At 44.3% G+C, this 64043-nt stretch overlaps 5 protein-coding genes across 10 annotated transcripts in view; 3 read left to right on the top strand and 2 right to left on the bottom strand.

Annotated features, from left to right (window-relative positions):
* The window catches only part of stmn4 (stathmin-like 4), a 22902-nt gene extending 20856 nt beyond the window's left edge, over positions 1–2046 (top strand). Inside the window, 1 exon segment of the mRNA XM_042301030.1 lies at positions 1765–2046. Within this exon segment, the coding sequence (XP_042156964.1) occupies positions 1765–1824 (60 nt within the window). The 3' untranslated portion in view covers positions 1825–2046.
* An 8148-nt stretch (positions 2047–10194) lies between these two features.
* On the bottom strand, positions 10195–12002 carry LOC112236996 (DNA replication licensing factor MCM3-like). The gene is made up of 5 exons (XM_042300522.1): positions 11748–12002; positions 11451–11548; positions 10928–11001; positions 10600–10699; positions 10195–10440 (listed from the first exon to the last, which is right to left on the bottom strand). Exons 1-5 carry the CDS (start codon positions 11817–11819, stop codon positions 10239–10241), a joined length of 546 nt encoding a protein of 181 aa, XP_042156456.1. The 5' UTR covers positions 11820–12002; the 3' UTR covers positions 10195–10238.
* A 246-nt stretch (positions 12003–12248) lies between these two features.
* LOC121839937 (DNA replication licensing factor MCM3-like) lies at positions 12249–20008 on the bottom strand. The gene is made up of 4 exons (XM_042300523.1): positions 19914–20008; positions 14642–14825; positions 12948–13098; positions 12249–12854 (listed from the first exon to the last, which is right to left on the bottom strand). Exons 1-4 carry the CDS (start codon positions 19987–19989, stop codon positions 12783–12785), a joined length of 483 nt encoding a protein of 160 aa, XP_042156457.1. The 5' UTR covers positions 19990–20008; the 3' UTR covers positions 12249–12782.
* Positions 20009–25074: 5066 nt separating this feature from the next.
* On the top strand, positions 25075–29138 carry paqr8 (progestin and adipoQ receptor family member VIII). Its single transcript, XM_024405617.2, has 4 exons — positions 25075–25346; positions 26426–27068; positions 27532–27752; positions 28023–29138. The coding sequence occupies exons 2-4, from the start codon at positions 26537–26539 to the stop codon at positions 28341–28343; spliced, it is 1074 nt and encodes a 357-aa protein (XP_024261385.1). The 5' UTR covers positions 25075–25346; positions 26426–26536; the 3' UTR covers positions 28344–29138.
* A 17226-nt stretch (positions 29139–46364) lies between these two features.
* Positions 46365–59733, top strand: znf395b (zinc finger protein 395b). 6 transcript variants are annotated; one of them, XM_042301035.1, is made up of 11 exons: positions 46366–46555; positions 47751–47887; positions 48075–48271; positions 48483–48531; positions 48625–50089; positions 52943–53181; positions 53381–53481; positions 53775–54117; positions 55929–56036; positions 56293–56414; positions 58823–59733. In XM_042301035.1, exons 2-11 carry the CDS (start codon positions 47771–47773, stop codon positions 58980–58982), a joined length of 2901 nt encoding a protein of 966 aa, XP_042156969.1. In that variant the 5' UTR covers positions 46366–46555; positions 47751–47770; the 3' UTR covers positions 58983–59733. The 6 variants fall into 6 exon arrangements, with proteins under 6 accessions (XP_042156967.1, XP_042156969.1, XP_042156966.1 ...); XM_042301033.1 differs by having other exon boundaries at positions 46365–46555; positions 48483–50089; positions 53778–54117; XM_042301032.1 differs by having other exon boundaries at positions 47742–47887; positions 48483–50089.
* Positions 59734–64043: the final 4310 nt, after the last annotated feature.

Genomic DNA, 64043 nt, shown 5'->3' on the forward strand with positions numbered 1-64043 from the left:
TCTCTCTCTCTCTCTCTCTCTCTCTCTCTCACACACACACACACACACACTGTCCCGCTCTCTCTAGTCTTTCTCTCTAGTCACTCATTCTCTCTGTCTGTCTGTCTGTCTGTCTGTCTGTCTGTCTGTCTGTCTGTCTGTCTGTCTGTCTGTCTGTCTGTCTGCCTGCCTGTCTGTCTGTCTCTCTCTCTCTCTCTCTCTCTCTCTCTCTCTCTCTCTCTCTCTCTCTCTCTCTCTCTCTCACACACACACACACTGTCCCTCTCTCTCCCTCTCTCTCACACACACTCTGTCCCTCTCTCTCCCTCTCTCTCACACACACTCTCTCTCTCTCCCTCTCTCTCACACACACACTGTCCCTTTCTCTCCCTCTCTCTCACACACTCTGTCCCTCTCTCTCCCTCTCTCTCACACACACTTTCCCTCTCTCCCTCTCTCTCACACACACTGTCCCTCTCTCTCCCTCTCTCTCACACACTGTCCCTCTCTCTCCCTCTTTCTCACACACACACTGTCCCTCTCTCTCCCTCTCTCTCACACACACTCTGTCCCTCTCTCTCCCTCTCTCTCTCAACTACATACATTTTCAAACTTCTACAGTCTTGATGAATAATACATGGAGTATTATCTACAGTGCCTTGCGAAAGTATTCGGCCCCCTTGAACTTTGCGACCTTTTGCCACATTTCAGGCTTCAAACATAAAGATATAAAACTGTATTTTTTTGTGAAGAATCAACAACAAGTGGGACACAATCATGAAGTGGAACGACATTTATTGGATATTTCAAACTTTTTTAACAAATCAAAAACTGAAAAATTGGGCGTGCAAAATTATTCAGCCCCTTTACTTTCAGTGCAGCAAACTCTCTCCAGAAGTTCAGTGAGGATCTCTGAATGATCCAATGTTGACCTAAATGACTAAATGACTTTCTTCCAGAATGGTCCTGTATTTGGCTCCATCCATCTTCCCATCAATTTTAACCATCTTCCCTGTCCCTGCTGAAGAAAAGCAGGCCCAAACCATGATGCTGCCACCACCATGTTTGACAGTGGGGATGGTAGGTTCAGGGTGATGAGCTGTGTTGCTTTTACGCCAAACATAACGTTTTGCATTGTTGCCAAAAAGTTCAATTCTTTTTGTATCCAAATCCGGCTTTAAACTTCTTCACAACAGTATCTCGGACCTGCCTGGTGTGTTCCTTGTTCTTCATGATGCTCTCTGCGCTTTTAACGGACCTCTGAGACTATCACAGTGCAGGTGCATTTATACGGAGACTTGATTACACACAGGTGGATTGTATTTATCATCATTAGTCATTTAGGTCAACATTGGATCATTCAGAGATCCTCACTGAACTTCTGGAGAGAGTTTGCTGCACTGAAAGTAAAGGGGCTGAATAATTTTGCACGCCCAATTTTTCAGTTTTTGATTTGTTAAAAAAGTTTGAAATATCCAATAAATGTCGTTCCACTTCATGATTGTGTCCCACTTGTTGTTGATTCTTCACAAAAAAATACAGTTTTATATCTTTATGTTTGAAGCCTGAAATGTGGCAAAAGGTCGCAAAGTTCAAGGGGGCCGAATACTTTCGCAAGGCACTGTATTTGTATTTCTCCCTTGTCTTAGGTTTTTTTGTCTTATAATTCCCTTGTTGAGTACCTCCCTTCTTGAATGTTTTCAAGTTGAATCTGTTTACATCTGGATCATTAATGCTAATAGATTCCTGAATGTAAATATTGTTGTTGTTTTTGTTGTTTTTCAGGAAGAACACGCATTAGAGGTGAGGAAGAAAAAAGAACTGAAGGAGGAGGCCTGCCGTTAGACGAGCGGAAAGATAGAGGGAGAGAGAACGGAGGAGTGGTTTTGTGTCATTAAAAAAAACAAGAGATCAAGACAATGAGGGGAAAAAAAGGAAAAACAAAAGCTGCCCCATCAGAGCGATGAAGACAGGAGTTGATGTACAGTACCAGTCAAAAGTTTGGACACAACTACTCATTCAAGTTTTTTTAACGTTAAAATAAACAACTATTTTCTACATTGTAGAATAATAGTGAAGACATCAAAACTATAAAATAACACATATGGAATCATGTAGTAACCAAAAAAGTGTTAAACAAATCAAAACATATTTTAGATTTTAGATTCTTCAAAGTAGCCACGCTTTGTCTTGATGACAGCTTTGCACGCTCTTGGCATTCTCTCAACCAGCTTCATGAGGAATGCTTTTCCAACAGTCTTCAAGGAGTTCCTACATATATGCTGAGCACTTGTTGGCTGCTTTTCTTTCACTCTGCGTTCCAACTCATCCCAAACCATCTCAATTCGGTTGAAATCGGGTGATTGTGGAGGCCAGGTCATCTGATGGAGCATTCCATTACTCTTTGGTCAAATAGCCCTTACATAGCCTGGAGGTGTGTTGGGTCATTGTCCTGTTGAAAAACAAATGATTGTCCCTGTAAGCGCAAACCAGATGGGATGGCGTATTTCTGCAGAATACTGTGGTAGCCATGCTGGTTAAGTGTGTCTTGAATTCAAAATAACTAACTAACAATTCCAAAACTACTGTCTTATACACAGTGTAAGGGGATAAAGAATATGTACATAAGGATATATGAATGAGTGATGGTACAGAGCAGCATAGGCAAGATACAGTAGATGGTATCGAGTACAGTATATACATATGAGTATGATGAGTATGTAAACAAAGTGGCATAGTTAAAGTGGCTAGTGATACATGTATTACATAAGGATGCAGTCGATGATATAGAGTACAGTATATACGTATGCATATGAGATGAATAATGTAGGGTAAGTAACATTATATAAGGTAGCATTGTTTAAAGTGGCTAGTGATATATTTACATCATTTCCCATCAATTCCCATTATTAAAGTGGCTGGAGTTGAGTCAGTGTCAGTGTCAGTGTGTTGGCAGCAGCCACTCAATGTTAGTGGTGGCTGTTTAACAGTCTGATGGCCTTGAGATAGAAGCTGTTTTTAGTCTCTCGGTCCCAGCTTTGATGCACCTGTACTGACCTCGCCTTCTGGATGATAGCGGGGTGAACAGGCAGTGGTTCGGGTGGTTGATGTCCTTGATGATCTTTATGGCCTTCCTGTAACATCGGGTGGTGTAGGTGTCCTGGAGGGCAGGTAGTTTGCCCCCGGTGATGCGTTGTGCAGACCTCACTACCCTCTGGAGAGACTTACGGTTGTGGGCGGAGCAGTTGCCAGGCTGTGATACAGCCCGCCAGGATGCTCTCGATTGTGCATCTGTAGAAGTTTGTCAGTGCTTTTGGTGACAAGCCGAATTTCTTCAGCCTCCTGAGGTTGAAGAGGCGCTGCTGCGCCTTCTTCACGATGCTGTCCACAATCATCTCCTTAGTTTTGTTGACGTTGAGTGTGAGGTTATTTTCCTGACACCACACTCCGAGGGCCCTCACCTCCACTCCGAGGGCCCTCACCTCCTCAGGTGACTACGTCATGAAGCTGGTTGAGAGAATGCCAAGAGTGTGCAAAGCTGTCATCAAGGCAAAGGGTGGATACTTTGAAGAATCTCAATTATAAAATATATTTTGATTTGTTTAACACTTTTTTTGGTTACTACATGATTCCATATGTGTTATTTCATAGTGTTGATGTCTTCACTATTATTCTACAATGTAGAAAGAAGTAAAAAATAAAGAAAAACACTTGAATGAGTAGGTGTTCTAAAACTTTTGACTGGTACTGTATGCGTCAACGATTTGGAACAAGCGCACAAACTAAACCGTTTCTACTTGGGGGATTTGACTACATACAACAAAAACATTGCGATGAAATGATGAAATACAAGAGAAAATAAGAAGCGAATGCAGTCCTTGTCTGGCTGGCAGATCAAGGTGCGCACGAATGAGGAAGTGGTCTGGTAGTGTGAGGGGGGTGATGTAAATGATTATGTTAGAATGGGTATGGTGCCTTAGTCAACTGCAGAACCGTTACTGTAAATCAAGTTACGCAGGCTACAACGCAACACCCTTATAGAGCCCACTTTCCCATAGTTTACACGCCTCACATCTACGCTCATACACAATATCTCTGTATCTCACATGCAAGCTCTTACACATTAGAGCTATTTATACCGTGAAACATTTTCCCTATAGCTTTAACAGAATGTTGTGAACAGTTTATGCGTGTGTTCCATTCTAAGTGTTCTATTTTGGAATTTACCAGGAAACATCATAAATGATGAATGATTTGTGAATGACAGATAAAAGATTGAGTTGTGTCATTGGAAAAAGCTCTCAAGTAAACTTTACCAACTTGAGTTAGTGATAGTAAATTGACTTCATCCACATAGCTACAGACTTAAGAGTACAAAATGGACTCTGTTTTATTGGACATATGATCATCACTTTCTTTTTTTAACCACGACTCAATAAAAAAAATCACTCCGATACAAAAGAACATGGAGCAGAACACACCTTGGATGTTAGGGAGGGTGAGGACCTGGTTCCGATTGGTTCATTGATTGATTGACAGGATGGTAAACTGCGCTGTCAGACCAGACCATCCAAATGGGTACGCTTTGCTTTGGCATGTCACTGTACTTACTTGTTAACTGTGATTGTCTGTTGTTTTTTTGATGATAGAAGAAGAGAGAGAACGAAAGAATGAGAGAAGAGATTGATGTTAGCTGGAGCCACTCTGGGTATATTCTAAATGAGAGGAAAAGATTGGGGTTGATGTTAGCTGGAGCCACTCTGGGTACATCCTAAATGAGAGGAAAAGATTGGGGTTGATGTTAGCTGGAGCCACTCTGGGTACATCCTAAATGAGAGGAAAAGATTGGGGTTGATGTTAGCTGGAGCCACTCTGGGTACATCCTAAATGAGAGGAAAAGATTGGGGTTGATGTTAGCTGAAGCCACTCTGGGTACATCCTAAATGAGAGGAAAAGATTGGGGTTGATGTTAGCTGAAGCCACTCTGGGTTGTCCTAAATGTCTCCTTATTCCCTAAATAGGCTTCATTTACACAGGCAGCCCAATTCTAATATTTTTTTCTCTCACTTATTTGTCTTTTGACTAATCACATCAGATCTTTTCACATCAGATCTATTTCAGATCTGATTGGTCAAACGCAGCCAGGAATAGGGTATAGGGAATAGGGAATAGAGTGCTATTTAGGACGCAAGTCTCTGTCTTCATTGTGGCGTTGTGTGAAATGTTTGTTGGGGGAATGTGGGGTTTTTACTTGCGATGTGTGTATTTGTTATGTTCTTCTCTTTGGCAGTAAACGCTTCTCTTGACTGAACTCGTTTTTGTCTTTTGTTTAGCTTTTAAATAGAAATATAGAAATCTTTCATTTTGGTCTTTTAGCAGATGCTCTTATCCAGAGCGACTGAGTCACAAAAAATATATATAATGACAATCGTCTAACAAAATAATAACAGACGTGAAAATCTGTCATAATTTTTTTTTACAGAATAAGTGGTAAGATGTTTTACAATTATTTAAAAGCTACACATTCTACTGTAAACTAGGGTAGACACATTCTACTGTAAACTAAGGTAGACACATTCTACTGTAAACTAGGGTTGACACATTCTACTGTAAACTAGGGTAAACACATTCTACTGTAAACTAAGGTAGACACATTCTACTGTAAACTAGGGTAGGCATATCATACTGTAAACGAGGGTTAATACATTCTACTGTAAACTAGGGTGGACACATTCTACTGTAAACTAGGGTTGACACATTCTACTGTAAACTAGGGTAAACACATTCTACTGTAAACTAAGGTAGACACATTCTACTGTAAACTAGGGTAGGCATATCATACTGTAAACGAGGGTTAATACATTCTACTGTAAACTAGGGTGGACACATTCTACTGTAAACTAGGGTAAACACATTCTACTGTAAACTAAGGTAAAGACGTACTACTGTAAACTAGGGTAGAAACATTCTACTGTAACTAGAGTAGGCACATTCTACTGTAAACTAGGGTAAACACATTCTACTGTAAACTAAGGTAAAGACGTACTACTGTAAACTAGGGTAGAAACATTCTACTGTAACTAGAGTAGGCACATTCTACTGTAACTAGGGTAGAAACATTCTACTGTAACTAGAGTAGGACATTCTACTGTAACTAGGGTAGAAACATTCTACTGTAACTAGAGTAGGACATTCTACTGTAACTAGGGTAGAAACATTCTACTGTAACTAGAGTAGGACATTCTACTGTAACTAGGGTAGAAACATTCTACTGTAACTAGAGTAGGCACATTCTACTGTATCTAGGGTGGACACATTCTAGTCATTTCAATTAAAAAAGAAGTAGGAAAACTCTCTTTCTATGCTTGTCTGTTTCTTCAGAATGGAACGTTGCTGTGATAGAATGTTTTATATTGCCTTTCTTCTAGAAGCATTTATGTTGTCAGTGTTCCAATGCATTTCCGCCAGATGGTCATTGATCAAGAGCACTTAAAGTACAGATCTAAAAGATACACAATGAGTGTACAAAACATTAAGAACACCTGCTCATTCCATGACATAGACTGACCAGGAGAATCCAGGTGAAAGCTATGATCCCTTATCGATGTCACTTGTTAAATCCACTTCAATCAGTGGATTTTATGAAGGGGAGGAGACAGGTTTAAGAAGGATTTTAAAGCTTTGAGGCAATTGAGACAAGGATTGTGTATGCGTGCCATTCAAAGGGTGAACGGGCCAGACAAAAGATTTAAGTGCCTTTGAACAGGGTATGGTAGTTTTGTGTTTGAGTGTGTCAAGAACTGCAACACTGCTGAATTTTTCACACTTTCCTGTGTGTATGAAAAATGGTCCACTACCCAAAGGATACCCAGCCAACTGGACACAACTGTGGAAAGCATTGGAGTCAACATGAGCCAGTATCCCTGTGGAACACAGGGACTAGGCAAGTCAGTTTACAAATTCTTATTTACAATGAAGACCTACCACGGCCAAACCCTAACCCGGACGACGCAGGGCCAATTGTGCGCCGTCTTTGTAGAGTCCATACCCCGAAGAATTGAGGCTGTTCTGAGGGCAAAAGAGACACCTGACTACTTATGATCTATACCATTAGCCTTTGCAAATATACGAGGCAGGCGAAATCAACGCGCTCTCTGATTTTAAGAAAATGGGGACTATTTAAGACTACTCTGCTCCTCAAACTAGGCTCTGTATGTTTGTTCCACTAAATTATGCAAATGAACCTTTAGACAATAAGCATGACTGACTGGTCAAATGTTTTTTTCAGCAGCTAACCAGGTGAGTACTGGAAGGTATTCACAGGACTTGTTTTTTCAGCAGCTAACCAGGTGAGTACTGGAAGGTATTCACAGGACTTGTTTTTCAGCAGCTAATCAGGTGAGTACTGGAAGGTATTCACAGGACTTGTTTTTTCAGCTGCTAACCAGGTGAGTACTGGAAGGTATTCACAGGACTTGTTTTTCAGCAGCTAACCAGGTGAGTACTGGAAGGTAATTCACATGACTTGTTTTTCAGCAGCTAACCAGGTGAGTACTGGAAGGTATTCACAGGACTTGTTTTTCAGCAGCTAACCAGGTGAGTACTGGAAGGTATTCACAGGACTTGTTTTTCAGCAGCTAACCAGGTGAGTACTGGAAGGTATTCACATGACTTGTTTTTCAGCAGCTAACCAGGTGAGTACTGGAAGGTATTCACATGTCTTATTTTTCAGCAGCTAACCAGGTGAGTACTGGAAGGTATTCACAGGACTTGTTTTTCAGCAGCTAACCAGGTGAGTACTGGAAGGTATTCACAGGACTTGTTTTTTCAGCAGCTAACCAGGTGAGTACTGGAAGGTATTCACAGGCCTTGTTTTTCAGCGGACATTGCGAAAACTCACTTCTTAATAGCCACTATGCGTATCAAGCACAGGAGGTTGGTGGCACCTTAATTGGGGAGGACGGGCTCGTGGTAATGGCTGGAGCGTGATTTGTGGAATGGTATCAAACACATTAAACACATGGTTTCCAAGTGTTTGATGTCATTCCATTTCCCCCCGTTCCAGCCATTATTATGAGCCGTCCTCCGCTCAGCAGCCTCAACTGGTATCAAAGTAGTGTAGTGGAGGTATATGCTGTATCAATTCATAAGGCTGATGGAACCAATCAGAATGTTTCACTTAAAATGTTGATAAACGATTATTTCTTCACATTTCAGGCGCAACGATGTGCACACGGCGCTGATGTTCCTGTGTGCACACCGGTAACCAACTGTTCCATACACTTATCCGGAACATTTATTGGGCCAACATGTCGACTTCTCCATTACCTTCCCAATGCTTCCAGTCGGTGGTGTGAATTCGATATTCGTTTTTGTAATGAGTTCCAGAAAGGAGGTTTGTCAAAAAATACATGATGAATACATGATGAAATCTTTCTGTTTTCTCTGTTTTCTCAATGACATTCAATTCAGCATTGAAAGAAAAAAAAGGCGCAAGTTTAAGTTTGTTTCATCTGAGTGAGTCTGACCACCAATCAGAGACCACTATGATGACACACCAAATGATGACCACCAATCAGAGACCACTGTGATGACACACCAAATGATGACCACCAATCAGAGACCACTATGATGACACACCAAATGACGACCAGCAATCAGAGACCACTATGATGACACACCAAATGATGACCACCAATCAGAGACCACTATGATGACCACCAATCGAGAGACTGTTGGGGCTATAAGGATAGAGGAGGAGAGGGAGGGTGTGGGTTGGGGCTATAAGGATAGATGGGGAGAGGCAGGGTGTAGGTTGGGGCTGTAAGGATAGATGAGGAGAGGCAGGGTGTGGGTTGAGGCTATAAGGATAGATGGGTAGAGGCAGGGTGTAGGTTGGGGCTGTAAGGATAGATGAGGAGAGGCAGGGTGTGGGTTGAGGCTATAAGGATAGATGAGGAGAGGCAGGGTGTTGGTTGGGGCTATAAGGATAGAGGAGAGGCAGGGTGTGGGTTGGGGCTATAAGGATAGATGAGGAGAGGCAGGGTGTGGGTTGGGGCCCGTACCCCCAGTAGATGATTCAGACGTGGGTGTAGAGAGCAGAGAGACTAGCCTGGGTGGAGGTTGGGCTAGGGAGGCCCAATCAAAACCACAGTTTATGATTTCCCCATTGTACAACACAGTGAACCCCCATTTCACAGGCAGCTGCACCTCACTGCATTGTTCATCAGTTGTTTAAAAGGGATGCGTTATACCCCGATGTGTGTGTGTGTGTGTATGCAAATGAGGGCACAGCTGTTAGTGTACCTTCAATCAGCCACATAATGTCTAACATCAAACAATTGAATGTTCAATCTCGATGCACTATTACAGTTGACAAAACTTTACAATAAAGACCTTTATTTTTTTTAAACAAAACATGTAAAAGAAAGGTCATTCTAAAAAATTAAAGTTTTTTTTATTAAAAAGAATAAACCTTTAAAAAAGAAGGCATAGAAGGCTTTTCTCGAGAGACAACGGTCCTTTTAGCCCACAGCTCATGATTGTAACCAGACCCTGTACATACCGTAACATGTAGCTAAAACATGAGTAAAGCAAATAAACCAAAATGTTGAAACTGATCCAAGAATAAACCTAAGACATTAAACTACATAAAACCAAAATCTTTCAACTCCTTTTTTAGTCCATAAGTGGTTGCTGCCCAAAAAGGCTAACTGGAGGAAGCAAGAGGCCCAAAAACCCAGACTAACCAGTCAAAATCTACTTAAATTCTTCTTCTGAATTCCTTCTCATCCTTTTTGATCTCAAACGGGAAACAACATCTTTCCATTCAGACTTGCTTCTCCTTCTGTCCTTCTCCCTCTACTCCCTCCATCTCCTCGCTCTCCTCGCACCTCTTCCCTCTCCTCCGTCCACCTCCTCCTCCTCCTCCCTCCATCTCCTCCCACCGCTTCCCTCTCCTCCATCCACCTCCTCCTCCTCCATCTCCTCCCACCGCTTCCCTCTCCTCCGTCCACCTCCTCCTCCTCCCTCCATCTCCTCCCAATGCTTCCCTCTCCTCCGTCCACCTCCTCCTCCATCTCCTCCCACCTCTTCCCTCTCCTCCGTCCACCTCCTCCTCCTCCTCCCTCCATCTCCTCCCACCTCTTCCCTCTCCTCCGTCCACCTCCTCCTCCTCCTCCCTCCTTCTCCTCCCACCTCTTCCCACTCCTCCCTCCACCTCTGCCAGATGTGAATGATAATGTCGTTGTCCCAGGTCTTCAGATGAGGAAGATGATGATGTCGTCAACCAACATGATCTGGTTGTCGTGCTGCATGCGAGCGAGGGCAACCCGGACCTCTGTCAGGGTGAAGGGGGCGTCACTATCCTTGTTGACACTCTCCATCAGAGAGTTCATACTGAGGGACTGGGCATGTGTGGAACGGAACACCTCCAGGAGAGAGGACTTAAACTCCTTCAGCCTAGAAAACAGAGAGAGAGAGAGAGAGCCCTCTAGACTTCCAACAGTACATATATATAGCACCCAGCCCCCTAGACCTCCAACAGTACATATATAGTAATGTGAGTATAACAGAACAGAACATATATATATATATATAGCATCCAGCCCCCTAGCCCACCTGTCTACAGACACCTCAGTCTGTCCGTCCTTGCTAGGTGGGACAGGGGCATCCATCGGCTCCTCTTCTGCCTCAGCCGGTTTGGGCGTGCCAGCCTGGACTGTGGGAGGGAGGGTCAAACAAAGTATGGTAACAATTCCCGAAACTGAGAATCAATTAGAATCATAAACGTCTCTATTCCAACTTGAGATGAGTAGACGTAACATGAACATCAGTCAAGAAAAATGTTGACTAAAGCCCATTTTAAGTGAACTCATCTTAAGTCAGAATCGAGCCCACAGTGCTTTTCACATATTGTATAGAGTGAAAGAAGCGTTCTGGTTCCTACTCTCAGGGATGTCCTTCTCTCCAGCGAAGTCATACGGGTCGTGGACCTCGCTGCTCTGGGAACTACGGCGACTCCTACAGGACAAACACAGAATTACACACATCATGTACAGAAAACACAACTATCATTTAAAAAAGGGCCAATCCACAGCTGGAACATTTTTAGTAATTTAGCAGACGCTCTCATCTTTTGCGACTTACAGTAATAGTGCATTCATCTTAAGATAGCTAGCTGGGACAACCACATATCTCAGTCATAGTAAAGTAGCTATCAGCAAAGTCAGTGCTAGTCAGGAGGAGGGGGGGGTCAAGTGTGAGTGTTAGTTCACCAAAGTTTTTGTTACAAAGTGGACACCCCGTCTCTGTTTTGGTAAAAAGCTGAGGGATGGGGCCTGGAGAAATGTAACCACTCTCAAACTCATAGGCAGAGCTATGGATACAAGGACCAACCATCCATAGTGATAGTTGTAACCATATTTTGACGCTATACAGTGTTTATTTACATCTAGAGTCTAACGCCGTACCTCTTCTTGTCTGAGCGAGGGGAACGTTGTGTTGTCTCCTCCTCTTCCTCCTCAGAGTCAGACTCCTTCCTCCCTCTTTTCTTCTCCTTCTCCAGAACCTACAGGACCATGGATACACTCTGTATTAACTGCAGACATCAAACAGGCTTTATTAAAACTTCAGCAGAGTTTATTTAAATGAAGATGTATATTTGCTTAAAGGCTGTATTGTGTTATAACCCTATATGGGCTGGCCACCATGTGGAAGACAAAAAAAAACAGTCAATCAATCAATCAACCAATCATAGACGTAGAGACCTTTTTGAAGTAAGCGAACTGGACCAGCTCCACAGCAACCCCAGAGTCCTCCAGCTCCACAGCCTTACTCATGCGGGCTTTAGCGTGGGCCGTAGACAGACGGATGAGGGTCTCCAGAGTATGAGCAGTTACTGGGGACGTCTGGAGGGACCGAGGGGGCAGGGGGTTAGACGGGGGAGAAGGTTAGATGGGGGGGAGGGTGTTTGGTATTTTATTAGGATCCTCATTAGCTGTTGCAAAAGCAGCAGCTACTCTTCCTGGGGTCCCACACAAAACATGAACCATAACGCAGAATGACATAATACAGAACATCATTAGACAAGAACAGCTCAAGGACAGAAACTACATACATTTTTTATAAAGGCACACTTAACCTACATGTCAATGCATACACACAAACTATCTAGGTCAAATAGGGGAGAGCGAGGTGTTGCTTTATCTGTTTTTTTAAAACCAGCGACAAACAAACAAACATCCAGTCAGGCGAAGTCCTGTGGGTGAAAACAGCTCGTTGATGACAGAGGTCCAAGGAGAATGGCAAGAATCATGAAAGCTAACAGGCGGGCCACAAACAGACAAATAACAGCAAATAACAGACAAATAACAGACAAATAACAGACAAATAACAGACAAATAACAGACAAATAACAGACAAATAACAGACAAATAACAGACAAATAACAGCACGGTACAACAGTGGTGTAGAGAACGGCATCTCGGGACACACAACTCGTCGGTCCTTGTCAGGGATGGGTTATTGCAGCAGACGACCACACTGGGTTTCAATCCTATCAGCCAAAAACCAGAAGCGGCTCTATCGGGCAACGCCATCACCAACACTGGACAACTGAGGAAAGGAAAAACATTGCCTGGTCCAACGTATCCTGGTTCCTGTTGCGTCATGCTGATGGCAGAGTCAGGATTTGGCGTAAACAGCATGAGTCCATGGCCCCATCCTGCCTGGTGTCAACGGTACAGGCTGGTGACGGTGGTGTAGCATCGTCCAATCTGCAGCTCCTGTTTGGTGCCGTCGCGTCAGCATGGACCAACATCCCTGTAGAACGCTTCCGACCTGTAGAATCCATGCCTCGAAGAATTCAGGCTGTTCTGGAGGCAAAAGGGGGTCCGACACAGTACTAGATGGGTGTAACTATAAGGCTATATTCTGTCTGTGTGTGCACGTCTACACTACTCACTCACTCTGGCGATGTCGGAGCCCAGCTGTTCCTGGCTTCTCAGCCTGGAGTTTTCTTCAGCGATGTGATTGGCCGCTTCCTGGGTCAGCATGGGGGTCAACACCTTGGCAATGTGGATGTACTTCCTCATAAACTTTTTACTCACTATCTTCTCTCTATAAACAACAACATAACAACTGATTTAGCACAGAGAGAGAAAGATGCAGTGATGAAGGAGTAGAGAGTGAGGGAGAGGGTTTTAACTTAAAAAACGACGCAACGACTAGGTTCCAGTTTAACAACGTTTCCTAAAAAACGTATTTCCACAGTACATGGTTACCATGGCACCCTGGTCCGGTCCATCTCCATTGAGACGACTGCGGAGGAGTACTAATAACAGGGTGACAGCACCGTAATAACAGAAATATAGGGATGCTTAAAACATGCACTAATTAGAGGGCATGTTTGTTTTTCCTCACCCAGTGGGAAGAGTCTGCACATTTAAACCAGTGGTCCCCAACTCCAGTACCCCCAACAGTACCCATTTAGACCAGTGGTTCCCAACTCCAGTACCCCCAACAGTACCCATTTAGACCAGTGGTTCCCAACTCCAGTACCCCCAACAGTACCCATTTAGACCAGTGGTTCCCAACTCCAGTACCCCCAACAGTACCCATTTAGACCAGTGGTTCCCTACCCCAGTACCCCCAACAGTACCCATTTAGACCAGTGGTTCCCAACTCCAGTACCCCCAACAGTACCCATTTAGACCAGTGGTTCCCAACTCCAGTACCCCCAACAGTACCCATTTAGACCAGTGGTTCCCTACCCCAGTACCCCCAACAGTACCCATTTAGACCAGTGGTTCCCAACTCCAGTACCCCCAACAGTACCCATTTAGACCAGTGGTTCCCAACTCCAGTACCCCCAACAGTACCCATTTAGACCAGTGGTTCCCTACCCCAGTACCCCCAACAGTACCCATTTAGACCAGTGGTTCCCAACTCCAGTACCCCCAACAGTACCCATTTAGACCAGTGGTTCCCAACTCCAGTACCCCCAACAGTACCCATTTAGACCAGTGGTTCCCTACCCCAGTACCCCCAACAGTACCCATTTAGACCAGTGGTTCCCAACTCCAGTACCCCCAACAGTACCCATTTAGACCAGTGGTTCCCAACTGTACCTTAAATGACTAATAGTCTCAAATAGAAAATCATTTTATGGGGTCATATACCCTTTTCATGCATAGGACGCAGCTACGCTAACGGGTCGATAGCGACAATTGATACCCTTTCAGACACCAGAACAAAGCGGCTCATCTGAAACGTCTGTTTTCAGACAGTAAAATTCTGCTCCGGAATAGAATGCTCAGCGTTGTTTCCCTGACAACAATACACGTTGCTGATTGGTGTGCTGCTGTGTTGTTGTTTATGGTAGCTAGATGTGTTTTTATTTCTACTAATTGTCTTGGTAAATCATTGTATAGTACTTTTCCTATGAGTTAGTGGGCTGCGTGCAGGCAGCTCGAGATCATTTGATTGACAGTTCCGGTTGCCTAGTGACGGACGTTAGTCCCGCTTCAGAAGCGGCATTCCTTTACAGACAAGTTAAACGCTTGTTCCAGTGGCGCTTCGAAACGATCTCCAGAGAAGGTTCTGTGGCGGCATCGTAGCCGACATTCCATACGTCTGAAAGCGGTAATAGTTCATAACTCACCGTAGACGGGGTTGGCAGCCGCCAGCACGGAGCAGCGGGCGTTGAGCCTGGCATGGACACCGGCCCTGCTCCATCACCTCGTGGATGGCTGTACGGTCCATGTCGGACATCTTGTCAAACTCATCGATACAGACCACACCCCTGTCCCCCAGAACCATCGCCCCAGCCTCCAGACGATGCTCACCTCGTGGGAGAGGAGAGAAGCAATATAGTAATATACCTGTAATGACAGTGGTATATAACCGGCAGGTAGCCTAGCGGCTGCTGGTTCGAGTCCCCTGTCCGACTAGTTGAAAAATGTGCCGATGTGCCCTTGAGCAAGGCACTTAAAACCTAATTGCTCCTGTAAGTGGCTCTGGATAAGAGAGTCTGCTAAATGACTCACTACTGTAGTGGCTCTGGATAAGAGTCTGTTAAATGACTCACTACTGTAGTGGCTCTGGATGAGAGTCTGTTAAATGACTCACTACTGTATTATCTCTGGATATGAGAGTCTGTTAAATGACTCACTACTGTAGTGGCTCTGGATGAGAGTCTGTTAAATGACTCACTACTGTAGTGGCTCTGGGTAAGAGAGTCTGTTAAATGACTCACTACTGTAGTGGCTCTGGATAAGAGAGTCTGTTAAATGACTCACTACTGTATTATCTCTGGATAAGAGTCTGCTAAATGACTCAAAAATGTAAAATGTAAACGTGTCTATGGGTGAGGGGGATCAGTGAGTCATTTATGATGTGATTCGTTCACTTTTTCAACTAATGATTCATTGATGTAAATATGATATGAGAGAGAGAGAGAGAGCGAGAGCGAGCGAGCGAGAGAGAGAGGGATCGAGAGAGAGCGAGAGAGAGCGAGAGAGAGGGATCGAGAGAGCGAGAGCGAGCGAGCGAGAGAGAGAGGGATCGAGAGAGAGAGAGGGATCGAGAGAGGGATCGAGAGAGAGAGAGAGGGATCGAGAGAGAGAGGGATCGAGAGAGAGAGAGAGAGAGAGAGGGGATCGAGAGAGATAGAGAGGGATCGAGAGAGAGAGAGAGAGAGAGAGAGAGAGAGGGATCAAGAGAGAGAGAGAGCGCGAGAGAGAGAGAGAGAGAGAGAGAGAGAGAGAGAGAGAGGTCATTCTTACATGTGATACAATTAGGATCCAGACCATTACTGTAACACTTTTAACAGTGCTCACTAATAGGGTTGGGAATTGCCAGGGACCTCACAATATAATATTATCACGACACTATTTAAACAGACGAGAACAAGATATAGGATGAAAAATGTAGTTTTGGTGCAGGTACAGCCGACTAGCGCTAGCTAACGTGACCTAGCACTGTGAGTGACAGGTTAGTATAGTGGAGAACCTATAGCTCTTCAGTGTGTGACAGGTTAGTATAGTGGATAAACTATTGGTCTTCAGTGTGTGACAGGTTAGTATAGTGGATAACCTATTGGTCTTCAGTGGAGAACCTATTGGTCTTCAGTGTGTGACAGGTTAGTATAGTGGATAACCTATTGGTCTTCAGTGTGTGACAGGTTAGTATAGTGGAGAACCTATTGGTCTTCAGTGGAGAACCTATTGGTCTTCAGTGTGTGACAGGTTAGTATAGTGGAGAACCTATTGGTCTTCAGTGTGTGACAGGTTAGGATAGTGGAGAACCTATTGGTCTTCAGTGGAGGACCTATTGGTCTTCAGTGTGTGACAGGTTAGTATAGTGGAGAACCTATTGGTCTTCAGTGTGTGACAGGTTAGTATAGTGGGAAACCTATTGGTCTTCAGTGTGTGACAGGTTAGTATAGCGGAGCACCTATTGGTCTTCAGTGTGTGACAGGTTAGTATAGTGGAGAACCTATTGGTCTTCAGTGGAGAACCTATTGGTTTTCAGTGTGTGACAGGTTAGTATAGTGGAGAACCTATTGGTCTTCAGTGTGTGACAGGTGTGTGATGCTGAAAGAACAGCAACCATAATACCAGCCCACTCATGTAGCAGAGTGTACTTTTATAAAACACAAAGGGTCAGTGGTGTAGTGGAGGCTATACGCAGGTATAAACTGTACACTTAGCCTAGTTTCAGCTGAATATTATCTGTCGGCAGCAAGAATGTACTGCTCTCAAAATCACAGAAGAATGATATCGGTAGCCGGTAGGGTAGGGAGGAACCGGTAGTGTAGCCAGTAGGGTAGCCAGTAGGGTAGGAAGGAACCGGTAGTATAGCCAGTAGGGTAGCCGGTAGGGTAGGGAGGAACCGGTAGGGTAGCCAGTAGGATAGCCAGTAGAATAGGGAGGAACCGGTAGTGTAGCCAGTAGGGTAGGGAGGAACCGGTAGGGTAGCCAGTAGGGTAGAGAGGAACCGGTAGGGTAGCCAGTAGGTTAGGGAGGAACCGGTAGGGTAGCCAGTGGGGTAGGGAGGAACCGGTAGGGTAGTCAGTAGGGTAGCCAGTGGGGTAGAGAGGAACCGGTAGTGTAGCCAGTAGGGTAGCCGGTAGGGTATGGAGGAACCGGTAGGGTAGCCAGAGAGGTAGGGAGGAACCGGTAGTGTAGCCAGTAGGGTAGCCGGTAGGGTAGGGAGGAACCGGTAGGGTAGTCAGTAGGTTAGGGAGGAACCGGTAGGGTAGCCAGTAGGTTAGGGAGGAACCGGTAGGGTAGCCAGTAGGTTAGGGAGGAACCGGTAGAGTAGCCAGTAGTGTAGCCGGTAGGGTATGGAGGAACCGGTAGGGTAGCCAGAGAGGTAGGGAGGAACCGGTAGAGTAGCCAGTAGGGTAGCCGGTAGGGTATGGAGGAACCGGTAGGGTAGCCAGAGAGGTAGGGAGGAACCGGTAGTGTAGCCAGTAGGGTAGCCGGTAGGGTAGGGAGGAACCGGTAGGGTAGTCAGTAGGTTAGGGAGGAACCGGTAGGGTAGCCAGTAGGTTAGGGAGGAACCGGTAGGGTAGCCAGTAGGTTAGGGAGGAACCGGTAGAGTAGCCAGTAGGTTAGGGAGGAACCGGTAGGGTAGCCAGTAGGATAGGGAGGAACCGGTAGGGTAGCCAGTAGGTTAGGGAGGAACCGGTAGGGTAGCCAGTAGGATAGGGAGGAACCGGTAGGGTAGGCAGTAGGGTAGGGAGGAACCGGTAGGGTAGCCAGTAGGTTAGGGAGGAACCAGTAGTGTAGCCAGTAGGGTAGGGAGGAACCGGTAGGGTAGCCAGTAGGGTAGGCAGGAACTGGTAGAGTAGCCAGTAGGGTAGGGCGGAACCGGTAGGGTAGCCAGTAGGATAGCCAGTAGGATAGGGAGGAACCGGTAGGGTAGCCAGTAGGATAGCCAGTAGGATAAGGAGGAACCGGTAGGGTAGCAAGTGGGATAGCCAGTAGGATAGGGAGGAACCGGTAGGGTAGCCAGTTGGATAGGGAGGAACCAGTAGTGTAGCCAGTAGTGTAGCCAGTAGGGTAGGGAGGAACCGGTAGGGTAGCCAATTGGATAGGGAGGAACCAGTAGTGTAGCCAGTAGGGTAGGGAGGAACCGGTAGGTTAGCCAGTAGGGTAGGCAGGAACTGGTAGGGTAGTCAGTAGGTTAGGGAGGAACCGGTAGGGTAGCCAGTAGGATAGGGAGGAACCGGTAGGGTAGTCAGTAGGTTAGGGAGGAACCGGTAGGGTAGCCAGTAAGATAGGGAGGAACCGGTAGGGTAGCCAGTAGGATAGCCAGTAGGATAGGGAGGAACCGGTAGGGTAGCCAGTAGGATAGCCAGTAGGATAAGGAGGAACCGGTAGGGTAGCCAGTGGGATAGCCAGTAGGATAGGGAGGAACCGGTAGGGTAGCCAGTTGGATAGGGAGGAACCGGTAGGGTAGCCAGTAGTGTAGCCAGTAGGGTAGGGAGGAACCGGTAGGGTAGCCAGTAGGATAGGGAGGAACCGGTAGGTTAGCCAGTAGGATAGGGAGGAACCGGTAGGTTAGCCAGTAGGGTAGGGAGGAACCGGTAGGGTAGTCAGTAGGTTAGGGATGAACCGGTAGGGTAGTCAGTAGGTTAGGGAGGAATCGGTAGGGTAGTCAGTAGGTTAGGGATGAACCGGTAGAGTAGTCAGTAGGGTAGGGAGGAACCGGTAGTGTAGCCAGTAGGGTAGGGAGGAACCGGTAGGGTAGCCAGTAGGTTAGGGAGGAACCAGTAGTGTAGCCAGTAGGGTAGGGAGGAACCGGTAGGGATACCAGTAGGGTAGGGAGGAACCGGTAAGGTAGCCAGTAGGATAGCCAGTAGGTTAGGGAGGAACCGGTAGGGTAACCAGTAGGATAGGGAGGAACCGGTAGGGTAGCCAGTAGGATAGCCAGTAGGTTAGGAAGGAACCGGTAGTGTAACCAGTAGGATAGGGAGGAACCGGTAGGGTAGCCAGCAGGGTAGCCGGTAGGGTAGGGCGGAACCGGTAGGGTAGCCAGTAGGATAGCCAGTAGGGTAGGGAGGAACCGGCAGGGTAGCCAGTAGGATAGGGAGGAACCGGTAGGGTAGTCAGTAGGTTAGGGAGGAACCGGTAGGGTAGTCAGTAGGGTAGCCAGTAAGGTAGGGAGGAACCAGTAGTGTAGTCAGTGGGGTAGGGAGGAACCGGTAGGGTAGCCAGTAGGATAGGGAGGAACCGGTGGGGTAGCCAGTAGGGTAGGGAGGAACCGGTAGGGTAGCCAGTAGGGTAGGGAGGAACCGGTGGGGTAGCCAGTAGGGTAGGGAGGAACCGGTAGGGTAGCCAGTAGGGTAGGGAGGAACCGGAAGGGTAGCCAATAGGATAGGAAGGAACCGTGAGACACTGATTTAGCCCACTGCATTAAAAAAAAGTGAACTTCTTATTGAAAGTTATTCTTGAAAAGGGAGAAGCTAACAAATTAGCATCAACATCCTCTTTGATAACACCTTCTGCAAACTAGCCTACAACAAAAGCTAGCTAGACTGTGGGAAAACTACTGCTCTGCTCGCTATTGTTGCCCTTTGAGAAGGCGGTCCCACCCATTACAAGTCAAAATGTGATTGGTTGATTCCACTGTCACTCCAAAATGTTTTGCCCTAACACAGTTGAATGGCTGATGCCTTTCCATCTAGCTTCTGATGGCGTAGCCAATGGCCAATAGCTAAAATTATCTCCACATAGACCACCAAAGAAAAATCCTGATTGGATCTTTTTTTCTCTTCAGTGTTAACCCTTTCCAACAAAAACTGAAGAGATGAAATCAGAATATCACTGAAAATAATAATATAATTATAATCATTATCATTAGAGAGAACGAGAGAGAGAGAAGGAAAGAGAGAGAGAACGACAGTAGTTCAGTGGTCTCAGTACCTATGAGCAGTACATTGATGTCTCCTCTGATGCGTGACCCATTCTCCAGAACCTTCTCCACTCCTCCCAACAACATACACAGGATGGCCTTCTTAATGTACTCATGACCGGTAAAAAAACAGAAGTTTTTTTTGGAATTGTTAGTTAGATTACTTGCTCGTTATTACTGCATTGTCGGAACTAGAAGCACAAGCATTTCGCTACACTCGCATTAACATCTGCTAACCATGTGTATGTGACAAATAAAATTTGATTTGATTTGATTTGATTTGACCGTGAATGCTGGGGGCTAGGGAGCAGGATAGCTGGTCAAACACATCCTGGAGAAGAGAGAGTTAGTATAGCTAGAGATGGTCTATAAAGTTCTTTGTGTATGAGTGTGACTGTTTGAGGTTGTTGGACAGGTGTCTTTTATACTGATAACAAGTTCAAACAGGTGCCATTAATACAGGTAACGAGTGGAGGACAGAGGAGCCCCTTAAAGAAGAAGTTACAGGTCTGTGAGAGCCAGAAATCTTGCTTGTTTGTAGGTGACCAAATACTTATTTTCCACCATAATTTGAAAATAAATTCATTAAAAATCCTACAATGTGATTTTCTGGAATTTTTTTTGTCATTTTGTCTGTCATAGTTGAAGTGTACCTATGATGAAAATTACAAGCCTCTCTCATCTTTTTAAGTGGGAGAACTTGCACAATTGGTGGCTGACTAAATACTTTTTTGACCCCACTGTATGTATATATATATATATAAAATGGTGTGTATGGACAGTATATGAATAGGAAAGGTGTACAGCAGTAATTGCAGTACAATAGATGAGCTTTGACTAGAATACAGTATATACATATGAAGTAGGTAAAACAGTATGTAAACATTATTAAAGTGACCAGTGTTTAATGACTATGTCCATAGGGCAACAGTCTAAGGTGCTGGGTAAAGTACAGGGTGGTAGACGGCTAGTAACAGTGACTAAGTTCAGCGCAGGGTACTGGGCGGAGACTGGCTGGTTAGTGGTGACTGTTTACCAGTCTGAAGGCCTGGAGATGGCCTGTTTTTCAGTCTCTCGGTCCCAGCTTTGATGCACCTGTACTATCTCCGCTTTCTAGGTGGTAGTGGGGTGAACAGGTGGATGGTGCTCTCTCTCTGCTGTCTCCTGAAGTCCACGATCAGCTCCTTCTTTTTGTTGACGTTGAGGGAGAGGTTATTTTCCTAGCACCACTCCGCCAGGGCCCTCACCTCCTCCCTGTAAACGGCCTCATCGTTGTTGGTAATCAGGCCTACTACTGTTGTGTCGTCAATCATCAAGCAAACTTGATGATTGAGTTGGAGGCGTGCATGACCATGCAGTCATGGGTGAACAGGGAGTACAGGTGGGGGCTGAGCACGCACCCTTGTGGGGCCCCAGTGTTGAGGATCAGCGTAGTGGAGGTGTTGTTTCCAACCTTCACCACCTGGGGTCGGCCAGTCAGGAAGTCCAGGACCCAGTTGCACGGGGAGGAGTTCAGACCCAGGGCCTCAAGATTATTGATGAGCTTGGAGAGTACAATGGTGTTGAAGGCTAAGCTGTAGTCAATGAACAGCATTCTTACTAGAGGTTGGCCGATTAATTAGGGCCGATTTCAAGTTTTCATAACAATCGATAATCTGCATTTTTGGATGCCCATTACATTGCACTCCACGAGGAGACTGCGGGGCAGGCTGACTACCTGTTATGTGAGTGCAGCAAGGAGCCAAATTAAGTTGCTAGCTACCAATAAACTTATCTTGTAAAAAAAACAATACATCTTAACAGAATCACGAGTTAACTACACATGGTTAATGAAATTATTAGTTTAACTAGCTTTTCCTGTGTTGCATATGATCAATGCGGTGGCTGTTAATTTATCATCAAATCACAGCCTACTTTGCCTAACGGGTGATGATTTAACAAGCACATTCGTGAAAAAAGCACTGTCGTTGCACCAATAATCAGAAACATCAATGCATTTCTTAAAATCAATACACAAGTATACTTTTTTTTAAACCTGCATATTTAGTGAAAAGAAATTCATGTTAGCAGGCAATATTAACTAGGGAAATTGTGTCACTTCTCTTGCGCTCTGTGCATGCAGAGTCAGGCTATATTGCAGCAGTTTGGGTTGCGAACTGTGTGAAGACCATTTCTTCCTGACAAAGACCGTAATTAATTTGCCAGAATTGTACATAATTATGACATAATATTGAAGGTTGTGCAATATAACAGCAATATTTAGACTTAGGGATGCCACCCGTTTGATAAAATACAGAACGGTTCTGTATTTCACTGATAGAATAAACATTTTGTTTTCGAAATGATAATTTCCGGATTTGATGATATTAATGACCTAAGGCTAATATTTCTGTGTGTTTATTATAATTAAGTCTATGATTTGATATTTGATAGAGCAGTCTGACTGAGCGGTGGTAGGCAGCAGCAGGCTTGTAAGCATTCATTCAAACAGCACTTTACTGCTCGCAATACTTGAAGCACAGCGGCTGTTTATGACTTCAAGCCTACCAACTCCAGAGATTAGGCTGGCAATACTTTAGTGCCTATATGAACATCCAAAAGTCACCCCCCAAAAATAGTAAAAAAGTATAGAGAGAAATAGTCCTATAATAACTACAACCTAAAACCTCTTACCTGGGAATATTGACGACTCGTGTTAAAAGGAACCAACAGCTTTCATATGTTCTCATGTTCTGAGCAAGGAACTGAAACGTTAGCTTTTTTACATGGCACATATTGCACTTTTACTTTCTTCTCCAACAAGGTGTTTTGGCACTATTTAAACCAAATTGAACATGTTTCATTATTTATTTGAGACTAAATAGATTTGTATTTATGTATTATAATAAGTTATATTTAAGTTCAAATAAAAGTGTTAATTCAGTATTGTTTTAATTGTCATTATTACAAATATATATATATATTTTTTAAATCAGCCGATTAATCTGTATCGTTTTTGTTTGGTCCTCATAATCGGTTGACCTCTCTTACATGGGTATTCCTCTTGTCCAGATGGGATAGGGCAGTGTGCAGTGTGATGGCGATTGCGTCATCTGTGGACCTGTTGGGGCAGTATGCTCCTTAACTAGCCTCTCAAAGCACTTCATGATGACATAAGTGAGTGCTCCAGGGCAATAGTAATTTAGTTCTGTGGACTTGTTGGGGTGGTATGTTAATTGTAGTGGGTCTAGGGTGTGAGGTAAGGTGGAGGTGATATGATCCTTAACTAGCCTCTAAAAGGACTTCATGATGAAAGAAGATAATGCAACGGTCATTTATACAGAACAAAATAGAAACCCAACATGTAAAGTGTTGGTCCAATGTTTTATGAACTGAAATAAGATCCCAGAAATATTCCAAACGCACAAAAAAAGCTTATTTCTCTTCAATTTTGTGCCCAAATTTGTTTACATCCGTTAGTGAGCATTTCTCTTTTGCCAAGATAATCCATCCACCTGACAGGTGTGGCATATCAAGAAACTGATTAAACAGCATGATCATTACATAGGTGCACCTTGTGCTGGGGGTTTTAAAAAGGCCACTCTAAAATGTGCAGTTTTTGTCACACAACACAATGCCACAGACGTCTCAAGTTTTGAGAGAGCGAGCAATTGACATGCAGACTGTAGGAATGTCCACCAAAGCTGTTGCCAGAGAATGTAATGTTATTTTCTCTACCATAAGCAGTTGTTTTAGAGAATTTGGCAGTACTTTCAACTGCAGACCAGGTGTATGGTGTCGTGTGGGTGAGCGGTTTGCTGATGTCAACGTTGTGAACAGAGTGCCCTATGGTGGCAGTGGGGTTATGGTATGGGCAGGCATTAAACTACAGACAACGAACACAATTGCATTTTAAATGCACAGAGATACCGTGACGCGATCCTGAGGCCCATTGTTGTACCATCCCCCAGCAGCCATCACTTTGTTTCAGCATTAATGCACGACCCTATGTCACAAGGATCTGTACACAATTCCTGGAAACTGAAAATTGTCCCAGTTCTTCCATGGCCTGCATTCTCACCAGACATGTTGCGTTTAATATTTTTGTTCAGTATAGTTCAGTTAGCATCCCTCGAACGACGCTGCCAACTCATTTCATGTATCATTTTCATGTTAGTGTAGCACGTGACGATGTGTAAAACTTACTCAGCCTTAAGTGTCCCGCTTGTGTAAAATCATTAGCAAGCATTAGATCAGCTAATATGCCTGAGGGAGGATGGTTCGAGCCAGGTACGGGCCGAGTAGGGAGGAAGTGATACTCGCTAAGCAGGCAGTGTGACATCCTTTACATTGATAAGAGCACAAACAGAACTGGAGCCATGGGAAGTAGAGGTGCTGAGGGGTGCTTCAGACCCACTACTGTTGTCATTCCGTAGTGTGGTGATAAGTAACATTTAAAAAGTCATTAATATTATTTAAAATATTTTTTTTTTTTCAAATCTTTATTGCTCCTCTATGAGAGGAGAAAAATACTCAACAGCAGAGCAGGATGAAAAATACTTTTCCTCAGCACCATCCCCCCCAAAACAACTTTCCCCCGGCCATGGCAAGAAGAGAGGCTCGGAAGATACACTATAGAACATGCACCAGCTGCCTATGGCGCATGTTCAATATCTTCTAAGCACCCATTTGCATTGCCTGGTGCCACAAACGACGCTCTTCCACCGATAGTACACCAGATGACGCTATTTAACTAAAACGAGCTGTGGCCATTGCATTATTTGCAAAGTATGTCATTTTGTAGTGCATTGTAGTGTATGTATTGTAACGCATAGGCACTGATTGGTCTTTAAACGTATAATGAGGCTCTGCATATTCAAATGTAAAAATGCAAAAAAATATATTAGAATGCTATTCGAAATCATTTATCAACATATCATGCAATTTGATATTATGCTTCAATAATAAATCATGTTTTCTGTTTCTAGTGTGCATGAAAAAATTGTTGTTTTGATAAGCTATTGTGATTGTATTATGAGACGCAAAATATCCTAGGCTATATATTTTATTGTGATGCGTAACCCTATGTGCGTAGCTTTAGGATTAGATCATTTTTTTCATTGCGCCACTGCCTCGGAAAATGTAGGTCAGTCCTTGAGTTTTGGGCGTTCTCTGTTTAGCCCAATGGTTTAGCATACCTTTTTAGGCACGCCCAGTCTCCCAAATCACTTTTTTACAGTAGGGTTGCTATGCTGTCACTTGTAGATTGCTAGAGTTCACCTGTCGTGCTGCTTCCACTCACTGTCTGCTTGAGAATAGGCTTCACCATCAGCATCACGAAATCGATGTAGAAATGAAAAACGATGTGGAAGGGGGTCTAGCGCTGTAGTGGTATTTGATAACTGCGACGGCTCCCAGCAACAGGTGTGTTCTGTCTAGACATTCAGGAACATACAGAAAGACAGGTGAGATTTCTATATTTTCAAACAATAATTTGAATATGAGAGGATAATAACTTGTCTAGCATTTTTTTTAAATATATTATTTCCCCTTTTACATTAATCTAGAACTCTCTCTCTCTCATTGCTTCTTGTGCTTAACCCATTTTTGGTTATTTTCTTCTAGATTCTAGAGGGTTAGTTGAATGCTGATAATGGGCCACTGACATGGATAGAGACAGACAGACACTCCACGCAGCCAGTGCAGAATGCTGTTTTCTCATCTGTTTTTGTAGTTGTATTTGCTAGAATGCTGTTGCCTCATCTGTTTTTGTAGTTGTATTTGCTAGAATGCTGTTTGCCTCATCCCTGTCTTTCTAGTCTTTTTCTCCCCTTGTACAAGTAACCTGATCCTAGATCTAGGGCCAGGCTATTGTAGAACGCATGATAACAAGTAGTGGAATGATAATTCAAACAGACTGGCTACCCAGGCTAATTGTAGAAGCATTTCACCCATAAATGACAACCCCGGTTGTAAAGTTTTCAAATAAGGGAAATGTCACCACTAATATGACACAATCACGCTTAATGTGAGGAAGGTAAGGCGCTGTTAGGAGTTTCAGAAGTGTCCCCTTTCCAGTTGGCACTGTATCAGTCACAATCATGGCTTGGTTTGTATTCTCTGGGTGTATATGTTTGTCTTTGGTCTCCATAGGTGCTTATTAGTATCGCTGCTGACGCCATAGATAGGGTGGCTGTTGTCATTCTGTAGTGTGTGGGTGGGGTGTCAAGGGAGGCAGTGAGACTAGGGTACTGGGTCAGGTAGCAGGCTAGAGGTAACAATTTACAGGTATGACTGCATGCCTGCTCTCTGGTGCATGCTAGCTTACCTACCTGCTTCCCAGTGTAAGCTGGCAGACCGGTGAACCAATTCCCAGATGGCCAGCTATGTGAGAAATGTGTGTCTGTCAGCCTGCCTCATTTTAAACAGCATCGGTTTTGACCTAGTTGCTACTGTCGGTATAATACAGAATACAATACAACCTAATCTATACTTTGATTCTTAAATCATCTTAACTGCATTTTGTTTCTCTCTGTTTCCACAGCAAAACCCAAGTCTTCCCAAATCAACTTTCCACCCTACTCCTCCTCTATACCCATTCCCACCTCTTTCCCTCCATCCCTCTTTCCTTCCCTCGCCCCACCTCTCCATCATCATGTCCAGCGGAGCCCTGGGGCGTCTCAGTACCTTGACTCTGAGTGTGAAGCAGCTCAGCCGGCTGCCTCACCTCTCCGACATCCTCCCCTCTTCACTCCCCTCCCTCCCCTCCCCCAGCCCCACCGTCCCTGTCTCCTGCGTCCCCACTCTGTTCCAGGAGCCTTACATCCTCTCTGGCTACCGCCCGGTGGGGCAAGACTGGCGCTGTTACGTTCTCAGCCTCTTCCAGAGACACAATGAATCCCTCAACGTCTGGACACACCTTCTGGCAGGTCCCCTGGTGCTACTACGCGTCTGGGCCTATGGATTGTCCCTAGACTCGGCGTCCCTGCCTCTCTGCCTGTACATACTGTCTGCCCTCACCTACTTGTGTTGCAGCGTAGCAGCCCACCTGCTTCAGTCCCACTCTGAGCTGGCCCACTATACTCTGTTCTTCCTGGACTACGTGGGTGTGTCTGTGTATCAGTATGGCTGTTCCCTGGCTCACTATTTCTACTGCTCTGAGCCAGTCTGGAGGGAGAGCCCCGTAGGTAGTTTGTGTTTTTATTATTGCTATGGCAACATGCTTTCTCTCCACACTCTAGTGCACATTATTCAACCTGTCTGCATCCCAAGTGATACCCGATGTAGTGCACTACTGTTCACCTGGGCCCAAAAGGGAAAAGAATGCCATTTTGGATGCCTTAGGTACATTGTGTTTCGTTTTAGCATACCTGATTCTGATGTTGTGTTATAATTGCCTACAGAGGATTACAGTCTCTTAAGTGGTCCCACATGGTGGCTTTTAAATCTGTAATATGTATTGCCGATTGTTGTAATATTGTGCTCCGGGGTGAAATTTCCCCTAGACACTGTTCTAGGATCAGCTTCTCCTCCCCCAATCCTAACTATAATCATTAGTGGAGGAAATGCAAAAGTGACCCAGGATCAGCATCTAAGGGCAATATCACCCTATTCTTAATACTGTGGAATGACAAACTGTTCTACCTCTAGGGTTCTGGTTCCTCCCTGGCGCTGCCCTACTTGGCTGGCTGTCCTGTGCTAGCTGCTGCTTTGCCAAGTCACGCTACCGCCGGCCTTACCCGCTCCGGAGAAAGATCTGCCAGCTGATCCCCACCAGCATGGCCTACTTCCTGGACATCAGCCCTGTAGCCCACCGCCTGGCTACCGTACCCTGGGGTCAGGACCCCGCTCTACCGCTCCACGCCCTGCAGGTGGGTGGATGACTGGATGAATGAATGGAGGGAATTATCATGGCTGTGGCAACTCTATATGGGCCGGTTTCCCAGACACAGATAACGAAAGCCAAGTCCTAGTCTACAAAGCATGGTCAATGGAGAAGCTCCCATCTGTGTCTGGTAAACTGGCCCATAGAGTTGCCTGAGCCGTGAGAATACAACACACACAAAAATGATTGAGGATTAAAAAAAAACACAATTCATAGAGTCAACTGAGTTGTTTCCATTGTGGTCCTCCATTTTTAGATGGCCGCCTTCCTGCTTGCAGCCTTCTTCTTCTCCTGCCCTGTTCCTGAGAGGTTCTTCCCGGGGCATTGTGACATCATGGGTCAGGGTCACCAGATCTTCCACCTCTTCCTGTCTCTGTGTACTCTGTGTCAGCTGGAGGCCCTTTTCCTGGACTATGGCAGTCGGAGGGATACAGTGCTGCAGTTGTATGGGGAGAGGCAGCTGTGGTTCGCCGGTGTATCCTTCCTCGCCCTAGCACTATGTAGCACCCTGACCGCGGTTGTCATGAGGAGGCATGTACAGAGACGACTGGAGAAAAGCGAAACTGTGAAACAGTGAGGAATGGCAGGGAGAGGAAGAACGAGAGACATTTTCAGTGTTTTGAGAATAATCATGTCCTGTAAATGTATAGAGAGACAGTATTTATCTAAGATGATGAGCATCTTTGTAGCAGATAAAGGTTTCTTGCCTTAAAAGATCTTTTGATTCCTGTACAATCTAACCATGTCCTTCTTTGTTTACTTCCTGGACACGGGGTAAATATTTCTTTATTGCCTATTTCTGACTAGTTATTGATCAATAAGCTTAGATTCAGTAGCCTGGTCCCAGATCTGTTTGTGCTGTATAGCCAATGCCTATGGACATTGTCATGCCAAATGTACAAACTGATCTGGGACCAGGCTATTGATTCAGTTTATATCTGAGGAACCCATGAAGGGGGTTTTTGTGTTAAGCTTAATGGAGTTTCACCCCAAAGTCCGTCTGATAAAGAGTTAGTGACATTTTTAAAGCTGGATTTTTTTGGCGTTCTCTTTCAGCTGTCGGAGTGAAACAGGCCAAGCCACGGGATTGAGCAAACAAAGAAGTCCGTTTTATTGAGCAGTGAACAGAACAGGCTGTGATTTTGGCCATAGTGACAGGCAGACTATAGGCCATTGCAGAGCAGGATCTGGCAACTAGAGCGAGTGGGTTGAGGATCAGGAGGAGAGCTGTGGGTGACTAGGAGTGATGCTTTTATACAGGCCGAACCTGGGTCATAGTGGATACACTAATTGGCATTTTTACAAAACTAGCAAAAAAAGCATTGATGCAAGACACATCTACACAAATAAATGTGTTGTGAGATTGGACCTAGACATTTGTATGACGTCCATCTGAAAAAAGCCCATCAACATCCATGTGTAACTCTGTGTTGTTGTCTGTTCACACTGCTATGCTTTATCTTGGCCAGGTCCCAGTTGTAAATGAGAACTTGTTCTCAACTAGCCTACCTGGTTAAATAAAGGTGAAATAAAATAAAATAAATAAATAAATAGGATGACTCACTTGGGAATGGGAATTTTCCAAACATGAATGTAGAATTCTATGTTTGTATGGCCGGTAATTGAATACCAGTGTTCTGATTTTAGTTGACATTGCGATCCATGAAAACCATGACAGTACCAGGCAGGCAGAGAGGCAGGCAGTACCAGGCAGGCAGAGAAAGCCGTTCAAACTCTTCCTCTAATTCTGCTATTGGTACACAGCACACTTGATCAGGTTTCTGTGCACACTATTGACTCTGGTTGCATCTGAAATGCTGTCCGATTCCTCACAGGGCTCTGTATGGTCAAGAGTTGTGCCTTCGGAAAGTATTCAGACCCCTTTGACTTTTTCCACATTTTGTTACATTACAGCCTTGTTCTAAAATGGATTAAGTTGTTGTTGTTCTGCACCAATCTACACACAATGCCCCATAATGACGAAGGAAAAACAGGTTTTTAGAAATGTTTTCCATTTTTTTTTACTGCCGTTACAAGCTTGGCACACCCGTATTTGGGGAGTGTCTCTCATTCTTCTCTGCAGTTCCTCTCAAGCTCTGTCAGGTTGGATGAGGAGTGTCGCTGCACAGCTATTTTCAGGATTCTCCAGAGATGTTCCATTGGGTTCAACTCCAGGCTCTGGGTGGGCCACTTAAGGACATTCAGATACTTTCAGAGTCCCAAAGCCACTCCAGCGTTGTCTTGGCTGTGTGCTTAGGGTATTTGTCCTGTTGGAAGGTGAACCTCCGCTCCAGTCTGAGGTCCAGAGCGCTCTGAATCAGGTTTTCATCAAGGATCGCTCTTTTACTTTGCTCTGTTCATCTTTCCCTCTCCTGACTAGTCTCCCAGTCCCTGCTGCTGAAAAACATCCCCACAGCATGATGCTGCCGCCACCTTACTGCCTTCCTGAAGACAAACAATGTATACGAAATGCTTCAGTCTGGTTTTAGACCCCATCATAGCACTGAGACGGCACTTGTGAAGGTGGTAAATGACATTTTAATGGCATCGGACCGAGGCTCTGCATCTGTCCTCGTGCTCCTAGACCTTAGTGCTGCTTTTGATACCATCGATCACCACATTCTTTTGGAGAGATTGGAAACCCAAATTGGTCTACACGGACAAGTTCTGGCCTGGTTTAGATCTTATCTGTCGGGAAAGATATCAGTTTGTCTCTGTGAATGGTTTGTCCTCTGACAAATCAACTGTAAATTTCGGTGTTCCTCAAGGTTCCGTTTTGGGACCACTATTGTTTTCACTATATATTTTACCTCTTGGGGATGTTATTCGAAAACATAATGTTAACTTTCACTGCTATGCGGATGACACACAGCTGTACATTTCAATGAAACATGGTGAAGCCCCAAAATTGCCCTCGCTAGAAGCATGTGTTTCAGACATAAGGAAGTGGATGGCTGCAAACTTTCTACTTTTAAACTCGGACAAAACAGAGATGCTTGTTCTAGGTCCCAAGAAACAAAGAGATCTTCTGTTGAATCTGACAATTAATCTTAATGGTTGTACAGTCGTCTCAAATAAAACTGTGAAGGACCTCGGCGTTACTCTGGACCCTGATCTCTCTTTTGAAGAACATATCAAGACCATTTCAAGGACAGCTTTTTTCCATCTACATAACATTGCAAAAGTCAGAAACTTTCTGTCCAAAAATGATGCAGAAAAATGTATCCATGCTTTTGTCACTTCTAGGTTAGACTACTGCAATGTTATATCTGGAGTACCTCTCCTGTCCTATTCGGTGTCCTGTGTGAATCTAAGTGTGCGTTCTCTAATTCTCTCTCGGAGGAGGAGGACCTGAGCCCTAGGACCATGCCCCAGGACTACCTGACATGATGACTCCTTGCTGTCCCCAGTCCACCTGGCCGTGCTGCTGCTCCAGATTCAACTGTTCTGCCTTATTGTACGACCATGCTGGTCATTTTTGAACATTTGAACATCTTGGCCATGTTCTGTTATAATCTCCACCCGGCACAGCCAGAAGAGGACTGGCCACCCCACATAGCCTGGTTCCTCTCTAGGTTTCTTCCTAGGTTTTGGCCTTTCTAGGGAGTTTTTCCTAGCCACCGTGCTTCTACACCTGCATTGCTTGCTGTTTGGGGTTTTAGGCTGGGTTTCTGTATAGCACTTTGAGATATCAGCTGATGTACAAAGGGCTATATAAATAAATTTGATTTGATTTGTAGCTTCACCGTAGGGATGGTATTGGCCAGGTGATGAGTGGTGCCTGGTTTCTCAGGACGTAACACTTAGCATTCAGGCCAAAGAGTTCAATCGATGTATCATCAGACCAGAGAATCTTGTTTCTTATGTTCTGAAAGTCCTTAAGGTGCCCTTTGGTAAACTCAGAGTGGGCTGTCATGTGCCTTTTACTGAGGAGTGGCTTCTGTCTGGCCACTCTACCATAAAGGCCTGATTGGTGGTGTGCTGCAGAGACGGTTGTCCTTCTGGAAGGTTCTCCCATCTCCACAGACGAACTCTGCAGCTCTGTCAGAGTAACCATCGGGTTCTTGGTTACCTCCCTGACCAAGGTCATTCTCCCCTGATTGGTCAGTTTGGCTGGGAGGCCAGCTCTAGGAAGAGTCTTGGTGGTTCCAAACTTCTTCCATTTAAGAATGATGGAGGCCACTGTGTGTTCTTGGGGACCTTCAATGCTGCAGACATATTTTGGTACCCTTTCCCAGATATGTGCCTCGACACAATCCTTTCTCGGACCTCTACAGACAATTCCTTCAACCTCATGGCTTGGTTTGTGCTTTGACATGCACTGTCAAATGTGGGACCTAATATAGACAGGTGTCTGCCTTTCCAAATCATGTCCAATCAATTTAATTTACCACAGGTGGACTCCAGTGAAGTTGTAGAAACATCACAAGGATGATCAATGGAAACAGGATGCACCTGTCCCCAATTTAGAGTCTCATAGCGAAGAGTCTGAATACTTATGTAAATAAGGTATTTTAGTTTTCTATACATTTGCAAACATTTCAAAAAACCTGTTTTCGCTTTGTCATTATGGGGTATTGTGTGTAGATTGATGAGAAAAATAATGTAATCCATTTTAGAATACGGCTGTAACGTAAAACAAAATGTAGAATAGGTCAATGGGTCTGAATACTTTTCGAATGCATTGTAGATAGGGAATAGGGTGCTATTTGGGCCGTGTCCCCTGATTCTGTTTCTCTGCCCTGGTTGGCCCATCTGTTCTAGTGCTGCAGTACAGAACAACAGTATTTCTGTGGACTGAAGACTTTCCTTGTGAAAATGGTCTTACTAAGGGGTTTTAGCCAGCCAGCTCTTAGGAAGAAGAATTTAAATTTAAAACAGAGAATTTTGCCTATTGAAAAAAAATTGTATTTTTGTTTACACCCAATATTGCTCATTCTGTGATCGAACCAGATATAGAGACCAAACCTGACATAGTTGACAATGGCAATATATAATGACATTTTCAACCAAATGTGATAGACCAGAGGATTTCAATTGATCCACAGCAGTGACATATTATTTTCAGGCCTATGTTATTACTCCTGACTCAAGTACTCAAGGGCTTGATGATTAGTTGAATCAAGTGTGATAGTGTTATCCTAGCTGGAATATAAATGAGCTGGCTGTGGAGCCTCTGTACTAGAACTGCCAAATGCTTCCATCGCCCCGTAGCATTCACTTCTTTCATCATGAAGTGCTTTGAGAGGCTAGTTAAGGATCATATCACCTCCATCTTACCTGATACCCTAGACCCACTTAAATTTGCTTACCCGCCCCAATAGATCTACCGATGACGCCATCGCACTGAACACTGCTCTATCCCAACGGGAAGAACAAAACCCTGGTCCTTTCTCTGTGATGTCATTCTAATAGAATCCAGAAAGAACAAAACCCTGGTCCTTTCTCTGTGATGTCATTCTAATAGAATCCAGAAAGAACAAAACCCTGTCTCTTTCTCTGTGATGTCATTCTAATAGAATCCAGAAATAACAAAACCCTGCCCCTTTCTCTGTGATGTCATTCTAATGGAATATAGAAAGAATAAAACCCCAGCCCTTTCTCTGATGTCATTCTAATGGAATCCAGAAAGAACAAAACCCCGGTCCTTTCTCTGTGATGTCATTCTAATGGAATCCAGAAAGAACAAAACCCCAGCCCTTTCTCTGTGATGTCATTCTAATAGAATCCAGAAAGATCAAAACCCTGTCCTCAAACATTTACATGAAAAGGTGCAAAGTTACAGGCAAAGACATCCATATCAAATTAAATATTTTTCTTGATCAAATAACATGGAAAACAACCACTTTTTGTGCATCATTAATTGACCATCCTTACAAACCACTTCATGTAAATGTACAGTACTGTATTGTACATAGGCTGGTCGTTTAGGGTTATACCTGTAGAATTTCTATGTGGCTCAGTTGATAAGAGTATGGCAATGGTAGGGTTGTGGGTTCAAGATGAAGTATAAACATGTAGACACTACCGTAAGATGCTCCGGATAGGAGCGGCTACGAAAATGGAAAAGTATGAATAAACCATTTCAGTTTTCACGTAGAAATAAGTTGCATTTGCAAAGTGTCATTGGAACACAGGAGTGATGGTTGCTGATAATGGGCCTCTGTACGCCTATGTAGATATTCCATTAAAAATCTGCCTTTTTCAGCTACAATAGTCATTTACAACATTAACAATGTCTACACTGTATTTCTGATCAATTTGATGTTATTTTAATGGACAGAAAATGTGCTTTTCTTTCAAAAACAAGGACATTTCTAAGTGACCCCAAACTTTGAAACGGTAGTGTATATTTTTCTGTATAAAACAAAACCCCGCATAAAACAATGTACATTTTCTCACCAGAGATGTGTTTCCATCAAATTGACTTGTTGTGGATAAAAAGCTGTGCAAATAAAAAAATACAGTTTACTGTTAAAATTACCATGTATCGAATAAAAAATACAGTTTACAGTTAAAATTACCATGTATCGAATAAAAAATACAGTTTACAGTTAAAATTACCATGTATCGAATAAAAAATAGAAGTTAAATGTGTTTCCATCGCATTTTCAACTATACTGAAGGTTTTCTCAAAATTATTTTTTGCATTATATAGCGAGTGTGGCAACTCCGGCTTCTTCACCTGTGGGATGGTCTAAGATGAGCCAGCCGGACAGCTGATGAAACTGAGGGTTTGCACATACAAATCATTTCTGCACAAACTGTCACAAACCGTCTCAGGGAAGGTAATATCAGTGCTTGTCGTCCTCACACGGGTCTTAACTTGACTGGAGTTCGGCGTCGTAACCCGAATTCAGTGGGCAGATGCTCACCTTCGATGGCCCCTGGCACGCTGGAGAAGCTCTTTAGGGATGAATCCCGGTTTCAAATGTATCTGGAAGATGGCAGATGGCGTCTTGTGAAGGTGATGAAAGGATTAATACATTTGCACACAAAAAAATAAAATCTGTTTTCGCTTTGTCATTATGGGGTATTGTGTGTAGATTGATGAGAAAAACAAAATATTGAATCAATTTTAGAATAAGGCTGTAACGTAACAAAATGTGGAAAAAGTCCAGGAGTCTAAAACTTTCCCAAGGCGCTGTGTGTGTATGTATATATATTTGTGTGTATACAGTATATATATATATGTGTATATACATACATACATACAGTACATACAGTGCCTTGCGAAAGTATTCGGCCCCCTTGAACTTTGCGACCTTTTGCCACATTTCAGGCTTCAAACATAAAGATATAAAACTGTATTTTTGTGAAGAATCAACAACAAGTGGGACACAATCATGAAGTGGAACAACATTTATTGGATATTTCAAACTTTTTAACAAATCAAGAACTGAAAAATTGGGCGTGCAAAATTATTCAGCCCCCTTAAGTTAATACTTTGTAGCGCCAGGTCTGGACTTTGACTTGGCCATTCTAACACCTGGATATGTTCATTTTTGAACCATTCCATTGTAGATTTTGCTTTATGTTTTTGATCATTGTCTTGTTGGAAGACAAATCTCCGTCCCAGTCTAAGGTCTTTTGCAGACTCCATCAGGTTTTCTTCCAGAATGGTCCTGTATTTGGCTCCATCCATCTTCCCATCAATTTTAACCATCTTCCCTGTCCCTGCTGAAGAAAAGCAGGCCCAAACCATGATGCTGCGACCACCATGTTTGACAGTGGGGATGGTGTGTTCAGGGTGATGAGCTGTGTTGCTTTTACGCCAAACATAACGTTTTGCATTGTTGCCAAAAAGTTCAATTTTGGTTTCATCTGACCAGAGCACCTTCTTCCACATGTTTGGTGTGTCTCCCAGGTGGCTTGTGGCAAACTTTAAACGACACTTTTTATGGATATCTTTAACAAATGGCTTTCTTCTTGCCACTCTTCCATAAAGGCCAGATTTGTGCAATATACGACTGATTGTTGTCCTATGGACAGAGTCTCCCACCTCAGCTGTAGATCTCTGCAGTTCATCCAGAGTGATCATGGGCCTCTTGGCTGCATCTCTGATCAGTCTTCTCCTTGTATGAGCTGAAAGTTTAGAGGGACAGCCAGGTCTTGGGAGATTTGCAGTGGTCTGATACTCCTTCCATTTCAATATTATCGCTTGCACAGTGCTCCTTGAGATGTTTAAAGCTTGGGAAATATTTTTGTATCCAAATCCGGCTTTAAACCTCTTCACAACAGTATCTCGGACCTGCCTGGTGTGTTCCTTGTTCTTCATGATACTCTCTGCGCTTTTAACGGACCTCTGAGACTATCACAGTGCAGGTGCATTTATACGGAGACTTGATTACACACAGGTGGATTGTATTTATCATCATTAGTCATTTAGGTCAACATTGGATCATTCAGAGATCCTCACTGAACTTCTGGAGAGAGTTTGCTGCACTGAAAGTAAAGGGGCTGAATAATTTTGCATGCCCAATTTTTCAGTTTTTGATTTGTTAAAAAAGTTTGAAATATCCAATAAATGTCGTTCCACTTCATGATTGTGTCCCACTTGTTGTTGATTCTTCACAAAAAAATACAGTTTTATATCTTTATGTTTGAAGCCTGAAATGTGGCAAAAGGTCGCAAAGTTCAAGGGGGCCGAATACTTTCGCAAGGCACTATATATACATTGCTCGTTCTGATGTCTTCATTTGTTTCTTTACATTTTGGGGGGAATTGTGTGTATTTTTTATGTTAGATATTATGGCAACGATGGAGCTAGAAATATAAGCATTTTTGATGCACCTGCGATAACATCTAAAAAATATGTGTAAGCGACCAATAACCTTTAATTTGATTTAGATATATTTTTTTTCCGGTCTGTGATTTTCTGTAATCCTATAAATCACCAGTAAGGGTCAGTGTTGTCCTTAAAAGTGATGTCACAACATGACTGACAATAGCAGCACAACGAACCTGAAGAAATGTAGTCATAAACAAACATTGTGTGTCACCACAGCCCATCAATGCTCAATTACCTCAACTGAGTATCCTTCACAGTAAATTCTGTGAAGTGTGTTCATATCTGGTTGTTGTTGGAATGTGAGAAATATCATGGCACTAGTAAAAGTTTCCTTTATGCCATAAACCTCAGGAATTCATGTGTTGTATATGGACAAAAAAATGAGTGCCAATTTTTAATAGACAGACACGATGGATTAGATGATAACCTCTAGAATCTAGACAGAGAACAACAACAGTACACAGACTAGATCATGCAATCAGTCTGGTGAATTTATTAACATTTTACTAGGCAAGTCAGTTAAGAACAAATTCTTACTTTCAATGACAGCCTAAGAACAGTGGGTTAACTGCCTGTTCAGGGGCAGAACGACAGATTTGTACCTTGTCAGCTCGGGGATTCAAACTTGCAACCTTTCAGTTACTAGTCCAACACTCTAACCACTAGGCTACCTTGCCTAGTGACAGACACCAGACGGACTGACTACTGCTTTGGACTAGTTGATTTAATGACTGACTTCAATTTGATAGTTTAGGCCACGAGTTGCCTCAGCAGACAAAGTGTCACTCAGCAAAGAAAAATACATATACCTATTTACTGTGGGTGTGTACTGTCACGTTCTGACCCTAGTACTTGTGTTATTTGTTTGTTTTAGTTGGTCAGGAAGTGAGTTGGGTGGGCATTCTATGTTTTGTGTTTCTAGGTTGGTTTTCTGTGTTCGGCCTAGTATGGTTCTCAATCAGAGGCAGGTGTCGTTAGTTGTCTCTGATTGAGAATCATACTTAGGTAGCCTGGGTTTCACTGTTGTTTTGTGGGTGATTGTTTCCGTGTCTGTGTTTATCGCCACACGGTACTTTTTCGGTTTGTTCACAGTTATTGTTTTTGCATTCCTAGTGTCCAATATGTTTTCTAAATAAACAACCATGGACACTTGCTGCGCATTGGTCCCCCGATCCTTCTCGCTTCTCCTCCTCAGACAAAGAGGAGGAAAACCCTTACATGTACACTGCTTCGATTCTACTGTTTGGGTATGTTATCGACTTTGTCTACTTGTGTAGTATAGCATTAATGGTCATAATGTAATATACTGTATAATCTATCATCTGAACCTGTGGTGTGTAAGAATGTGTTGAGATGCGTATTGAGAGGCATCAGGAAACAGACAACACAGGGAAAGTTTGTTTGCATCCCAAATGGCACCCTTTTCCCTATATAGTGCTGGTGCACTACTTTTGACCAGGGCCCATAGGGGAATAGGGTGCCATTTAGGGCCCATAGGGGAATAGGGTGCCATTTAGGGCCCATAGGGGAATAGGGTGCCATTTAGGGTGCCATTTAGGGCCCATAGGGGAATAGGGTGCCATTTAGGGCCCATAGGGGAATAGGGTGCCATTTAGGGCCCATAGGGGAATAGGGTGCCATTTAGGGTGCCATTTAGGGCCCATAGGGGAATAGGGTGCCATTTAGGGCCCATAGGGGAATAGGGTGCCATTTAGGGCCCATAGGGGAATAGGGTGCCATTTAGGGCCCATAGGGGAATAGGGTGCCATTTATTTAACTAGGCAAGTCAGTTAAGAACAAATTCTTATTTTCATTGACTGCCTAGGAACAGTGGGTTAACTGCCTGTTCAGGGGCAGAACGACAGATTTGTACCTTGTCAGCTCGGGGATTTAAACTTGCAACCTTTCGGTTACTAGTCCAACACTCTAACCACTAGACTACCCTGCTAGAATCTTCGATAATATTACTCCAGTGCTAGCCTCTCTACACTGGCTTCCTGTTAGTTAGGACTGATTTCAATGTTTAACTGCTAACCTACAAAGCATTACATGGGCTTGCTCCTACCTATCTCTCCGATTTGGTCCTGCCTTACATACCTAAACATGCCCTATGATCACACAAGACACAGGCCTCCTTATTGTCCCTCGTCAATGGCTTACCAGTCCTCTTCCATGCCGTCCCTAGGAGGGGTGCGTCACATCGTGCCAGGCTTTTTTCGCTCTACTCGACTTGAGTGGGTTGAGTCACTGACGTGATCTTCCTCTCCGTGCCCCCCTCCCCCACCTCAGCCTCCAGTATCTATGCTGCAATAGTCTATGTCCCGGGGGGCTAGCGTCAGTCTGTCTTATCTGGTGTAATTCTCCAGTCTTATCTGGCGTTCTGTGTGATCTTAAGTATGCTCCCTCTAATTCTCCCATCTCTCTTCTCTCAGAGGATCTAAGCCCTAGAACCATGCCTCAGGACTACCTGGCCTGATGACTCCTGGCTGTCCCCAGTCCTCCTGGTCATGTTGCTGATCCAGTTTCTGCTGTTTTGCCTGTGGCTATGGAACCCTGACCTGTTCAACAGATGTGTTACTTTGTCGTGCTGTTGCTCCAGTTTCAACTGTTCGGCCTGCTGCTATGTAATCCTGACCTGTTCACCGACGTGCTCTACATTGTCCCAGACCTGCTGTTTTCGACCTGCTCTACCGCACCTGCTGTTTCGACCTCTCGGCTATGAAAAGCCAACTGACATGAACTCCTGAGGTGCTGACCTGTTGCACCCTCTATAACCACTGTGATTTATTATTTGACGCTGCTGATCATCTATGAATGTTTGAACATCTGAAGAACGATCCGGCCTTAAAACTTCTTCAGGATCAGTGTCCCTTCCACGGGACGTTTGAGCTAACATAGGCTAATGCGATTAGCATGAGGTTGTAAGTAACAAGAACATTTCCCAGGACATAGACATATCAGATATTGGCAAAAAAAATAAAAATATTGTTAATCTAACTGCTCTGTCCAAGTTACAGTCGCTATTACAGTGAAATAATACCATGCTATTGTTTGAGGAGAGTGCACAATTTTGAAAAGTTATTAATAAACAAATTAGGCACATTTGGGCAGTCTTGGTACATCATTTTGAACAGAAATGCAATGGTTCATTGGATCAGTCTAAAACTTTGCACATACACTGCTGCCATCTAGTGGTCAAAATCTAAACTCTACCTAGGCTGGAATAATACATTATGGCCTTTCTCTTGCATTTTCAAAGATAATGGTACAAAAAAAAAAAAAAAATCTTTTTTTTTTTGTTTTCTATCACCAGATCTATTGTGTTATATTCTAACTCTCAAAAGTACAATTTAATCCTACATTCACATTTCCACAAAATGTTTCCTTTCAAATGATACCAAGAATATGCATATCCTTGCTTCGGGCTTAAGCTCCAGGCAGTTAGATTTGGGTATGTCATTTTTGGCAAAAAAAAAATAAAGGGGCGGATCCTTTTAATGGCCATGTAGTCTTATCTCCACCCGGCACAGCCAGAAGAGGACTGGTCACCCCTCAGAGCCTGGTTCCGCTCTAGGTTTCTTCCTAGGTTCCTGCCTTTCTAGTGAGTTTTTCCTAGCCACTGTTTGCTTGCTGTTTGGGTTTCTGTATAAACACTTTGTGACATCTGCTGATGTAAATAGGGCTTTATAAATACATTTGGTTGGATCTATCTAAAGCAAACAAGGAGCAGCTCAGAACTTAGCACCAACAAGCTTTCATCTGGGTTGTTATAAATCTGACATGGTCACATGATTTAATTAATAGACAGGATTCTGTCTAGATTGGGTTTGAGATTGGCAGTGGGATTGGGTCCACTGTCTGTAACTCAGGGACTGAGTAGTGCTGTAGCTCAGACTAAAATCCCTGTCTGTGCAGCGTCTGTCTGTCTGGTCTGCTGAAGTAACTACACATTCATTCCAAAAACACAGACAGGGTTTGGGCTGTAATCCACTCACAAATATGCAGGGCTGTAGATACATATGAGGACACAGAATCCAGACCTCAATTATATTTTCTAGGAACTCAGTCAGGGTCTAAATTGTACTTTTGAGAGTTAGAATTGTAGAATACACACAAGTGCAATTTGAAATGTTGTTGTGCATCAGCAGTTTTCTTCTTGTTATATGTCACTCACTAACCAGGTTTCCATCCGACTTTTCTATGTGAGTAAAGTACAAAAATGTCACAACAGGCCTGATGGAAACCACACATTTTTCGTTAAACTTTCCAAATGTCGACATAATAAAAGGTGAGATCTTTTTGTGTTGTAAAATTAATTGTGTGACAAATGTCGATAGGGGAAACGTTTTTTAATGCGTAAATGTTGATTATAATAACCATCATATTGAACTATACTTGGAGTCATCCGATGACATGTTGTGTGGTCCTCCCACTACGACTAATCGGGAAACCAGGTTATTAGGATACAGATTAAATACATGATGAACTTCCCAGGGAGGTGAATGGTCCTGTATGGCTTAGTTGGTTAGAGCACCAGCAATGCCAGGATAGTGTGTTTAATTCCCAGGGGCCACCCATAAGGGACTGTAAATTGCTTTGGATAAAAGTGTCTGCTAAATGGACAATAATTTAGTCATGTAGGCTATAGGCTACCCGCACTATATCTGCGAGCTGTTGGCTAGAGCGCAAGTGTCCATACCAGAGTGGGCACACGTGTCCATACCAGAGTGGGCACACGTGTCCATACCAGAGTGGGCACACGTGTCCATACCAGAGTGGGCACACGTGTCCATACCAGAGTGGACACACGTGTCCATACCAGAGTGGACACACGTGTCCATACCAGAGTGGACACACGTGTCCATACCAGAGTGGGCACACGTGTCCATACCAGAGTGGGCACACGTGTCCATACCAGAGTGGGCACACGTGTCCATACCAGAGTGGGCACACGTGTCCATACCAGAGTGGGCACACGTGTCCATACCAGAGTGGACACACGTGTCCATACCAGAGTGGGCACACGTGTCCATACCAGAGTGGGCACACGTGTCCATACCAGAGTGGGCACACGTGTCCATACCAGAGTGGGCACACGTGTCCATACCAGAGTGGGCACACGTGTCCATACCAGAGTGGGCACACGTGTCCATACCAGAGTGGGCACACTCGCTATATAGTGCACGTTTTTTTTTGTGAGAATATCATGAGTAGAGTTGAAAATCCGATGGAAACACGTTTAACTTTGATTTTTTATTCGGTATGTGGGAATTGAACAGTAAACTGTGTTTTTATGTGTACTCCATCATCACGCACAGCCTTTATCTGCAACAGGACAATTTGAGGAAAATCTGGTGGGAAAATGCACATATTGTTTTATGCATATTTTTTCCTGAACAAAATTATAAAGGTAACATGCAACAATTTCTAAGATTTTGCTGAGTTATACAGTTCATATACAGTTATAGCAGGGGGACACGTCTGGCACTGCAGGATTTGAGTCCCTGGCGGCGTAGTGTGTTACTGATGGTAGGCTTTGTTACTTTAGTCCCAGCTCTCTGCAGGTCATTCACTAGGTCCCCCCGTGTGGTTCTGGGATTTTTTCTCACTGTTCTTGTGAACATTTCAAATCAAATCAAATCAAATTTTATTTGTCACATACACATGGTTAGCAGATGTTAATGCGAGTGTAGCAAAATGCTTGTGCTTCTAGTTCCGACAATGCAGTAATAACGAGCAAGTAATCTAACTAACAATTCCAAAAAAACTACTGTCATACACAGTGTAAGGGGATAAAGAATATGTACATAAGGATATATGAATGAGTGATGGTACAGAGCAGCATAGGCAAGATACAGTAGATGATATCGAGTACAGTATATACATATGAGATAAGTATGTAAACCAAGTGGCATAGTTAAAATGGCTAGTGATACATGTATTACATAAGGATGCAGTCGATGATATAGAGTACAGTATCAACGTATGCATATGAGATGAACAATGTAGGGTAAGTAACATTATATAAGGTAGCATTGTTTAAAGTGGCTAGTGATATATTTACATCATTTCCCATCAATTCCCATGATTAAAGTGGCTGGAGTAGAGTCAGTGTCATTGACAGTGTGTTGGCAGTAGCCACTCAATGTTAGTGGTGGCTGTTTAACAGTCTGATGGCCTTGAGATAGAAGCTGTTTTTCAGTCTCTCGGTCCCAGCTTTGATGCACCTGTACTGACCTCGCCTTCTGGATGGCAGCGGGGTGAACAGGCAGTGGCTCGGGTGGTTGATGTCCTTGATGATCTTTATGGCCTTCCTGTAGCATCGGGTGGTGTAGGTGTCCTGGAGGGCAGGTAGTTTGCCCCCGGTGATGCGTTGTGCAGACCTCACTACCCTCTGGAGAGCCTTACGGTTGAGGGCGGTGCAGTTGCCATACCAGGCGGTGATACAGCCCGCCAGGATGCTCTCGATTGTGCATCTGTAGAAGTTTGTGAGTGCTTTTGGTGACAAGCCGAATTTCTTCAGCCTCCTGAGGTTGAAGAGGCGCTGCTGCGCCTTCCTCACGATGCTGTCTGTGTGAGTGGACCAATTCAGTTTGTCTGTGATGTGTATGCCGAGGAACTTAAAACTTGCTACCCTCTCCACTACTGTTCCATCGATGTGGATGGGGGGTGTTCCCTCTGCTGTTTCCTGAAGTCCACAATCATCTCCTTAGTTTTGTTGACGTTGAGTGTGAGGTTATTTTCCTGACACCACACTCCGAGGGCCCTCACCTCCTCCCTGTAGGCCGTCTCGTCGTTGTTGGTAATCAAGCCTACCACTGTTGTGTCGTCCGCAAACTTGATGATTGAGTTGGAGGCGTGCATGGCCACGCAGTCGTGGGTGAACAGGGAGTACAGGAGAGGGCTCAGAACGCACCCTTGTGGGGCCCCAGTGTTGAGGATCAGCGGGGAGGAGATGTTGTTGCCTACCCTCACCACCTGGGGGCGGCCCGTCAGGAAGTCCAGTACCCAGTTGCACAGGGCGGGGTCGAGACCCAGGGTCTCGAGCTTGATGACGAGCTTGGAGGGTACTATGGTGTTGAATGCCGAGCTGTAGTCGATGAACAGCATTCTCACATAGGTATTCCTCTTGTCCAGATGGGTTAGGGCAGTGTGCAGTGTGGTTGAGATTGCATCGTCTGTGGACCTATTTGGGCGGTAAGCAAATTGGAGTGGGTCAAGGGTGTCAGGTAGGTTTGACCCCACGGGGTGAGATCTTGCGTGGAGCCCCAGATCGAGGGAGATTATCAGTGGTCTTGTATGTCTTCCATTTCCTAATAATTGCTCCCACAGTTGATTTCTTCAAACCAAGCTGCTTACCTATTGCAGATTCAGTCTTCCCAGCCTGGAGCAGGTCTACAATTCTGTTTCTGGTGTCCTTTGACAGCTCTTTGGTCTTGGCCGTAGTGGAGTTTGGAGTGTGACTGTTTGAGGTTGTGGACAGGTGTCTTTTATACTGATAACAAGTTCAAACAGGTGCCATTAATACAGGTAACGAGTGGAGGACAGAGGAGCCTCTTAAAGAAGAGGTTACAGGTCTGTGAGAGCCAGAAATCTTGCTTGTTTGTAGGTGACCAAATACTTATTTTCCACCATAATTTGAAAATAAATTCATTAAAAATCCTACAATGGGATTTTCTGGATTTATTTTCTCATTTTGTCTGTCATAGTTGAAGTGTACCTATGATGAAAATTACAGGCCTCTCTCATCTTTTTAAGTGGGAGAACTTGCACAATTGGTGGCTGACTAAATACTTTTTTTGCCCCACTGTATAAGGCAATCAGTCAATTGAAATAAATTGAAATAAATTCATTAGGTCTATACACTGGGGAACCAGGCCCAGCCAATCAGAAAAGTTTTTCCACACAAAAAGGACAGAAATATTCCACAGCACCATGCCCTACACCCTCAGACGATCACGCAGGTGAAGAAGACACGTGGAAGTCTTGGGCTGCCACGGTTACACGTGGTCTGCGGTTGTGAGGCCAGTTGGACGTACTGCCAAATTCTCTAAAATGACTTTGGAGGCGGCTTATGATAGAGAAATTAACATAAAATGATCTGTAAACAGCTCTGGTGGACATTCCTGCAGTCAGCATGCAGGTTGCATTTTCCCTCAACTTGAGACATCTGTGGCATTGTATTGTGTGACAAAAGTGCAAATTTTAGAGTGGTCTTTTATTGTCCCCAGCACAAGGCGCACCTGTATAATGATCATGCTGTTTAATCAGCTCCTTAATATGCCACACCTGTCAAGTGGATGGATTATCTTGACAAAAGTGAAATGCTCACTAACAAGGATGTAAACAAATTTGAGAGAAATACACTTTTTGTGCCTAAGGAACATTTCTGGTATCTCGTATTTCAGCTCATGAAACATGGGACAAACACTTTACATGTTGTGTTTTATATTTTTTGTTCAGTGCAGCATATTTACATGAAAATCTGTCACCAATTGGATAGAACACTAGCAACTGACAGTCATTCAATTAGATCATGTCAGTAAAAAAAAAAATGTTGATTGGTAAATGAGTCTCGTTAGTCTAGCCAGGGTGAATCAGTGTAGATGTGCCAGGGTGAATCAGTGAAGATGTGCCAGGGTGAATCAGTGAAGATGTGCCAGGGTGAATCAGTGTAGATGTGCCAGGGTGAATCAGTGAAGATGTGCCAGGGTGAATCAGTGAAGATGTGCCAGGGTGAATCAGTGTAGATGTGCCAGGGTGAATCAGTGTAGATGTGCCAGGGTGAATCAGTGTAGATGTGCCAGGGTGAATCAGTGTAGATGTGCCAGGGTGAATCAGTGTAGATGTGCCAGGGTGAATCAGTGAAGATGTGCCAGGGTGAATCAGTGAAGATGTGCCAGGGTGAATCAGTGTAGACGTGCCAGGGTGAATCAGTGTAGACGTGCCAGGGTGAATCAGTGAAGATGTGCCAGGGTGAATCAGTGTAGACGTGCCAGGGTGAATCAGTGTAGACGTGCCAGGGTGAATCAGTGTAGACGTGCCAGGGTGTAGTGTTCATGGCCTAATTACCAACCAGGGCACCCACTCATTTTGTTAGTTCCTCTCACTCAGATATCACAGTAACATGGCATAAGATCGACTGAGGTGAATGAAGCTACAGCAACCAACGTTTTAATGGCTGGTGTAAATTTTGCTTGTTTTTGCTGTTCTCCAAATTGCATTTTAGAGTTTTTAAATTGTATAGTAATGCAGTAGATGAGCTTCAACTTTCTTCTTGGATATGTGTGTGGGGGGAGGTTACCCCCTCCCCTCAGGACCCCCTACACTGTACGGTATTGTCATATAGGCTAATATCACATTAAACATATACAACATATTTTAAGGTGCAAAATAGAGCGGTTTAGGCCTATACTGATGAGAGATGCATTTACATTGTCTACTGCTCTGTTGTAAAAAAAAAAAAAAGATTATGACAATTCTGAGGTTATGACAAATGTTTAGATTTTAGTCATTCAATGTGTTTTCAGCTCATATGTTTTGTTTATGTTTGTTTATTTTTTATGATGACGTTGCACAGGGAAACCCATTATGAACATTTATATTTGAACCAGACTATCTGCACATTGAAAACACGCATCAAAAAAAATATGAAGAAGTAAAAATCTCTGGTCATTGTGTTTCATGTAGCCTAGTTTCTCTGGCGCAGTTCTCCCTCCGTCTGTCTGTGTCTGTGCGCCGAGGGTATAATTTTGAACTCGTAACCTATCACCCAGATCTGCCCTTGTGCAGTCTGATATCTCGCGCTGTGGCCAGCTGTCGCTCTCCGCACTGCTCCACCATACGCGCGCACGTAGCCACATCCGCACAGAGCGCATCCTGCAATCGGTTCCCCATCCAGCCACCCTTTCACTGGTAGTCATCAAGGCAGACCCGGTGGAGACGCCTACTTTCATTCACTCTCCAAACTGGACACAAGAATCTCGATCGCTCTAACGGTAAATATCATCATGTTTTATTCTTAAATATGATAGTAGTAATGTTTAGAAAATATTAATAACGTTAGTGATGGGTCTGCTTTTTTTTATATGTTTGGGCATGTTTGTAATGAGGGGGATTTCCTAATCGTTCTGGGTTGCCGGGTAGGATAGATGTTTTCATTGAGTTTATCGGTGTTGTTTTGAGATTTCTCTATTTTCTTTTCACTATTACAACACATGACTTCGGACTAATACGACAATGGCAATATTCTCCGGGAAATTATACTACTTTTTATTAAACATTAAGCGGATATGACTATATTCACCATCTCCATCTCCAACGCTCCGGCCGAAACTCGTGTCCGAACACGTTGACAGAAAGGGGTGTGTAGCCTGGAAAGAAGCTCTCAGCCAATGAGCGCCCGTCTCCTCCACAGTAGGGCTGTTTACTAGTGGATGTGAGCGCCTATTGGACTAGATGACTATACCTCCAGGGTCTTTACTAGCCTATCGGCACAGTCCCCAAATAATGCAGTTTAAAACAAGTCTATGTTTTAAAATGATAAACGTTAGGTTAAACAGAAATGGGATATTGTGCTCCACTAAAAAGCCACTCAGGAGTCCACACACACTGCACACTTGCTACCTCTCGGTCAGTCAGACAGAGAGGGGTGTGTGATCTAAAAAAAACAACACTCTCGGTACAGGATGATGTCATTGGTTGTGTGGTTGACTTTTAGGAATTTTCGCAACATCACTCCTTTGTTAGATGGAAACTGTAATTACACATGCAGGTGCTGATAAACATGTAATTACCAGTAATGATTGAAGTAAAACATTTTGTGCTGTGATTTACATTCCAAAACATTCCATAATATTTATATGCACACAAAAAAAAACATTATTTGCTGCTTTCCTTCCAATGAAGAGATGGCTTTTATTTTATGGTTCTAGAATAGCATAACTTTTGTTCTATGGTTCTAGAATAGCATAACTTTTATTCTAAGGTTCTAGAATAGCATAACTTTTATTCTATGGTTCTAGAATAGCATAACTTTTATTCTATGGTTCTAGAATAGCATAACTTTTATTCTATGGTTCTAGAATAGCATAACTTTTATTCTATGGTTCTAGAATAGCATAACTTTTATTCTAATAGAACTTCATGATGTATCTTAGAATTTATTTATTTTTATATTCTGAGCTCCTCCAGCCTCTACCAGCAGCAGCACCATGGCAACCAAGAGACCAGAGGACAGGATCTCTTCTTCAGGACCACAGTCATGTCCCTCTACAGCAGTAAGACCCACAGACACCAGGCAGCCTGGGGCAGAGACACAGGAGACACTGGTAAGTGGACCCATACAAGCAGAGATAGGAAGAAGGAATCCATCATTCAATTTCAATATTTTGTGGGTATCTAAAAGTATTGCCACAGTTTTACTGTACAGGTGTCATTGTCTCAACTGTGCCTCCATCTCTGCGTCTCGCCCATATCTTATCAGTGTTGCACCTCTGTCCCTGTGTCTGTCTGCAGGTGTACATGCAGTGCTGTGGGCAGGAAGCCCCTAATAAGACAGAGAGGAACGGTCATAGGAAAATCATGGATAGGAACCATCAGGGCCCAGTCTTTGTGCCCCAGGGGAGGACTGAGAGGGTCTGGACCCACCCCCCGGCTCCCCAGCAGACTACAACTCCCACAATACCCTCCTGCCCTGTGTCTCCCCCTTACAGGTAGACTCTCTCGCTGTGGGCATCCTTCAGCCTAAAGCTGTTCTTCATCATTTCACACCACCTTACAACATCAACTGTTATCTTGGTACTCCTCAATGGAGTCTCCATTCTTCATCTGCTCCTCTTCTTTAAGTTGTCTGTTTAGGTGAAGATTGTGATCGTTGCCCCAAGACTAAATCCATCTTGTAATTAATGCCCCCCCCCTCCTCAGTTTCTGGAGCCCAGGGTCGGTGGAGATGGATGAGATCATGGCAGCCATGGTTCTGACCAGTCTGTCCTGCAGCCCTGTGGTCCAGAGTTCTCCTCAGAGTCAGAATGACTCTCTACCAGGTAGGTTAGTCAATAAAGCCATGGTTCTGACCAGTCTGTCCTGCAGCCCTGTGGTCCAGAGTTCTCCTCAGAGTCAGAATGACTCTCTACCAGGTAGGTTAGTCAATAAAGCCATGGTTCTGACCAGTCTGTCCTGCAGCCCTGTGGTCCAGAGTTCTCCTCAGAGTCAGAATGACTCTCTACCAGGTAGGTTAGTCAATAAAGCCATGGTTCTGACCAGTCTGTCCTGCAGCCCTGTGGTCCAGAGTTCTCCTCAGAGTCAGAACGACTCTCTACCAGGTAGGTTAGTCAATAAAGCCATGGTTCTGACCAGTCTGTCCTGCAGCCCTGTGGTCCAGAGTTCTCCTCAGAGTCAGAATGACTCTCTACCAGGTAGGTTAGTCAATAAAGCCATGGTTCTGACCAGTCTGTCCTGCAGCCCTGTGGTCCAGAGTTCTCCTCAGAGTCAGAATGACTCTCTACCAGGTAGGTTAGTCAATAAAGCCATGGTTCTGACCAGTCTGTCCTGCAGCCCTGTGGTCCAGAGTTCTCCTCAGAGTCAGAATGACTCTCTACCAGGTAGGTTAGTCAATAAAGCCATGGTTCTGACCAGTCTGTCCTGCAGCCCTGTGGTCCAGAGTTCTCCTCAGAGTCAGAATGACTCTCTACCAGGTAGGTTAGTCAATAAAGCCATGGTTCTGACCAGTCTGTCCTGCAGCCCTGTGGTCCAGAGTTCTCCTCAGAGTCAGAATGACTCTCTACCAGGTAGGTTAGTCAATAAAGCCATGGTTCTGACCAGTCTGTCCTGCAGCCCTGTGGTCCAGAGTTCTCCTCAGAGTCAGAATGACTCTCTACCAGGTAGGTTAGTCAATAAAGCCATGGTTCTGACCAGTCTGTCCTGCAGCCCTGTGGTCCAGAGTTCTCCTCAGAGTCAGAATGACTCTCTACCAGGTAGGTTAGTCAATAAAGCCATGGTTCTGACCAGTCTGTCCTGCAGCCCTGTGGTCCAGAGTTCTCCTCAGAGTCAGAACGACTCTCTACCAGGTAGGTTAGTCAATAAAGCCATGGTTCTGACCAGTCTGTCCTGCAGCCCTGTGGTCCAGAGTTCTCCTCAGAGTCAGAATGACTCTCTACCAGGTAGGTTAGTCAATAAAGCCATGGTTCTGACCAGTCTGTCCTGCAGCCCTGTGGTCCAGAGTTCTCCTCAGAGTCAGAATGACTCTCTACCAGGTAGGTTAGTCAATAAAGCCATGGTTCTGACCAGTCTGTCCTGCAGCCCTGTGGTCCAGAGTTCTCCTCAGAGTCAGAATGACTCTCTACCAGGTAGGTTAGTCAATAAAGCCATGGTTCTGACCAGTCTGTCCTGCAGCCCTGTGGTCCAGAGTTCTCCTCAGAGTCAGAATGACTCTCTACCAGGTAGGTTAGTCAATAAAGCCATGGTTCTGACCAGTCTGTCCTGCAGCCCTGTGGTCCAGAGTTCTCCTCAGAGTCAGAATGACTCTCTACCAGGTAGGTTAGTCAATAAAGCCATGGTTCTCACTCACACACTCACTCACTCACTCACTCACTCACTCACACTGACCCAGTACCAGGTAAGTCAGTGTGTCACGATCGTCGTATGGAATGGACCAAGGTGCAGCGTGGTGAGTGTACATTCTTACTTTATGCAAATGTTGCCAACAAAACAATAATACAACAAAACGAACGTGAAGCTCTGTAAGGCTGTGTGCACAACTACCCACAACTACCAAAAGGAAAAAAGGCTACCTAAGTATGATTCCCAATCAGAGACAACGATAGACAGCTGTCCCTGATTGAGAACCATACCCGGCCAAAACATAGAAACAAACAACATAGAATGCCCACCCCAAATCACACCCTGACCTAACCAAATAGAGAAATAAAACGTCTCTCTAAGGTCAGGGTGTGACACAGTGAGGCAAACACACAGAGAACCAATTGCAACCCAGGGTTCCAATTACACATTGAGTCTTTGAGGTGCCCAACCTGCCCTAGTCTCCCTGGAATTGGAACCTTTTAAGACAGTGGTTGTAGCCCTAAACCAGCTCACCTTATTCACCTAATCAAGGGCTTGACAGTTGACTATTTAAATCAGGTGTGCTAGCTCTGGAATATTTAAAATACATGGAAAAGCTGAGGGTTCCTGAGGAGAAGTTAAACACCAACAGAAGTCCCCCCCTCTCTCTAACATGGTTACATAGTAACCACCAACAGAAGCCCCCCTCTCTAACATGCTTACATTGTAACCACCAACAGAAGTCCCCCTCCTCTCTAGCATGGTTACATAGTAACCACAAACAGAAGCCCCCTCTCTAACATGGTTACATAGTAACCACCAACAGAAGCCCCCCTCTCTAACATGGTTAAATAGTAACCACCAACAGAAGCCCCCCTCTCTAACATGGTTAAATAGTAACCACAAACAGAAGCCCCCCTCTCTCTAACATGGTTAAATAGTAACCACAAACAGAAGCCCCCTCTCTAACATGGTTACATTGTAACCACCAACAGAAGCCCCCCCTCTCTAACATGGTTACATTGTAACCACCAACAGAAGCCCCCCTCTCTAACATGGTTACATTGTAACCACCAACAGAAGCCCCCCTCTCTAACATGGTTACATTGTAACCACAAACAGAAGCCCCCCTCTCTAACATGGTTACATTGTAACCACCAACAGAAGCCCCCCTCTCTAACATGGTTACATTGTAACCACAAACAGAAGCCCCCCTCTCTCTAACATGGTTACATAGTAACCACCAACAGAAGCCCCCCCCGTCTCTCTAACATGGTTACATAGTAACCACCAACAGAAGCCCCCTCCCCCGTCTCTCTAACATAATTACATAGTAACCACCAACAGAAGCCCCCCTCCTCTCTAACATGGTTATATAGTAACTATACTGACCACCATGCTGTCTCTAACATGGTTATATAGTGACTATACTGACCACCATGTTGTCTCTCTAACATGGTTATATAGTGACTATACTGACCACCATGTTGTCTCTCTAACATGGTTATATAGTGACTATACTGACCACCATGCTGTCTCTAACATGGTTATATAGTGACTATACTGACCACCATGTTGTCTCTAACATGGTTATATAGTGACTATACTGACCACCATGTTGTCTCTCTAACATGGTTATATAGTGACTATACTGACCACCATGTTGTCTCTCTAACATGGTTATATAGTGACTATACTGGCCACCATGTTGTCTCTCTAACATGGTTATATAGTGACTATACTGACCACCATGTTGTCTCTCTAACATGGTTATATAGTGACTATACTGACCACCATGCTGTCTCTTTAACATGGTTACATAATAACCACCAACAGAAGCCCCCTCTCTAACATGGTTATATAGTGACTATACTGACCACCATGTTGTCTCTCTAACATGGTTATATAGTGACTATACTGACCACCATGCTGTCTCTCTAACATGGTTACATAATAACCACCAACAGAAGCCCCCCCCCTCTCTAACATGGTTAAATAGTGACTATACTGACCACCATGTTGTCTCTCTAACATGGTTATATAGTAACTATACTGACCACCATGTTGTCTCTCTAACATGGTTAAATAGTGACTATACTGACCACCATGCTGTCTCTAACATTGTTATATAGTGACTATACTGACCACCATGTTGTCTCTAACATGGTTATATAGTGACTATACTGACCACCATGTTGTCTCTAACATGGTTATATAGTGACTATACTGACCACCATGCTGTCTCTCTAACATGGTTATATAGTGACTATACTGACCACCATGTTGTCTCTAACATGGTTATATAGTGACGATACTGACCACCATGCTGTCTCTAACATGGTTATATAGTGACTATACTGACCACCATGTTGTCTCTCTAACATGGTTATATAGTGACTATACTGACCACCATGTTGTCTCTCTAACATGGTTATATAGTAACTATACTGACCACCATGTTGTCTCTAACATGGTTATATAGTAACTATACTGACCACCATGTTGTCTCTCTAACATGGTTATATAGTAACTATACTGACCACCATGCTGTCTCTAACATGGTTATATAGTGACTATACTGACCACCATGCTGTCTCTCTAACATGGTTACATAATAACCACCAACAGAAGCCCCCCCTCTCTAACATGGTTATATAGTGACTATACTGACCACCATGTTGTCTCTCTAACATGGTTATATAGTGACTATACTGACCACCATGCTGTCTCTAACATGGTTAAATAGTGACTATACTGACCACCATGTTGTCTCTCTAACATGGTTATATAGTAACTATACTGACCACCATGCTGTGTCTCTCTAGGTTCATCATCATGGGGCGGAGACATGGAGTGTAGGGGCGGAGACATGGAGTGTGGGGGCGGAGACATGGAGTGTGGGGGCGGGGAGCTTTCGGACAGCGGCAGCAGTGGCTACTGGAGCTGGGACCACGGCAACGTTAGTCCCGCTCCGTCCCCTTCTGTCGCCGAGATGGACAGCCGCCCAGATGAAGGACTGCATATGGAGCTGGGGGGTGAGCTACATACAGCCGCAAGGTCAAAGGTGAGGGGGGAGGAGGCTGTCACCATGAAGATAGAGAGAGAAAAAGGCAGTTGAAGAATCGGTGAGGTAGCTGATGAGGTTTGTTTTGTTCTTCTCTCTTTCTCTGTCTCTCTGTCTCTCTTTCTCTCCCTTCCATCTCTCTTTTTCTTTACCTCTCTCTCTCCCTCTACCGGTCCCCTCTCTCTCTCTCTGATCACAGAGTTCTTTCAGAGGAACGTACAGGTGTCTGTGGCCTAGCTGTGGCAAGGTGCTCACGTCTTCAGTTGGTATGAAGAGACATGTCCGTGTGATGCACCTGGGGTGAGTTTCCCTCTCAGCCATCTGGTTTAGAGAAACACATACATGTAGCCCAATTATATTGTTAACTTACTCTGTCTCCCTCTCTTTGTCTCTCCATTCCAAATTAACATGCACACACCACACCCTGGCACACACACACACCACACCCTGGCACACACACACACCCCACTCCGGCACACACACACAAACCCACCCCGGCACACACACAAACCCACCCCGGCACACACACACACCACACCCTGGCACACACACCCCGGCACACACACACACCACACCCCGGCACACACCTACAGCAGTGGATCGGAGCAGTCCCCAAGAGAGGAAGACTTCTACTACACAAAGATTTCCTGCGAAGCTCCAGCAGACCCCTCTCTCGTTTCCCCTCTTCCCCCAGACCCCTCTCCCGTCTCCCCTCTTCCCCCAGCCCCCCTCCCGGCTTCGTCCCCTCACGTCCCCTGGGCATCCTGTGGCTCCCCTCTAAGCCCTGATCCAGATTCCGGACTCCAGATCACGTCCTCGGGGTCAGGGAGCTCCAGGCCCAGCTCAGGTCCAGAGTCAGCCCCATATCAGCACAGACCTCTCAGCCAGTCTGCCCCTAGCTCCTCCTGGCAGATACAGACAGACCATGTCTATCAGGTAGGTGGCCCTGGTCTCTCTTTCATTTCATACAGTGCCTTGCGAAAGTATTCGGCCCCCTTGAACTTTGCGACCCTTTGCCACATTTCAGGCTTCAAACATAAAGATATAAAACTGTATTTTTTGTGAAGAATCAACAACAAGTGGGACACAATCATGAAGTGGAACGACATTTATTGGATATTTCAAACTTTTTTAACAAATCAAAAACTGAAAAATTGGGCGTGCAAAATTATTCAGCCCCTTTACTTTCAGTGCAGCAAACTCTCTCCAGAAGTTCAGTGAGGATCTCTGAATGATCCAATGTTGACCTAAATGACTAATGATGATAAATACAATCCACCTGTGTGTAATCAAGTCTCCGTATAAATGCACCTGCACTGTGATAGTCTCAGAGGTCCGTTAAAAGCGCAGAGAGCATCATGAAGAACAAGGAACACACCAGGCAGGTCCGAGATACTGTTGTGAAGAAGTTTAAAGCCGGATTTGGATACAAAAAGATTTCCCAAGCTTTAAACATCCCAAGGAGCACTGCAAGCGATAATATTGAAATGGAAGGAGTATCAGACCACTGCAAATCTCCCAAGACCTGGCCGTCCCTCTAAACTTTCAGCTCATACAAGGAGAAGACTGATCAGAGATGCAGCCAAGAGGCTCATGATCACTCTGGATGAACTGCAGAGATCTACAGCTGAGGTGGGAGACTCTGTCCATAGGACAACAATCAGTTGTATATTGCACAAATCTGGCTTTTATGGAAGAGTGGCAAGAAGAAAGCCATTTCTTAAAGATATCCATAAAAAGTGTCGTTTAAAGTTTGCCACAAGCCACCTGGGAGACACACCAAACATGTGGAAGAAGGTGCGCTGGTCAGATGAAACCAAAATTGAACTTTTTGGCAACAATGCAAAACGTTATGTTTGGCGTAAAAGCAACACAGCTCATCACCCTGAATACACCATCCCCACTGTCAAACATGGTGGTGGCAGCATCATGGTTTGGGCCTGCTTTTCTTCAGCAGGGACAGGGAAGATGGTTAAAATTGATGGGAAGATGGATGGAGCCAAATACAGGACCATTCTGGAAGAAAACCTGATGGAGTCTGCAAAAGACCTTAGACTGGGACGGAGATTTGTCTTCCAACAAGACAATGATCAAAAACATAAAGCAAAATCTACAATGGAATGGTTCAAAAATGAACATATCCAGGTGTTAGAATGGCCAAGTCAAAGTCCAGACCTGGCGCTACAAAGTATTAACTTAAGGGGGCTGAATAATTTTGCACGCCCAATTTTTCAGTTTTTGATTTGTTAAAAAGTTTGAAATATCCAATAAATGTCGTTCCACTTCATGATTGTGTCCCACTTGTTGTTGATTCTTCACAAAAAAATACAGTTTTATATCTTTATGTTTGAAGCCTGAAATGTGGCAAAAGGTCACAAAGTTCAAGGGGGCCGAATACTTTCGCAAAGGCACTGTATATATTCCACTCAGTAACAATTGCCACTGCTTTCTAGGGCATACTGGGTCTGCCATGACCTGCAGAGGGTCGGTGCTTTGGATGTTGAGATCATTTGCAGTTCATGATTGTTTATTCATTTTTATGGTTTTAGGCTGGTTTCTCTGTTTCTCATTTCAACCAACTTGTCTTGTATGGCAAGGCAGTGATGTTGCATTGTTGAATTGTTTTATGCGTTGTGTTTAGAAACAACAGCTAGCCATCTTGAAAAGAGTTTGACTAGAATTGCAGTCAAATAAATGTATGGGAGTTTGAGAGATGTCTGGTCTGTTGTTGTCTTCCTGTCCTCCAGGCCTGCACTCCCCTCCAGGTGACCATGTCCTCCTGCAGCCCTGCCCCCTGTTGTTGGACCCCTCCCCCTCTCACCGTCTCTAACCAACACAGCCATCACAACACCCAGGTACGTCTGCTCTCCTCTCCTCTTCCTGGTTAGGCTCAACCTCAGCTGTTCCTTCCCAGGTCTCTCCAGAACGAGAATATCTTGTGATATCTAACATCTATGTCCTGGTTAACGTCAGAGCATCAGTAGGATAACAGGCGGATGTGAGCCTATTAATAGTGACTATTTAATTATTTCTTATTACTATTATTATTATTATTAAGACATGCCTTGCTTTTCTCTTCCCCCTCTGCTCCTTCTCTCCTGCCCCCTACAGGTGGTGACGGGTCGCTGCAGGTCTGTGAGTGTGGGAGAGCAGTGGCTTCAACAGAACAGCGCCACCAACAGGCTAACCACCTTGAGAGCAGCCTCTCCGTCGGGCTCTCACTGCTCCTTCAGGTTAGAACTACCTATGACTGCTCCTTCAGGTTAGAACTACCTATGACTGCTCCTTCAGGTTAGAACTACCTATGACTGCTCCTTCAGGTTAGAACCACCTATGACTGCTCCTTCAGGTTACAACTACCTATGACTGCTCCTTCAGGTTAGAACAACCTATGACTGCTCCTTCAGGTTAGAACTACCTATGACTGCTCCTTCAGGTTATAACCACCTATGTCTGCTCCTTTAGGTTAGAACTACCTATGACTGCTCCTTCAGGTTAGAACTACCTATCACTGCTCCTTCAGGTTACAACTACCTATGACTGCTCCTTCAGGTTACAACTACCTATGACTGCTCCTTCAGGTTAGAACTACCTATGACTGCTCCTTCAGGTTATAATCACCTATCACTGCTCCTTCAGGTTAGAACTACCTATCACTGCTCCTTCAGGTTAGAACTATCTATGACTGCTCCTTCAGGTTAGAACTACCTATGACTGCTCCTTCAGGTTAGAACTACCTATCACTGCTCCTTCAGGTTAGAACTACCTATGACTGCTCCTTCAGGTTCAAACTACCTATGACTGCTCCTTCAGGTTAGAACTACCTATGACTGCTCCTTCAGGTTAGAACTACCTATGACTGCTCCTTCAGGTTAGAACTACCTATGACTGCTCCTTCAGGTTAGAACTACCTATGACTGCTCCTTCAGGTTATAATCACCTATGTCTGCTCCTTCAGGTTAGAACTACCTATGACTGCTCCTTCAGGTTAGAACTACCTATGACTGCTCCTTCAGGTTAGAACTACCTATGACTGCTCCTTCAGGTTAGAACTACCTATCACTGCTCCTTCAGGTTAGAACTACCTATGACTGCTCCTTCAGGTTCAAACTACCTATGACTGCTCCTTCAGGTTAGAACTACCTATGACTGCTCCTTCAGGTTAGAACTACCTATGACTGCTCCTTCAGGTTAGAACTACCTATGACTGCTCCTTCAGGTTAGAACTACCTATGACTGCTCCTTCAGGTTAGAACTACCTATGACTGCTCCTTCAGGTTAGAACTACCTATGACTGCTCCTTCAGGTTAGAACTACCTATGACTGCTCCTTCAGGTTAGAACTACCTATCACTGCTCCTTCAGGTTAGAACTACCTATGACTGCTCCTTCAGGTTAGAACTACCTATGGACTGCATTTCTTATTTCTCTCATCCCTGTCATGCTCTCACTGCTCCTTTAGTCAGCACCATTTATCCTCTCCTTTCTTCTCTCCTCCATCTCAACTATCTATCCTCTATTCTTCTCTCCACCTTTCCTTTCCTCTCTCCTCTCCCCTGTGTCTCAACGATTCTCTCCTCTCTGTTCTGTCTCAACTTTCTCTCCTCTCCATTCTGTTCCAACTATCTTCTATCCCCTCTGTCTCAACTTTCTCTCCTCTCCGTTCTGTCTCAACTATCTCTCCATTCTGTCTCAACTATCTCTCCATTCTGTCTCAACTATCTCTCCATTCTGTCTCAACTATCTCTCCATTCTGTCTCAACTATCTCTCCATTCTGTCTCAACTATCTCTCCTCTCTGTCTCAACTATCTCTCCTCTCTGTCTCAACTATCTCTCCTCTCTGTCTCAACTATCTCTCCTCTCTGTCTCAACTATCTATCCTCTCCCCTCTGTCTCAACTATCTATCCTCTCCCCTCTGTCTCAACTATCTCTCCTCTCCCCTCTGTCTCAACTATCTCTCCTCTCCCCTCTGTCTCAACTATCTCTCCTCTCCCCTCTGTCTCAACTATCTCTCCTCTCCCGTCTGTCTCAACTATCTCTCCTCTCTGTCTCAACTATCTCTCCTCTCTGTCTCAACTATCTCTCCCCTCTGTCTCAACTATCTCTCCTCTCCCCTCTGTCTCAACTATCTATCCTCTCCTCTCTGTCTCAACTATCTATCCTCTTCCCTCTGTCTCAACTATCTATCCTCTCCTCTCTGTCTCAACTATCTCTCCTCTCTGTCTCAACTATCTCTCCTCTCCATTATGTCTCAACTATCTTCTTTCCCCTCTGTCTCAACTATCTCTCCTCTCCATTTAGTCTCAACTATCTCTCCTTTCCCGTCTCTCAACTATCTCTCCTCTCCCTTATGTCTCAACTATCTCTCCTCTCCATTCCTGATAACTCCTCTATCTTTCTCTTCTATCTTTTTCTCTGCACAGACTCCACACCTCTCCCAATGTGACGGAAGGGCATGATTAGATGGCTAGATAAGAAACATGATGGAGAATGTGTAACTTGTTCTCTCTAACACAACCTTTTCTCTATATTATGTATACTATTAGTCCGCCAAACGTCCCCATCTTGGTTTCTTGTGTATCATCCCTTTAGGAAGGGACGAGGGGAGACTGAAACGTTTCTTGTGTATCATCCCTTTAGGAAGGGACGAGGGGAGGCTGAAACATTTCTTGTGTATCATCCCTGTAGGAAGGGACGAGGGGAGGCTAAGAAGTGTCGTAAGGTGTACGGAGTGGAGCACAAGGAGCAGTGGTGCACGGCCTGCCGCTGGAAGAAAGCCTGCCAGCGCTTCACAGACTAAACGAGTGTTTGAACGAAGGATGATGAAAGAAAGAGACTGAAAAAGAGAGGACGCGATCAGGATCAGGGCCTGTAAAAGCCATCAACAACAACAACTTCCTTTTTTTCTACCTTGTTTATTTTCCCCTCAAGGAATATAGTTCTGTTTTTTTATACGTTGACCTGAGAAGTACGTCAGTGTGCGATGTTGGTGCTAGTAGCTAGTAGGTTAGACTGTGTTATGTGGTAGGCCTACCAATGCTCTTCCGTCCCAGACCTGTTTGTGCTGTGTAGCATGGCAACAACCATAGGAGTTAGCTATACACAGGGATGGGCACTGGCTAGTTGCCCTGGGTAACATTTGGGTCCAAAGTATGCGCCATACAATATTTCTAAGAACAAACTTTGACTGGCCTGGTGTGATCTGAATAGTACTAGCGGGCTAGCTTCATATCCTACTAGCCTGGTCTGAATAGTACTATCGGGCTAGCTTCATATCCTACTAGCCTGGTCTGAATAGTACTAGCGGGCTAGCTTCATATCCTACTAACCTGGTCTGTACGGTACTATCGGGCTAGCTTCATATCCTACTAGTATGGTCTAAATAGTACTAGCGGGCTAGCTTCATATCCTACTAGCCTGGTCTGAATAGTACTAGCGGGCTAGCTTCATATCCTACTAGTATGGTCTGTACGGTACTATCGGGCTAGCTTCATATCCTACTAGCCTGGTCTGAATAGTACTAGCGGGCTAGCTTCATATCCTACTAGCCTGGTCTGAATAGTACTATAGCTTCATATCCTACAAGCCTGGTCTGAATAGTACTAGCTTTCATATCCTACTAAGCCTACTAGGGCTAGCTGCCTGGTCTAAACAGTACTAGTGGGCTAGCTTCATATCCTACTAGCCTGGTCTGTACGGTACTATCGGGCTTTCATATCCTACTAGCCTGGTCTGAATAGTACTAGCGGGCTAAGCTGAATAGTACTAGCTTCCTGGTCTGATATCCTACTAAGCTGGTCTGTACGGTACTATCGGGCTAGCTTCATATCCTACTAGCCTGGTCTGAATAGTACTAGCGGGCTAGCTTCATATCCTACTAGCCTGGTCTGAATAGTACTAGCGGGCTAGCTTCATATCCTACAAGCCTGGTCTGAATAGTACTAGCAAGCTAGCTTCATATCCTACTAAGCTGGTCTGTACGGTACTAGCGGGCTAGCTTAATTTCCTACTAGCCTGGTCTGAACAGTACTAGCGGGCTAGCTTCATATCCTACTAGCCTGGTCTGAACGGTACTATCGGGCTAGCTTCATTTCCTACTAGCCTGGTCTGAACAGTACTAGTGGGCTAGCTTCATATCCTACTAGCCTGGTCTGTACGGTACTATCGGGCTAGCTTCATTTCCTACTAGCCTGGTCTGAATAGTACTAGCGGGCTAGCTTCATATCCTACTAGCCTGGTCTGAATAGTACTAGCGGGCTAGCTTCATATCCTACTAGCCTGGTCTGTACGGTACTATCGGGCTAGCTTCATTTCCTACTAGCCTGGTCTGAATAGTACTAGCGGGCTAGCTTCATTTCCTACTAGCCTGGTCTGAATAGTACTAGCGGGCTAGCTAGCACACCTTCCACTGAGAGCATCTCTCCTCACCTTCCACTGAGAGCATCTCTACACACCTTCCACTGAGAGCATCTCTACACACCTTCCACTGACAGCATCTCTCCTCACCTTCCACTGAGAGCATCTCTACACACCTTCCACTGACAGCATCTCTACACACCTTCCACTGAGAGCATCTCTACACACCTTCCACTGACAGCATCTTCCAGCATCTCTACACACCTTCCACTGACAGAGACATCTCTACACACCTTCACCTTCCACTGACAGCATCTCTACACACCTTCCACTGACAGCATCTCTACACACCTTCCACTGACAGCATCTCTACACACCTTCCACTGACAGCATCTCTACACACCTTCCACTGACAGAATCTCTACACACCTTCCACTGACAGCATCTCTACACACCTTCCACTGACAGCATCTCTACACACCTTCCACTGACAGCATCTCTACACACCTTCCACTGACAGCATCTCTACACACCTTCCACTGACAGCATCTCTACACACCTTCCACTGACAGAATCTCTACACACCTTCCACTGACAGCATCTCTACACACCTTCCACTGACAGCATCTCTACACACCTTCCACTGACAGAATCTCTACACACCTTCCACTGACAGAATCTCTACACACCTTCCACTGTATGTTTTTTCTCTTCTTCTTCAACATTTCATTCTTCCCTGTGGTCTCTACGGAGGTAATGGAAACCTGTTACTCTACATGGTGTGCTATCTATGAGTTCTTCCTTTGGACTATTTTGTGTTTGTGTCTCTTTTTAAATGATTGTCTTTCTATCCCGCCGGAGAGGCAGAGGTTTATGTTCTGTTTTGGCACATTTTATGGAAATGTATTTTACAAGGATAATGATAAATAAGCTACATTTGGTTTGACTCGTTGTGGTTTTTAATCGAGTCAGTTCCTTCCATAACAGCATTTTACTCTTCCCCTTCTTGGTAAGCATTGTTATGGTTCTGTCTGTATAAGCTTCTGGACAGTATTGGGGTCATTTTGAATTGGGCAGTCAATTCAGGAATTTAAACTGAAATTCCAATTTTAAAAAAAATTGTGTTTGTTCTCAATGATTTCTCAATAAATGGAAGAGGAGCAGCAAATTATTTCAAAAGTTTAGAATTTTTATTTAAAAAAACACTCTGTATTGATTGATTTGGACCACCAGGGGGCACTACCAAGGGATCAGGCAATTAGACAACAAAATTTGTATTAGCCTTCGAATGAAACAACAAAAAGATATTGTCTAATGTTATTAACACATTCAAATAATGTATCAACAGAAATAACCACTGAGAATATCGGGCACTGACAATTTTCTGTATCGACAATCCACAAGAGAAATAGCAAACTCATTTATTATATTTTTCTCTATACAGGTTTCTTAAAGACTTTTAAACAATAATACACATTAGAAATGTACACTATATTCACAAAGTTCTTTGTGTGTGAACGAGAGACATGTACTCACAAACACACACTCTTTAACATACCCTACTGGATAAATACTGCCTGAAGGTATGCGTGGCAAAACAATATCAACCTCTAACAGGTGAAATTCTAACCTAAAACCATAACATAGTGTTGTGTTATTGAGTATTTTCAGACAAGCAGACAAACTGTGTTTCATACAGTAGCAAGAAGATAACATGCACATATCTCTCATCTTGCCTTTTTTTTTTGTTAAAATCAGATAGGTGGTAAATTCAGTTTGGTATGTATCCTAGAAGACAAATACAGGACATGATCTACTCTACCAACACCAGGGGGCAGTGTTACCCTACTGTCTGGGATGCTGATCTACTCTACCAACACAACACCAGGGGGCAGTGTTACCCTACTGTCTGGGATGCTGATCTACTCTACCAACACAACACCAGGGGGCAGTGTTACCCTACTGTCTGGGATGCTGATCTACTCTACCAACACAACACCAGGGGGCAGTGGTACCCTACTGTCTGGGATGCTGATCTACTCTGCCAACACCAGGGGGAAGTGTTACCCTACTCTCTGGGATGCTGATCTACTCTACCAACACCAGGGCGCAGTGTTACCCTACTGTCTGGGATGCTGATCTACTCTACCAGCACCACACCAGGGGGCAGTGGTACCCTACTGTCTGGGATGCTGATCTACTCTACCAACACCAGGGGGCAGTGTTACCCTACTGTCTGGGATGCTGATCTATTCTACCAACACAACACCAGGGGGCAGTGTTACCCTACTGTCTGGGATGCGGATTCTACTCTACCAACACCAGGGGGCAGTGTTACCCTACTGTCTGGCATGCTGATCTACTCTACCAACACCAGGGGGCAGTGTTACCCTACTGTCTGGGATGCTGATTCTACTCTACCAACACCAGGGGGCAGTGTTACCCTACTGGATGCTGATCTACTCTACCAACACCAGGGGGCAGTGTAACCCTACTGTCTGGGATGCTGATTCTACTCTACCAACACAACACCAGTTGGCAGTGTTACCCTAATATCTACTGTCTGGTAGCTGATCCAATCTGCGGTTCCCACTATATGGCCAAGCTGCAAAATCTAAATTGGCTATGTAGTAAACATTTATGAAAAAGGAGAAACATTTATCAAAACTAAAAGGAGCTTTTTGGTGGAAATAAAAAATGAGGTGGGCAAGCCTAAGGTTGGAGGTAAAGGTTAAGTTTAGGATTAAGGTTAGGGTTAGGTTTAAAATCAGATTTTAAGAAGAGAAATTGTAGAATAGGCAGGGCTTCCAACTTTGCAACTTGGCCAGATAGTGACGACTGTTCTCTGCCCAGTGACATACAGTATATTCTCAGAATAGAGAAGATGCAGATCACCAGTTCTTTAATGACCCAGAGACCGTGAACAGTGCAAATAACAAATGCAACCCCTCACTCACTCAAGCTAAGTTAAAGTGCATACATACATCATAAACATCCATCCAGTCATCATCCTAACATGGGTTGGTCTTATATCATGTCGTCTGGATTTTACGACACTGACACACAATATTAAATTGTACTTTTATTTTTCAGGATGCAGTTCATTAACTGGGGTGGTAGAGTGGGAGAAACATTGATTGGCTGGAAGGAAACGCTCCTTACTTCTCTTCACAACACCGGATGGGTTTCAGAATGACCATATCATTACTCTTCTTCATTAGGCTGATGAGGTACGAGGGAGTTCACGGTCCCTGTAGACATAGTTGGGAACTATAGGAATAGAACACTAAAATAATAGTCGACAAACGGTAAACTATAGTTATTATAATTTCTATGGAGGTTCTTGGGAGGGTGGAGGCACGGGGAGAAGAGAATTCTGCTCCCCCAGGGGGTTGTGGAGGGAAGGAGAAGAGAATTCTGCTCCCCCAGGGGGTTGTGGAGGGAAGGGGAGAAGAGAATTCTGCTCCCCCAGGGGGTTGTGGAGGGAAGGGGAGGAGAAGAGAAT

This window comes from Oncorhynchus tshawytscha, linkage group LG18 (assembly GCF_018296145.1).
Source record: "Oncorhynchus tshawytscha isolate Ot180627B linkage group LG18, Otsh_v2.0, whole genome shotgun sequence".
Taxonomy (NCBI): Eukaryota; Metazoa; Chordata; class Actinopteri; order Salmoniformes; family Salmonidae; genus Oncorhynchus; species Oncorhynchus tshawytscha.

What these genes read in the sequence shown, in the direction of transcription:
- znf395b (XM_042301032.1), top strand. Translation starts at nt 47,771, where the DNA reads ATGGCAACCAAGAGACCAGAGGACAGGATCTCTTCTTCAGGACCACAG. An exon ending in TCAGAATGACTCTCTACCAG is followed by an intron (nt 50,090 to 52,942) that starts GTAGGTTAGTCA and finishes GTGTCTCTCTAG; the next exon opens with GTTCATCATCATGGGGCGGA. An exon ending in GGCTCTCACTGCTCCTTCAG is followed by an intron (nt 56,415 to 58,822) that starts GTTAGAACTACC and finishes TCATCCCTTTAG; the next exon opens with GAAGGGACGAGGGGAGGCTG.
- paqr8 (XM_024405617.2), top strand. Translation starts at nt 26,537, where the DNA reads ATGTCCAGCGGAGCCCTGGGGCGTCTCAGTACCTTGACTCTGAGTGTG. An exon ending in CTGGAGGGAGAGCCCCGTAG is followed by an intron (nt 27,069 to 27,531) that starts GTAGTTTGTGTT and finishes TTCTACCTCTAG; the next exon opens with GGTTCTGGTTCCTCCCTGGC. An exon ending in TACCGCTCCACGCCCTGCAG is followed by an intron (nt 27,753 to 28,022) that starts GTGGGTGGATGA and finishes CTCCATTTTTAG; the next exon opens with ATGGCCGCCTTCCTGCTTGC.
- LOC112236996 (XM_042300522.1), bottom strand. Translation starts at nt 11,819, where the DNA reads ATGAGTAAGGCTGTGGAGCTGGAGGACTCTGGGGTTGCTGTGGAGCTG. An exon ending in CCTCGCTCAGACAAGAAGAG is followed by an intron (nt 11,002 to 11,450) that starts GTACGGCGTTAG and finishes TTTGTCCTGTAG; the next exon opens with GAGTCGCCGTAGTTCCCAGA. An exon ending in ACTGAGGTGTCTGTAGACAG is followed by an intron (nt 10,441 to 10,599) that starts GTGGGCTAGGGG and finishes TCTGTTTTCTAG; the next exon opens with GCTGAAGGAGTTTAAGTCCT.
- LOC121839937 (XM_042300523.1), bottom strand. Translation starts at nt 19,989, where the DNA reads ATGTTGTTGGGAGGAGTGGAGAAGGTTCTGGAGAATGGGTCACGCATC. An exon ending in CATCAATGTACTGCTCATAG is followed by an intron (nt 14,826 to 19,913) that starts GTACTGAGACCA and finishes CTCTCCCACGAG; the next exon opens with GTGAGCATCGTCTGGAGGCT. An exon ending in GGCTGCCAACCCCGTCTACG is followed by an intron (nt 13,099 to 14,641) that starts GTGAGTTATGAA and finishes TGTTGTTTATAG; the next exon opens with AGAGAAGATAGTGAGTAAAA.